Raw genomic sequence first — 70856 nt, forward strand, 5'->3', positions numbered from 1 at the left:
GAATCAGCAGAATCAGAGAATCACTCCCACGGATTCCAGCCGGAGAGCTAAAGCCTGATTCTGCTGTTTGGCAGAGCTCCCCCTAATTCCAGCCGGGAATCAGCTCTAGAAGCTCTACCAAACGACCCCTAAGAAATCAATGAAGCAGATGATAAGCAGCCAACAAATTGTGATGACTCAAATTAACCTAAAAAAAACCTTCATGACGAACTGAATTAACCTGAAAAAATTAACTATTGATGAGTAATTTAGAGTCAATGAAAAATACAAACGGAAGGGGATTACTTGTCGTACTAGATTCGGCGTCGGCGATGCGCTTGAAACAGTACTCGGTGCATTCGTGGTATGGGTTGGAGGCGTTAATGCAGTCGGGGTGGACAGTGCGCTCCTCGGGCGGGCGCTTCCACGAGTCGGGCAGCTCGTCGTCGAGGCGCTGCCTGGCCTCGGCAATCTTGCGGAGGCAGTAGTCGGAGCACTCGTGGAACGGGTTCGACGAGTTGATGCACTCCGGCCGCGATTCTCCCTCCGCTGCCGCGGAATTCTCCTTCCCCACTGGACGGGGATTGGACGGGAACCCTAGGATTGGTTGGGTTCGCTTTGATTCCGTCGGAGACTTGGCTGGCGTTGGGGACCGGGGAAGCGGAGACGCGGCGGCGGCGGCGAGGTGGTGTTGGGTTGGGCTTTGCGGTTCATTTCCTTTGGATCTCGAGTGTGAATTGGACTCGGCGAACGTGGGCCTATCTGGCGTGGACTCGGCAGGCCCAAAGCCCAACGACACATACATTGAACACTCCCGTTTGATCGGGTCATTGGTTCGTGTTACATAGACTCTACTTAAAAAAAACTTGGTTCGTGTTAGACTGCTACAGACAGCGAGATAGGACCCAGCCCAAAAATTAAGCAAGCTACCTTTACAACTTCATAAAAATAGCTAAATTTATTAAAAATAAGAAATTAAGTGGGGATCTATGCCCTCGTTCCTTATACGCTGGGTTCACCCAGCTGCACTAAAATAAAGTAGTACTCCCTCTGATCATAAATATCTAACGTTTTAGATAAGATTTTGTTAAACTTTCAAACTTTGAGTATCAATAAGTTTTAAAATAATTGGTTTGGAATTGTGAAAATTATATGTGTAGATTTAGCTCGAAAAATACTTTCATAACTTATAAATTTATTAGATGATATATATATATATATATATATATATATATATATATATATATAGGAAAACTAGTATGTACTCCTGGGTGTATGTACTCCCACCTCTCATATACCACTTTTACACGTGTGTTATACTTCTTTATCACTTTAAATATACTTCATTAGTAATTATAAGATACTACAATACAAATCCCATGAAATTTTTTATGAAATTCCATGATTTTTATCATAATTTGCGTATATACTTCTTTTATGTATAAAAAAGAGTATATAGCAAAAATGAAAGGCTAACATTGAATTTTTTTTCATACAACTCATATTGGAGTATCTTAGAATTAGTATTAGAGTATACTAAAAATGATAAAAGAGTATAAAGTGTTTGTTTAGGTGGTATATTGCATGTGGGAGTACATACTCCTAGGAGTATATCGTAGAGAGAAATATATTTGGTTATTTATATTTATTGTTCTAGTCTGATTCGGGAGATATAAATTACGCTTTCAGTCTAACCTGGCAGATATAGACTCGTGCATCAGCTTATACATGTGGACTCACTTGTTAGCGTCAGAAAATTATTTTTACATAAGTAATTAATTATAATATCAACTTTTACATCTATTTATACGACCTCAAATTTAGTCAACCAAACATAAACTTAACTTAGCCTGTATAAATAGATACAACCAATCAAACTCTTTTTTTTCAACCAATATAATTTTGCTAAGCCTATTTTCACTCATACAAACTATACGATGTAACTCTATAAAACTTTATTTGAAAAATCAAACACACCCGTGGAGTACGGTGTTTGGTGACAAGAGACGTTGACATTGTACCATCTGATTTTATTCGAAAGACTGTTCTTATTACTTATGTTTTATCAACAGTATGTCTTCGAAAATATGTGGTCAAAGATTAATTTTAAAGACCGTCAAAGGGAGTCTTACATTTGCAACGGATGGATAAAAGCACCATAGATTGTACATGACACGGTACACTTTTGCTTCTTATGGCATTTGTCATACATTGCACGTGTAGCAGACAAGTCGTCTGCAGTAGTATTCGTGTTCGTGCAGCTGTTGCATTGTTGACCAACTAGACACGAGCCCTTTTCCCCTTTGGTTGCTTGGTGTTTTACAGTGCGATACCGTGTACCGCGCGAGGAAAAAGGTTGTTTTCTTCCACTTGGTGTGCAAGGGAGGCAGCCGATTGGAAGCCAAAACCCCCACCCTCCTGCACTTTGCTCTTAATCGGCAGATGACCGAGTGCTGGATCCTCTACAACTACTGCCCACAGATCAATCAAATACTAGAGTCAACGGCAATGTCGAAATTCTCATGCTGCTGTTCTAAACGATCTGAGATATCTTAAGTTCAGGTTGCTTATTGCAGGGGCTGGTAGTAATTCAGATGATTATGTTCATAGTTTCCCAAAGTCATGTATAATGCCATAATCACCGTCTTTTAACAAGCTAACACCAGCTATACATTTCGGCTGAGATCTATAGATCCACAAACTGATGAATAATGCTTCAATGCTTGAAGTAGCTAGAATTAGCCATTGGCTCGTGCTACAAAATTTGTACAAAACGCCGTGTAATAATTAAACACTATGCCGTGTTCAAAACGCCAAGTAATTTTTATCGGAGAAGTACTACATATGCTGCAAAAATTGTACCTATATTGTCTTTGAAATTTACATAGCTCATATATACTCAAATGGTTAGGGAAACTGCAACCACATATCACCGTTGCACCTTAAAGGCACTAGGTTGAATGGGATATGAACAGCTATGTTTTGTTAGATGAGATATCAATTTTCTTATTTTGTATTATAGATAGGACGATCTTTTTTTTTTTTTGGACGAACAAAACTTGGATTAGGTTAGCCATAATTTTATAGGCTCCATTTATCATATATTTAGTTATTCATCAAAATATAATCATACAAAATCTTATTTTAATAATTTAATTGCAATAAATGTAATAGTACAATTAGATCACAAATCAAATTAACGATTTAGGAGATACTATCATTTAAAACGTGCTAACAAAAAATACATTTACTCGAAGCAACAAGAATATGTCACATCAGCAAAGATAAAGTTTATCTAGAACATAAATGGCTTTGACCAGCAATTTTTGGTAAACAAGCTCATACAACATCTAAAAAAACATTCACTCTAGATGACCATTCCATCCAGCTTATCCTCCAACCAAACATTTAAAAAAAAATAGATAGACACCTCCCAACCAATGATAACACTGCAACCAAACATACCATAAGCACTTAAGCTTTTCGGACCTGCTGCTTGTGCAAAGGCAGCTTTGGCAACAAGAGAATAATATACTCTATTCGGTCATAAATACTTAACATTTTAGATAAGATATAATCAAATTTGTGAAACTTTACCTAACAATAATTTTTAAGATATTTAGTTTAGAAACATGAGAATTAGATCTATAGATTTGTCTAAAAAATATTTTTATAATATCATAATTTTATTAAATTTTATAAATATATTTTAAGCTATCTTCAACAGAAACTCTAAAAATTCATCCTCTATAACACTATTACAACATTTCCTAATACCATTACAGTATCCTCTGTTTTTTTTCATCTCCAACAGACACACTATTTCCTACCTTTTATTCCTCTACTCCTCCCCGGATCCACACGCGTACTCAGGAACAGTGATACAGGAGCCCCCAACTCGGCGGCAAATTTGCCGATCAAATACCGATGCTGTATCCCTGTAGCACCGGCAAAAGCAAAAATGCAGTATCTGTTGAAGTGGTTTGCCGGCGTTAGAGAGCAGCAATTGTATAGAGACACAGGGATACGGTAAAAAAAAAAAGTCTCCGTTAGAGTCGGCCTAATAGAAAAGAGCCGTTAGAAATACACATCGGTGGCCGTTTATTTTTGACCGGCCACACGGAGACGAAACATCTAGAAGGAGAAAAGAAAGATACGGTGCAGCCGTGCAGGTGCAATACAGGCAGTTGTACGAGTACCAAGAGCAGAGCACGCCCGGCGCGACTCGTCTTTCGTCCTCACGTCGCGTACGTGTGAACCATGAATAAAAAAGCGACGCAACCGCAGCCCCAGCCGATCCGTGAGCAACCACCGCCCGCCCCCAGTCGCATCATCACATCATCCCCAACATCACCCAGACGCACTCGCATTCAAAAATAGACGGTAGCCTCAAATTTACTGCTCCAGGAGCCAACCAATGCTATCAGAATTTCATGCTCCAGCATTTTCTTGAAGCTTTCTTCTCATGTGTTATGGGTTGGGTTGATGCTGACCTGCAACTGCATGATGCCACAGATTCTGAAAGCAGAAGCTTCCCAACCAGAAAGAGCAGCTCATAATTGTCAAAGGTTGATGTCATAATGAGCCACACTGTCATCGATGACAAAATGGAGGGGAAAATTAATGGCCACAAATCTTGGTTTACACGCGCGACTTGTTAACAAACATCAGCACGAACTCCTCGTTTTCTTCTAAAAATTTAATGAAGAAAGCAAATTGTGAGAACATACACCAAACCCTGAGCTCGAAGATACCTGAGCTCGAAAATACTATCTTACAAAAGAACAACTGGGGTGCTTCTATTTGTACAGCCTTCAGGAAACACATTACATGGGGGCTATATATGTGACACTATTATAGGGTATAAATGACAAAATGAAATAATATATATTGGAAGGAGTACGCAGGAGCACACTGCAAAGGTTAAGACAGCTGCAGCCACACTACAAAATGGAGCCGACAGAAGCACAGCTTCTACTGCAACTTGGAAGTATATTTTTGCTGGAATCGCTTATTTTTCACCATCATGGATCTTCCAGAGAAACCTTATGTCGCCAGACTGTCAGCAAAGAAGAAGATACTGTCAACTCCTCACCAAAGAAAGAAACCTCACTTGTATAATCGAAACACATAAGCAAAGGAAGGCATGTGATACTTATGTTCATTCTCTATTTAAGATGTTTTTTATCAATATTACAACTACCGCAATGCACAGGTTTTCTTTTTTAAAAAAGGCACTGCAATCCGCAATGCGTAGGATTGACAAAGTTTTCAAAGATTGACCAGAGAGAAATCATTATAAATCGAGTGTGGATGCAAAGGCATATGCAACCACAAACTAAGTTTTACTACAAGGCTATATTCGATGTAAGAGCATCATGTCACTGCCAAAATCCTATAAAACTGACGAGGGTTCATATAAAAATGAAAGAAAATTCCCTAGTATGTGAAGGAAGAAAGAGAGGGCCAAATAATCAAACAGGACAATCGCACGATAAAAACTAAAGGGATGGTACAGTGTTTTGCATGCTGTGAAAACTCCAGAGTAATTCAACTAACAGCATAAAGTATTATGCCATAGCAAGCTGTTTCATGGTAGATAGAACAAGTCTACTAGTTGACACTTTGTATGAGATGGTAGTGACTGGGAGGCCTAATTTGTGATAAGGGTTCATAGGTAGCGTGATAACACAATTTCTCAGAGATCAAAGTGTTTGGGGAAGAAATCTAAGCAACATATAAAAAAGGTCTTTATGCCTGAAACATGCAGAGTGGTATATCTTTCAGCACTTCATCTGTCGACATCATGTCAACCATTAGTTAATAAGCACTACATGGATGCACATAAGGAAAACATAAATCATAGAACATAAGCATATGTTACATATTTCTATTATCCTCCAAGAAAAAAGTGAATAAAGAGCAATAGAAGCTTAAAGTTTTGGGGGAAGCATGAAAGCGCACCTCTTTCGGTTAGCAACATTAACTTAACAATTGACTGAAAGACAACATACTGTTCTTAAATGAATAATGGACTCAGTCAAGAGGAATTTGGCTAGTTGACATGTTACAACTACAAAATTTTAACCAACCATGGTCTTGAATAAGGGTGAAATCGGTCAAAAGGACTTAGCAAGTTGAAACTTGCAACTACTTAATTTTGGCTTGATGCAAATCAAAATGGAAGAATATACTTTGTTATCTTCGATTCACATGAATGGCAAACAACTCTTCAAAAAAACAGTGAATTAATGAGTGCATATTACCTTCCTCATCTACCTATCACCCTTTCTCTTACAGTATTCACCACACTTGTGGTAGGGGTTGGACGCGTTAACGCACTCAGGATTTATTTCTCCTCTCTGCTCTTCTTTTGAAACAGCCTTGCTTTTTTTCTTGTCTGAAAATAAACAGATAAATAGCAAGGCCTAAATAAAGCCGCCAGAATGTGTTTGGTGAACCTTACGTCAATGCTGTATATCCATGTATATACCACTAATTGGTTTAGGATGACAAAAATTTTTAAAAAACGCACCTGACTTGATTGCATTTGTCTGCGTCGTTCCATTCAAATGATCAAAGCAATACTGGGCGCATATATGGAATGGATTGGACGCGTTTGGGCACCTCGGATCCACCTTCCAGTTTGGAACCAGTGCAACATCCTTTCCTGCAACGGCAACAAAAATTGTTTAAGGTAACACCACTTGAAAGTACCAAAAAAACTCAACTAAACATCTTTACGTAGAATGCATGCAAATGCAGTCAGAATACATCAATCGCTAATAGTTCATGGATTTCTCATACGAGAACCACCAGAATTATCAAACAGTTGGCAGGAGGATCAATATCATAATTCACAACACAACTGCAATGCCATGAGCAAAGTATTGCCTGAAATCCAAATCGATAGTGTAAGCCCACTAGTATGCAATGCTACCTTTCTTGCGCGGGGACTTCATATTAGTCCCCTTCTGCTGTTCCACCTGTTGCATCTTGGCGGCACAATACTCGCCGCATTCATGGAACGGATTGGCAGCATTCGGACACTTTGGATCCACCTTCTTGCTGCCCGTCGACTTCACGCTACCCTCTGCCGCAACCAACAACAAAAGAAACACAACAATTATTACTGACGGGACCAATAAGCTGCTTCTCCAGCTGCTCAAGACGCCAGCTCGTAGGAGACTGGCTAACATTACAGGTGAAGCAACAACCTTCGGAGGAGGACGAGGAGCGGCGAGAGTGGCGGGAGAAGAGGGATATGGGCGACTTGCCGCCCTCCGACGACCGGCCGGCCTCGGCCATCTTGGCGAGGCAGTGGTCGGTGCAGACGTGGAACGGGTTGGGCGCGTTGGGGCACCGGGGGTCCACCTTCTTGCCGTCTCCATTGGAACCTTCGCGAACTGCAACACGCACAAACATGGAAATTTTCTTGAGGGAAACGAGGAGAGATCAAATTTTGTTTGCGCAATTGCTTGATGAAGACAATAATCGGAGAGAGAGAGAGAGAGAGAGAGAGAGAGAGAGAGAGAGAGAGAGAGAGAGAGAGAGAGAGAGAGAGAGAGAGAGAGAGAGAGAGAGAGAGAGAGAGAGAGAAAGGAATGAAGAGGAACTCACGGAAGACGTAGAGGGGGAGCCCCCCGGAGCCGCCGCCCTTGTCGCGGCGGCGCGGCCTGGGATGCAGGTCACCAGGGTCGCTGTGCGCGTACCTGTTCAGCGCCGCGTGGCCCGGCGGCGGCAGCTTGGACGCGCCTCTGGGGACGGGGACGGGGCAGTACTCGGCGCAGCGGTGGAACGGGTTCGCGGCGTTGGGGCAGTCCGGGTTAACCCCTTGCCACCGCTCCCCTCCTCCGGCCTCCTCGCCCCGCGTCGGCGGCCGGGGGCTCCTCCTCCTTCCGCCTACCTCCTCAGAGTCAGCGATCCTCTCGCCTACCTCCTCCGAGTCAGCGACAGCAACAATTTCCTGTTCCACGCCTTCGCTGTGCGCGGTCCCGTTCTGCGCCGCGTGGCCCGGCGGCGACCGAGGCGGAGGCGACTTGGCCGCGGTTCGTGGGGCGGGCACGGGGCAGTATTCGGCGCAGCGGTGGAAGGGGCTGGCGGCGTTGGGGCAGTCCGGGTTAATCCCCTGCAACTGGCCCTCTCCACCGTCCACCTCTTCCATCGCCAGCGGCTAGGCGCTCCTCCTTCCCGCCGCTTACCTCCTCCGAGTCAGCGCAGCAACCCACAGAGTCTGAGTTGACTCGCAACTCGCAAGAACTCGCAGAGACTGGACGAGAAGATGGAGCGCAACACGGGGGAGAAAGATCGGTGGGAGGTCGAGTGGTGGAGAATTGGAGACGGCAATCAGAACCAGGAGAGGACTAGAGGTGCTGGACAATTGAAGTGGGCGAGGCGAGCTGCGAAAGGGAAGGGGTCCAAGTCGCAACGGCGATTAAGAGCGTCCTGGAATTCAATCACTGCCTATAAAAGTTGTCAACCTGTTCTCACGAGTTGTTTCTAGTGTTACATTTTCTTTCTATTCTCCTCTTCTCATATAAAAAATAAAAAAATAGTAATAATCTTATCTCCTTTTCAATCTTACCTAAAATCAAACTAATATATTGCTTCTGTTGTATTCGTACTATAGTGCTCTTATACCGAATCCATATTTTTATATCTTAAATTTATATTTGATATTATCATATATAATATTTATATTTTTATTATAACTTATAGACACTTAGCTAGTATCATCTATAATTAACATAATAAATAACTCTTACGATGAGCTAATTATATTGTTTCTTCTTTCTAATTAATACGGACTCATATAATGATAAATTATTAAAAGTTTTATATTCTTTTCAGTCAAAAATATATGACGTTTATAATTTTGTATGGTCTTTGACGTACAACTTTAACCATTATTTTCTATTAGAATATATTTATAATATCTAATAAAAATATAATATTATAAAAGTATTTTTAAGATAAATCTATATGTATAATTTTTATATTTTAAAATTAATTATTTTAAAAGTTATTGATGATCAAAGTTTAAAAAATTTAAATTTTTTTATCAGATCTTAATCAAAACGAAAAATATTTATAAACAAATAGAATACATTAGTTGCTAGCTTTTCTTTCTTCCCAAGTTACCTCTTCGCTAAGTAGATAAAAATATGAGTTGAATATCTTTATATAGCTAGCTAATTTCGTTGGAGACTGTGCTTAGTGTCAGCCACGACGGTCCAATCCGATGGATGGTCCGCGTCCATTTCCAACGCTTTGTTTTTCCACTTGTCGTTTTGTTTCCTTGTATTTGTACTGTCAATGTACACATTTGACTAATGCAAGAATAGTTCTATTGCTATTTAGAATTAGTGGGCGTCCGCGCTCTGGTAGAGCTATCAGCATCTACACCTTTGATTTTTTTTTTATCTATTTTTCCAACTTTCAAGATTCGGCTCTAGTCTAAAAACTCGAACTTTCCAAATTTGGACTTCAGGCTTTCAGAGACTTCAGAAACATGGTTCGAAAAGCTTTAAATTTTGAGACTTTAGAAACATGGTTCGAAAAGTTTTTAATTTGAGGTTAAAGCACTTCCGTTCCAAGCTTCATACTTTCAAAACATATTTGGAACTATTTGTTTGAGTAAGGAGCTTTAGTTTGTTTGAGATTAGGGTTTCAACCTTTCTGCCTAGATGCATGTTACTTTTTGGACGTTGAGTCCATCGCATTGCCATTTGGACTAGCACCTGCCTGCCACAGAGTCAGCGAGCTTGAATGTTTGTTATATTTATTAAAAATAAAAGTATTTAGTTGATTGTATATGTTTGGGTAGGCTAAGCTAAGTTTTCTGTTTGATTGATCGAATCTAAAACTACATGAGCAGATATAAGAGTTAATATTATGATTAGTTGCTCGTATAATCATAATTTTATAATAGTAACAAGTGAACTCATCTACATTAGCGGATACATAAGTCTGCATCCGTCAGATCAGACTGAAAGCATATATTTGTATCCATTAGAGCATGCTAGAACAGTAGATACGTGCAATTAAACACTCTTTTCACTAATATTATACATATCTACCGAACCAAATTAAAACAAATTCAGATAACTAAATACACCCGAAATTCTCGAGTGTGCTAAGAGAAAGGGAAAAGGATGGCTATGGAGTCCGGGACTGCTTGCTTATAGTCCGTACAATTCATTTTTTTTTCTTTTGTGACATGTGTCAACCGTGGCGATATACAAACAAGAAAGCCTTGCACAAATATATTTTTTTTAAAGGAACTTGCACAATTCATTGACTGCTTTTTTTAGTGGGGCAATTCGTTGATTATCGGTATGTCAAGAACACAAACGTGAGTACTTCAATCGCGCAAGAATTCACCCTTATCATGCCGCCGGGAATCCGGAATGCGAGGATTTGCTGCTTCCATTCCACCACCATTTGCCGTGAAATCATCGTGGGATCTGATCAATCCATGTGCCCGGCGAGCCGGTGTCGCTCGAGCGGATCGCCGAGCTCAACGCCGCCCACCTCACCGGCGACTAGGAAGGAGATTGCTGTTTAGGAGGGGGGGATAGCGAAAATACGAGATCGGAATACAAGGTTGTTGGCCGAGGGTGCGACGGTTCTGTTGCTGCACCCGTGCACGTACGGTGCTGTGCGATCTCAGCTTTGGAAGGTTAGTTTCTTACGTGCGCATGCCGATCAAACAGCTATCACATGAATCCACGAAATAGCCTCTCTTCTGTTTCTCCTCTAAGCAAATCTTATTAGAAACTAAGTATGATAGCATCAAATATGAGTCATAATTTTTATATGAAAAAATTTTATAGCAAAAAAATCACAATCATCGATCGACGATATTCATGGTACGAGGAATAGTGTACAACATGATTGAATTATAATAGCTGTATCAACTTTATGTATAACTTATACATTCTAACTTTCTTTATGACTTATAAAATGTATAGATCTAAATAAATACTATATACGACTCAAATTTAATATAAATTGTTTCAGAATGCGAAACTAAAACGTCTCTTATATAATTCAACTAGAAATTTAAACCACTCTTAGCTTAATGAGAAATTGAGAAGACACGTACCAAAAAATCGATCAATAACCCAGTGTGCATGCTGCTCCCAAGTAGACCAGAGAACCTGGACTTCACCTGACATTCGAGGAGACATCTTTGTAAGAACCTGGCAGCCACACATGAAACGCACAGTTATTTATGAGCTGGGCACTTCGAGTTGGAGGGCAGAAAGCAGTTTTAAGGCCAACTAGAGCGGAGTCCGTATCCGATGCTATAGTATGGATACAGACTTCGCATGGTCCGTAAACACGTTTCAGTGGATACAGTTTCAAATGCTACAGAAACGTGGAGACAGTTTCAAATGCTACAATGTTGTAGAGAGAGACGTGTAATTCAAATTTGCTAATTATCTCTCGTATTCGTATTACTGTTTACAGAGAAGGATAGTGTGTTAAAGGAAGAATAAGAATAATAGAAAATAAAAATTATAGTAGCGGCTGGAGATGTAAAAATAGAGGTTGAGGTAATAAATTTTTAGAGTATTTGCTGAAGATAGTTTTACTAAGTGACATACTAATATACATGTGTAGCCCATCTTCAACATATATTTTAAAAATTTATCTTTTATAATATTTTTATATCATTCTCTATTACATAACTAGTATTCCTTAGTTTTTCTATCTTTACTAACTTCTACTACTCTGCTTTTCTCTTCGGTATATAGATTACTCTACCTTTTCTCTTTTGGCACACCTGCCCAATACTATAGCACTGAAAAAAGGTTGCCGAGTCATTTTGCAGTGCAGCCGGTCGGCAATTTTTACTGTAGCAATAGGAAATGTGACTGTGGCAGTGGTACCGATGCTGCTGGGGTCGGCCTAGCTCTTCAACCCTGAGGCATACATGGAGGTGTTGTTGGGTAGAACAATTTTTCCGACCCTCGGTACTTCTGCTTCCTCCTCCGCATTGACAGGGCAGTGGACATTGATGTAGATGCAGATCGAGCCCTCGGTACAACAACCTACTGCGCAGCGCAGATGACCCCACTCCCCAAGCAAGAGAAGAATTGGCCGGCGGCCATCGCTGGGAGTTTGTTCGCCATGGCAACAGTAACAGGGACCTCCACGATGGACAGCATCGGAGACGTGCTGTGCTCGTGATGGTCTTTGTCACACTGATGCGGTAAGCAGTGAGGTTGCTCCATCCTTTGCCCTTGGACCTGGCCAGGAAGAGGGATCGAGCCATATGAAATGTCAACTTTCCCTTGCCGGCGTCTCTCTCAGTGAAAGGATCTCTCACTACGTAGAGCAGTATGTAGTGGCCGACCACAGCGTAGGACTCGACCGGCCTCCACGATCGGCGGCCACCGGTCGAGCCGGGACCCCTCCTCGTTCAGGATGGGGAGCAGAGATGGCAGAGGGCACCAGGAGCAATCGGTAAGGCGGGCGGCCGTCGACGCAGGAGGCGTCGGAGAGGTCGACAACCTCTAACCAGGGTGGAAGGTCGGGCTGCCGACGGCGACAAGGACGGGTTCGTACTTGAACGCCGTGGGGCGTGGGCCCTTGGCCACCACCCCCGTCTTGCACTCGAGCACGATGGTCTCTCCTGGTGGGCCGCCGTTCGGCCTGTCCTCGCGACGCTCTGAGCTCACGGCTGCGAAGCTCATGTTGTGCTCGCTGCGAAGCGTCCAAGTACTTGACGCGGCAGGGCGGGGGACGGGGAGCGGATGGTCTTCAGCAAGTACAGGGCACCTGGCTGCGTGCCGTACCACCAAGTAGAGTAACCATCCATCCTCTCTGTTGTCGGGCATCTGCGTCTTCCTCTCCTCCAGATTTCTGGGCCAACATATCCACCGTCGAGGCTGCGTGCATGTACGTCGACTTAGCCACAATCGTGCATACGCTAAAAGAGAGAGAGCTAGAATCGTGTGTGCGTAGGGATGAGCGTGGAGCTATATGTGTGGATCCACGCAAGTAAAAATGACTGGTTAGAGCAACTCCAATACTCATGTTATCATACCCTCTATCTTTAAAGTAGCGTGTGTATCTCCAAAATCAGCCTCTAACAGACACGGTAACGTATACGTTGTTTATGGATACCCTCCAAATCGTCGTGCCCGTACGCTAAATCTAGCGTGTCCTGCCTGGACCGCTATCTAGCAACCGCAGACTCTGTAGAGGGCCAAGAGAGACCATTAACAGTTAATTAGCTTTTGCTTTAAAATTTTATTTCTTCTCTTCTCTTTCATAAATTCAAAAAGTGACTCTGTAAAGCTGCTAAAATCACAAAGATTTTTGTACTAATAGAATATATAACAAAGAATCCATTTTAAATGGTTCCCACTAAAAATATCTTACAAATTTTAAATGAAAATTCTCCAAATTTAACTATTTTTTACATTGCTTGAATTTTTAGGGCATAAATTTAATTCCAAAAAATAGGAAAAATTCATGAATATTCATATAAACTAATGTACTAATTTATAAAATATAGTCGTTACGAATATATTGTTAGTTATATAATACTATTAAAAAATGAGAGAAAGAATATGGAGGGTGAAATATAGATGTGTTGTTGGAGTGGTGGAGTAATATGGAGGGAAAATCTTTATAGATAGCAATACATATAGGGATATAGAGGGTGAAATATGGATGTGCTGTTGGAGTTGCTCTAGTTAATTACATTATGTTATTGTAGACTTACGGATATTTTCCACAACCATTCACGGTGAAATCGTAAAGCCGTGTGATCCGATCACCGATCTCCTTCCGTGTTCCCGTCGATCGTGCCTATGTTCACACGGCGGCAGGGACGGACGAAGTTCCATAGGACCACATCGCGGCCAAGGTTAAGGCCAGATCGGAGCTGGTGGAGTGAGAACTATTTAATCTTAAATCCGAAATCTTAAATTAAATCTGGTCCCAAAATTGCTATCAGATGCAAAACGACCTCTAGCCTCGGCCCCAGAGGGGACTCAAAACCAGCCACAGATCCAGATCTGTTACGTGGTGATGGCGTGCGGCGACCTATCTTCCTCGATCGTGTGGCGACGGCATGCGACGGCCCATCTTCCCTGACCGTGCGGCGACAGCGTGGCGTGCAACGGCGGCGGTATGGACTGCGTGTGTGAGGCCATGAGGGTGTGGCATGTTGGGTGGGTGGCGTACTGGGCTACTAGTGTGTGGCTGGTGGACCAGAGGAATAAGACTGTGGGATGGGTCGTGAGAAAAAAGTTAAATGGGCCTCGAGATTTAGAGACCTGTAGGGCTCCTGTGGGTGCAAAGTACCACCGGATCTGAACCCGACTTGATCAGGACCCAACCCGATAGTACTGCGTGACGGTTTCTATACCCGAATGTACTCTGCCCGGGTCTAAAACCCATGAAACCTCAACCCGACCCGCCCCACTGCCACCCTAGCCACGGCCGAACCAATCCAGCTCGTTTTACGGCCACGGTCAGCCACCGCCGGAGAAAGGCGCGCCGCGCCCGGCTCGGCTCCTACCTTTTTATGCAGGCGCCCATGCCACAACGGTCAAAAGCACAGGCAGCGGATGCTGAGGCCCACGCCGACAGTCCTGTCCACCACCACCACACGCCGACGGTGACAAAACGGCCGCTCTCCCCTCGGCTCGCCCAACGACTCCCGACCCCAACCACTGACTGCGCGACCCCGTCGCGCCGCACTTCACCAGCTCACTCTTCCGGTCTCCCCCCTCCCTCTCGGCCTCCGTCTCCCGATCCCCACGTCCTCCACCCAATCGGCGCCGTCCGGCATGGCATACTCAGGGGGCAGCGGCGGGAAGCTGTCGGCCGTGGACGCTATCCTCGCCGAGGCCGCCGATCTGATCGCGCTCGAGCAGATCGCCAAGCTCAACACCGCCCACCTCACCGACGATTCCGCACTCCCGTCCAGCCTCGAGTCCCGCTTCCGCAAGCTCAAGTCCCTCCCCGCCGCTGCACCGCCCGTCAAGACCCTCGGCCGCAGCGCCACCGCGCCGCACGCCAGTCTGCCCGACCCGCCGCAGCTGAACCCTGTACCTAAACAACCGCCTGCACCGACAGTCCAAGAAGAACAACAACCGGGAGACGCGGAGGCGGCCGAGAACAAGGGCAACTCCCCGCCGCAGCAGGTTCGTCATCCGGCCACCGTCCCCACGGTTCAGGATGACGACAAGGACCTGGAGCGGCATTTCGGGCCAGGGGGACGCGGCCGGACGACGCTGCGGGAGCGGAACAGGGGGAGGGACGACGACGATGGCTCTCCGTCGCCGCCACCGCGCCAGGCGTGCTGCTTTGGCTTCTCCCCCAAGAAGCCCCTGCAGAGGACGCCGACCAAGGGAAAGAAGATCCACGGGGCAGGAGGGGGCGGCCTGGACGGCGACGTTCTCGGCATCGACGCCGGCGAGTGGGGCGACGAGAACAGGAGTATGGTCGCCGAGCTCAAGGAGCAGCAGCGCAAGCTCAAGAAGGCGCTCGAGGAGCAGGTGAAGGTCAGCAGGGAGACGGTGAAGATGGCGCAGTGGGTCCAGCACGCGTCCGCGCGCATGACACACACCGCTGCCATTGACGATTTGCTCAGTGACTGCGAAGACGATGAAGAGCTTAAGTGATGAAAAACCATCGCTTTGCCTGCTACCATAGCGTCTATGTCATCAGTGGTTTCACTGTCTTGATCACAATCTAGTTTTTTTTTTCTTGCTATATAAAGGAGTATATGACTTAGACTAAAGAGAAAACGAAAATATGCTTTCTTTTTTTTGTGTGTTTTATTTAGATGAAGAAAGATGTATGAATTGAGTATGTAAGGAGGCCATGAGTAATATAGGTAGGAAGAACCTACTATTGTCTGCTGTTAAAAGGTTTCATGATCTGTTCTTTCTTTTTTTCATCTGTATAAGCTTACCCAAAATTGTCGATGCCATGCATGATTGGGTGCAAAAGTTAATTCGGTAGTCAACAGCAACAAGAATTTACACCAGGCGATTCTGATATTAGTAGTCCATCAAGTATTTACGCAAAAATACATAATGAGACCTGAATCCTAACTGATTGATCCAGCACAAAACAGAATTTAAGCAGCATGGTATGAAGCAAAGCAAAGGAAAAAAATCGATATCATAATTGGTGTAAAATATAGTTGTCTATATTCCACCACATGATGGTTGATTACATAAGCTACCATGTAGTTAGCTGAATCCAGTGACATACAAGTCAATAATCAGCACACCTAATACGACTCGGAAAGAAAGCAACGTAAAGAACTTCCACAATGTTCTTCATCCCCACAGAAGTCTATATCCTTCTCATTATTCATGATTTATAATTTCACTTTCTGATTCCTCTATCTTTATGCCCAATAGTCTTGCATCGACCATAACCCGACTGATATCTGCACTCAAGTACAAGGACAAAAGCATACCAATTTATTCTACGTTGCAACAGTAAATTGAATGTAAGTAATGCCTGATTGTTTGCCTAAGTGCATACCAGCATCAGGGAACCCCATACCTTTTTCACCCTTCGGTCCAACATAAAATTCAGGAGACTTGCAAATACAGAGTTATTGCTGGGATTGTCCCAATTTTGCAGGCATACCGTTTCTCAGCATTGGAGAAAATACCAGTGAGGGATCCTCTGGATAGTGTTGGAATTTTCTATCTGCACGATATGCATAGTTAGGATTAAATATTCTGCCTTTAAAATTGAGACAAAGTATCGAATGATATGTCGAAGATAAAGCGAGGATGCCTTCGAACTGACATTTACATATAACATTGTTACACTTATAGAGGTTGACGGCCAAACCTCCATATTCTAATCGGGATATTGTTTCCAGTTATTTTTTTCATCAAATTCAGCAGTAGATAAAATTAGTGTAAAACTAACTGAGATACCTACTTGGAACAACTTAATGGAAAGAGATACTCCTGTTGGAATAGGAGACCTGAGAAACGACTGTCTATAAATTAAGGTGTAAATTTAATCACCTACCTTGTGTTTGCTTTCAAAAGATTTAGCCACCATGCATGTGTAAGCAATAAGGCAGATGATGTCCCTGAAGTTATAAACATTGACACCTGAGCCACTTTAGAATCACAATGGTTCCAATTTCAATAGATGCCTGCCAAAGTATTTTGCATGCACTATCATTCATCCACTAGATTCATCGTTAGAGTGCAACAAGCCAACAAGTCAGATGCAAATGAAACACTCACATCCTCTTTGTTCCAGTATAACAGAGGCATCGTGTAACATTTCTCGGGCTTTTCTGTCTGGAGTGCACCCAGCACGTTCCATTTCCTTGTATACTTCAGATACCTATTCAAGCCAAGAGCAGAATAGTTTCAATCTTCTCAGATTAATCAAGTGCATAGAATCTTGTAATGTTTCACAATAGCATCAGATAATTCATACTGTACCATCTTAATCAAGAAAAATGAAACTTTGAAGGCTATACTCACGAGCTGAAAACAAGAACTTTTCATAATCATTATCAATAATTAAGGTTGTGTGCTTGTTACCACTCGTGGATATTTTAAGTTAACAAAAGTAGAGAAGAAGTGGCAAACCTTTTCAAATTTCTTTGCTCTCATGAACGTTTTCATAAGAGTAGTGTATGTCACAACATCTGGGCTCATACCCTGAGGAAAAGAATAAGCAAAGAAAGCAAAATCATGAAACTAAAACAAGAATACCTAAAAGGAAACTCTTTATGTTTTATCTCATTTCTGAAGAAGCACTTACACTATCCTTGATATGCTGGACTACAGCTAGTGCCTCCAAATGCCTTCCAGCAGTACCAAAAGCGTTGATTAACAAATTCAGCATAACAAGATTTGGCTCAATTCCTTCTTCCTCCATTAATTGAAGTACAATTACAGTTTGTTCACACAAACCCTGAAAAGAAATATGGCAACACCTTGAGTAAGCAGCCAACATGATGCACAAAGGTTGAACTATCTGTACAGGGACAGGCAGGTACTGATAATTTCCTGACAAATTAAGGCCTCTTGTTTTCTTCCTCAAGGAAAAGGCAAGTAAACTGACAAATGTAGAAATTAATTCAAGATTCTACAGCACCAACCTAAGGTTGCAAGCAAAACCAAATTACTTGCATTTAACAGAAACCTGAAGGTCAAGTTTCAAATGACTACATCATGAAGAATCCTGATTCAGCTGAAGTGCTAAATCAATGGCAACAATACTTCATTTAAGTTAGCTCACTGTGTTTCTACATAAACGTGAAACTGCTTGTCATGCGTACTCTATTTTTATTTCTCAAAGCAACAGCTTTCGACTATGCCAAGATAAATTAACATTAGGTATTGCATAGGCTGCAGCAATAACATTTATAACTATCATCCCATGAGGCGAAATTGATTTCATCCATAGTTAGACTAACCTGTTGGGCATAAGCGTTGGCCAGGACACAAAAGACGCGAGGTGAAAGCTGCATATTTTCAGCTTTAAGAGCAGCTATACACTCACGTGCATCACGAAAATGGCCATACTGCCCGTAAATGTCAACCAATACTGCGTACACTGCACCACTCTCCTTGAAACCTCGATTCCTCATGCCATCAAACAGCTTCTTGATCTCATCCCATTTCCCCTGCTCCCCCAACCGGCCAATGATCGTAACAAAGATCTTCGGGTCCGGGTACATCCCTTCCTCCTGCATTGCAGTGAAGAATCGCAGAGCACGTTTCATGTTCCCAACTCGACAATGCCATCGAATCAAAGCGTTCCAAGTCGCAATATCCGGCTTGATCCCTTCTGCGCACATTTTCTCGAACACCCTGCGTGCGTCCGCCAACTGCCCATATTTGCCAAACGTATCGATCAAGCCGTTGTAAATCTTAACATCAAGATCGACCCCGAGCTCCTGCATCTCCATGATGAGATCGGTGGCCTTCTTCCACATGCCATTGTCTCGGTACAGCCGCACCAGCATGATGTACCCGGCGGTGTCGAGCTGGATCCCGCGGCGCCTCATCTCGCCGAGAACCCACCACGAGTCCTCGAGGCGTCCTGCGCGCGCGTACGCGTCCAGCAGTAGCATGTAGGTGCGCCGGTTCCGCGCGACGCCGTCGTCCGCCATCTGCAGGAGAAGGCGGTCGGCGAGGCGGAGGTGTGCCCTGGCGAGCAGCCCCTCGAGGAGCGCGTTGTAGTGCGCGGCGTCCGGGCGGGGCCCGAGGCGGCGCATCTCGAGTAGGAGCGCCTCGGCCTCGAGCGTGCGGCCGGCGCGGCCGAGCGCGTGGATGAGGCGCGCATAAGCCGCGGCGCTGGGGCGCGTCCCGGCCGCCTGCATATCGGCGAGGAGTTCGAGGGATCGGGCGAGGTTGGAGCCGGCGTGGGACTGGATGTCGCGGTTGTAGGACTCCCACGGCCTCTCCTGGTGGTGGTCTCCCGCAGCGGCGGAGCAGCAGCGGGCCACGGCGATGGCAACGCGGCGGGGGCAGCAGCGACTGGAGGTTAGAGGCGAGAGGGGCGGAAGCTGGAGCGGCGGTGGCAGATGGCGGCGGACGAGGTAGTGGGCGTCCATGGAGCGCGCGCTCACTCGCCGTGGTTGGGAATCGCTGGGGATGGAAGTGGAACGGGTCGGGGAAGGAAAGAGGCTGCCGTTCGTTTACGCTAATCAATGTTGAACGCGTACTATTTGAAATACGCAACCACATCAGGTAGGCGTAAATAAGCCTTCCACTGAAGATGTTTTCCGTGCAAGCACTGAAACTCAGATATCACCACCATGACACCATGCACATTAGACTATATGAAAGCAGCGCGGCTTCCCGGCCAGTTGGCCCGTCCACGTCGGCAAAAAGGTTCTCGGGCGCCCGATGCGCATCGTGCGGCTCTCAGCGTGGGCGGAGGGTTCCAGCTCGTGCGGCCGCGCCGGGCCCGCGTCTCAGTTGCTTGCCTTCCGCCGATCTGTCTGGATGGGGCATCGCTCGCCACGCGCCGGTTGGCTCTTGTGTTGCTCAACGCTGGTATCCGGTCTCTTGCCTTGCATCGGCTCATCGGTGCGCGTGCCTTCCGGTGGGCGCTTTCTTGGCCTCGACGCCGGCGGATAGAGCTGGACACTCCGCCTCGTTGCTTTTTTCCTTCTCCCTTTTGGTTCTTCTGCTGTGCTTAGGTTCTTGCGTGAGCATTGTTCTCCCTTCTGGTCAGTGTCTGCTTTGTTGTCTTTGCTCAATGCCTGCTCTTGCATTTCGGATGCTTTGCCATGCCGATTTTTGGCTTGCTTTTGCTGTCGCTCCCCCCCCGGATTGGGTCGCTGCGCTGATTTTCTCCGCTCTGGATTGGGTCGCTGTGCTGATTTTCTTCGCCACTACAAGATCCATGACCTTTTCAGCTTTATGCCTTCGATTTGGTTTCCGTTTTTGGTTGTGCCTTTGTATAGCGATGTGGTCGGAAGATGGTTTTGCTCGTTCTTCTATGCCCTTCTTCACCCTTTTCGCGTTGCTATCTGGGACTCTCTTGATGTCGGTATGGATTGGTTTTTGTTTCTTTGCGCGGTTCCTCTGCTCTCGCTTTCTCCCGTATGGTCGGATTTTTTTGCCTTTCGACGGTTTCTAGATTCCGACAGCTCTTTTCGCGCAACTCCATTATTTCAATCACTGCTTTATGGTCCGTTGTTCGTCTTCCGCTTCTCCCATTGCCTCTCGTGTTTTTTTCCAAAGAGGGGGAGAAAGAAAAAAAGTTTAAATTGCCCTTTTATGTCTAGATGCGTTTTTCTTCTTTGTCTCTTTTTGTTCTGAGCGCCTGCTTATTTTTTTGCCATTTTGGTCTGATGTATTTGCTCTGACGTTGCTTTCTGCTTGCTGCTTGATGGTCCTATGCAAAGACTTGGCCTCCTCAGTCGCTCCAGGTTGTTCTCGTCTGCAAGGGATAGAGAGCAGAAGGAGGTAAGGAAACAAGATGGAAAGGATGGCGCTTTTCGTTGCTAATATTGTTGATATATTAATTTATTTAAGATAGGTGCACAGAGAGCAATTGAAAATGACTTCCTGATATTGTTGATGTATTGGTATGTCGTTATTAGACTAGAGGGTATTCTTTCTTACATGTGGGTTTATCATCTCTTGCAGCTCTTCGTCTGATTTGTTTCGCGATAGGCTTGCTACTGGATTGAAAAGGTGGAGTTTGGTAAGATATACAGCTCTCTCCCATTTTATTATTTCTCGGTAATATGTTGTGTCTATATCATCTGAACTTCTAATTGACACTTAGTCTATGGTTGATATTGCTACCTCTATCTAAATGCCTCATATCCTTTTTTAAACATCGGTTCTTATCTCTTCCAGCTCTATACGCTGTTTGGGCCATGCCTAGGCTGTCTCAGGATTGAACTCAACTTTTCTGGTGAGATGTGGCTCTCCACCCTCCTCCTGCTTTGTTGCTCTTGAAATAATCCGGCATTGCATAGCTTCAATATCATGCATGGCACCACGAATCATGCTATTAGCCAACTCTGTTACACGATTCGCTTATGCATAATATACTGTCTAGCACACTGCTCCCATGTATTACATTATGTTCTATCTTTTAATGCCTGCACATGCTGGATATAATGGTGTCTGTTAAATTAACAGGTACTTTTGATTAACATGGTGGTTTTTATAGGTTGAAGCCCTTTCTGTTCTTTAATCCACAGCGAAGTGCCCCTGAGCTGAATTTGCTGCTTTTCGGTAAGATATATCCCCGCAAAATGTCCTTGATTGGTTTATCTGTGTCCCTATCATGTGAACATGTTATTATCAGCTGCATTACACATGAAGTTATTAACCGTATTTACATTATGCCTGTTACATTATACCACTATGGAGAATACAGCAATTGACACATTGCCCTTTTGTTTTTTATTTTTATTTTGTTCCCTTCTCCTCCATTCTCATATTACGTTTTCCTTCTTCTTCTTTTTTTTGCTGCTTTTGTTTCACATTCTGTCTTTCCCCCTACACGATAGGAAAATATATATTACATACTCAAAACAGCGTTAGTAACCCCATGTTTACTATTGGAACCTCTTACATCTCCCTCTTGCAAACTGTCGCAGCTAGATGTCGCTTGCCCTACGTTTCATTGATCTGCGAGGTTGTTGACGATGGAAGTATTCTTTGTGGGGTAGAAATTGAATTACCTTTACTAAGCTTCCAGACTACCCCACGGCGACTTTTTTTCTGGTCATCTTGTGAGGCAGGGTGCATGCCTGCTTATGAGCAAGCTGCACTACAGGCTGTCGTTTGTCTTCAAAGTATATATGGTTTCGTTGTGGTTGATTACAATTTTGGAAGGTTAGTGGTATGCAAAAATATATGCCCGTCCTTTGGTTGCTAATCTACACGTCCAATAAACATACATCCGCATATTATGTCGCTTCATTATTAGCATGTCGATGATTCATATCTTTTTCTTTATTTTGAAAAAAAATCAACCTTACACCACCAAGATCTCCTTCTTTGGTTACTCTCTTGATTATATCATTTCCCTGGTTTGCTTTTGCAACTGTATACGCCTTTTCTTTCTTCACGTTTCAGCTACTACTTAACAAATGCACATCAGCATCACTATGCGCTATCATTTTTCCCTTTTAAAAAAAATGAGTGGGCACAAAAAAAAAGGAGAGAGGGAGAGAAAGTAGAAGCCGCATTTCGCCCTGTATGATTATTCTAAAAAAAAAAAATTGCTGCTGCTCCTTTTCGTTGTTATTTGTTTCCTTGTCCCATTGCCCCTGTGTGGACCCATGTTTTTTGCATTGGTAGCCAATGGAGCCGCAGCCATCCCAGTCCCAGGATACCACTAATGCTGTACCATGTGCGTCCACCAACTTTTGCCTTCCAATTTGTATCTTGCTCCCTATATTTACAATGTGCCAATGCCAAGCTCACCGGGTGAACACGTTTCTGCGCTTTTTTTGGCTTCTTTATCTTCTTCTGGGCTCTGTACCCATCGCTTTGATGCCACTCAGCATCTTCGTCTACCGAGCACGCATGCCCTAGGACTGAAACTCGCACAAGACAAAGTATGTTTCTTTTCCATCTGTTCCTAAACTTAAAACACACACTCTCAAAGCACTAAATATATTTGTTCGTTATTGGTAAATAGGAAACTGTCGACAAGACGCTGCATATCACTGCCCTTTAACTCTTAGTCCAGCTGAGTGCCGTCGTAGGCGGCGGAGAGTAATAGATCAACAGAGATTGAGATTGGCAGGTGATTGGTAGCAATCTATGGCATTGATAATAAATACTTCTTTCCATTGATGATAATCTTCGCCTGCGGTGCCTAAGCCATGTTTATTGCCACATTTTCCTAGGACCATTCAATAATAACAGTCCATCCATAGAATTTGGTCACTTCAATCAGGATTACATTGATATGCTGAAAGGTATGTGTGCCTGCGATGTTATACCAATATTTTTCATAATGTCGCCACCTCTTCTCATCTTCTGCTACTCTTCCCTTTTCTTCGCTCTTTTGCTCATTCTGTTCCCCACTCTCCACTTAATACAAATAAATACTAAACATGTACATTTACAATGTCTTCATATCCTAACTAACTATTCCTTTTCTGTGTTTGTGCCTTACTATGGCAAATCTCTTTGCTGTTGCAACATATGCAATATTCTAATTCAAATATGTCACTATATAGCTTCTTATCCGCACCGCTCCTATTTTGGCTCACCCGACTATGAGTGCAGGCATTGCCATGCTGTATTTTGGCTTGCAGAGAGAGTTAAATCTGATTCATCAATCAGGAATAATAGAATTATTTACAATTCTTGCTGTAAAGGAGGCAAGATTTCCATACCGCCTTTTAGAGCCCGCCCTGAACCTCTTAATACCCTACTTAAATTCGATGGCGATGCTCGTTCCAAAAAGTTCCTAAAGCATATTCGCCAATATAACTGTTTATTTGCGTTCACATCAATGGGAGCCAACATAGACCTCTCTATGAATGATGGCCGAGGTCCCCCGGTTTTCAAAATTAGCGGCCAAGTTCATCACCGCATTGGATCTTTACTTCCGCACAATGGAATGCCTCCTAAATTCATTCAGCTATACATATATGATACTGCTAATGAAATTAGAAACAGATTGCATGCTTTAGATCCAAACGAGGCTCCTGCAGATCCTTTAGATGCAGAAGTAATTGAAAATCTAATACAAATGCTTGATAACCACAATCCATTTGTAAGAGAATTTAGACTCGCAAGAGATAGATTAAGAGACCATGGCAGCGAAGAATTTACGATTAGAATTATAGGTGCAAGAGAGGGTGATCCAGTGCAATACAATTTACCCACTACTGATCAGCTTGCCATGCTTATTGTTGGTGACTTCACATTAGACACTTTCAAGCGAGACATAATAATAGAGACACATGCTGGCCAACTGCAACAGATATCTGCGTTACATCCTGCCTACATGGCACTTCAGTACCCACTTCTCTTTCCATATGGTGAACGTGGTTTCCAGATTGGGGTACCCTATAGTGATACAAACCCAGCACATAATACAACCCGTACCAAAATGACAATGCAAGACTACTACCGCTACATGTTACACTACAGAAAAAATCAGCCAAATCCCTACCTATGTTACGGCACTTTATCAAGCCAGGCCAAGGTTGACGCTCGCGCTTGTATAGATGAAGGAAGGTTATGGTTCGTGCTTAAAAATCAAGCTAAATTGAGAGTGGAGAATTTGCAAGGCATAACTGACGCTGTCAGCCGCGGTTGTATAGATGGCAATGAGCTTGGCAAAACGGTGTTACCGGCTTCACACACAGGTGGCAGACGATACATGATCCAGAATTATCATGACAGCATAGCAATATGCAGAGTATATGGCCCACCAGACTTCTTTATAACGTTTACATGTGATTCCAAGTGGCCAGAAATTACTGAAGCGCTAAGTACCGAGCCAGGTCAGAAAGCAGCAAATAGAGCTGACATTGTTGTACGGGTATACAACATGAAACTTGAAGAACTTTTACAAGATATTAAAAGCGGCGTGGTTTTTGGTCCCATTGTCGCAGGTACGTTGGACTAATTAAAATGCTTTTTCGCGTCAAATATTTTCCCATACTAGATGAACCTGCAACGATGCTAACATCAATCTTTTTCTTTTTACCGTGTCTCTGCATCCCTCCACGCTATACCAGTCCTGCATACCGTCGAGTTCCAAAAACGTGGTCTCCCTCATGCGCACATCATAGTGTGGGTTTCTCAAGACACTTCACAACCAACAGCTGCACTCATTGATTCATTCATAAGTGCAGAGATCCCTGATCCAAACACTGATCCTCTAGGATATGCATTGGTCGCCGAGCACATGACCCATGGCCCATGTGGTCAAAATTACCATGATAGTCCTTGCATGAAAAATGGCAAATGTTCTAAAAGGTACCCTAAAAGCTTGCAACCTGAAACTACGATTGAAGAGAATGGCTTCGCAGTGTATAAGAGGCCTATCAACGACAGATACATCAAAAAAGGGAACACAAGGCTAAATAACCAATGGATAGTTCCCTACAATATGTGCTTGCTAAAAAAATTCCAAGCCCATATAAATGTAGAATGGTGCAACAAGGGCATTTTCATCAAATATTTATTCAAATACGTAACAAAGGGTCCAGATTGTGGCAAGGTTTATATTGAGAGAATAAGAAATGGCCACGATGCACCATACGATGCTGAGACTCAAACCATAAATGAAGTTAAAGAATACTTAGATTGCCGCTACATCTGCGAACAAGATGCGTGTTGGCGAATATATGGATTTGATATTCATAGACATTTCCCAGCGGTTGAACGACTCCCTGTCCATTTGCCACATGAAAATAACATAACATATAATGCTAATGCTAATTTATCCGCAATAATCTCACAAGAATTTCTGCGCAGAACAATGTTAACTGAATGGTTCGTCGCTAATCAAACATATCCTCAAGCTAGAAATTTAACATATTGTGAATTCCCTTCAAAATGGCGCTGGAATGAAACACTAAGAATATGGCAACCTAGACAAATAGGATCAAAAATAGGTCGTTTATATTATGTGCACCCATCTGTTGGTGAACGTTATTACCTCAGAATGCTGCTCATGATAGTTAAAGGAGCGCAAAGTTATAATGATGTCAAAACATACAACACCATTACATATCCAACGTTCAAAGACGCATGCAATTCCCGTGGGCTACTTGGCAATGATCAAGAATGGTACAATGCTTTTGACGAAGCAGCAGCCTGGGCTACCTCCCCACAACTAAGGCAACTATTTGTTACAATGTTGCTTTTCTGTGAGGTCAATGACGAATACACACTCTTTGAAAAAGTATGGCGGATGTTAGCCGACGATATCCAATACAAATTTAGACAAGCCATCAACAATCAAAATTACCAAATGCCTGATTCTGAGCTTCGCAACTATTTATTACATGATCTTTCAACTCTATTTGCAAAGAATGGAGGCAGAATTAGAGATTACAACTTACCACAAAGATCTGAAAACTTCGAAATAACGTGTGCTAATCGATTTATAGTCGAAGAATTATCATATAATATCGAAGAACTAATACTTGAATCAGATCATTTAGTTTCAAATCTTAATGACCAGCAACACCATGCCTTCAAATGCATAACAAATGCAGTCCTAAATAACACTCCTGGCTTCTTTTTTGTTTCTGGTTATGGAGGTACTGGTAAGACCTATCTATGGAATGCTATAGTCGCATACCTACGAGCACGCAAAAAAATAGTACTTACTGTTGCTTCTTCTGGTGTCGCATCATTATTGTTGCCAGGCGGTAGAACAGCACATTCTCGATTCAAAATCCCTTGCGACATAGATACCACCAGTGTTTGTGATATCAAATGCGGCACAATGCTTGCTGAGCTTATTGAGGCAACTTCGCTGGTCATTTGGGATGAGGCCCTAATGACACATAGAACAGCGTTTGAAACCCTTGATAGAACATATCGTGATTTATTATCGTTTCAATCACCGCAAATCCAAGATGTTCCCTTCGGTGGCAAGATTGTTGTCTTGGGAGGTGATTTCAGACAAATTCTACCGGTCATCGAGGGTGGTTCCAGAGCACAAATCGTAAATGCAACAATAGTAAATTCTCCTCTTTGGAATAGCATATCTATCTTAACATTAAACAAAAATATGAGGCTCCTTTCACCAGGTTTAAATATGCAAACTCAACAAGAGATTGCTGACTTCAGCAAATGGGTGCTAGATTTAGGTGAAGGCAAACTAGAGGCAATTGCACATGAAGGCGAATTAGAGCCCACGTGGATAGAAATACCTCATGACCTGTTACTTATGCCCAGCGATGACAAAATCGCTTGTTTAGTTGATGCTATATACTCAGATCTGAACATAAACTTTTCTGATATTTCATATCTTCGTACAAGAGCTATACTAACTCCAACAAATGACTTAGCCGATCAAATAAATGCACACATAGTATCTCTTATTCCTGGCGATGAAAAAGAATACCTCAGTTATGACAGAATATCAAAAGCGCAGAGTGTTCATCATTCATATGACTTATTATATCCCGTTGAATTCTTAAATTCGTTAAATGGAAATAATTTCCCGCCTCATAAACTCCATCTTAAAAAAGGAGTTCCAATAATGTTACTTCGCAATTTGAACCAGTCTGGTGGCTTATGCAATGGAACACGCTTAATAGTTACAACTATGGGCGATATGATTATTGAAGCGCAAATAATCACTGGTACTCATACATCGCAGACTGTATATATTCCACGTATTTGCTTAACGCTAAAGAATTCCAAATTACCATTTATACTCGAACGCCGTCAATTCCCTATAAAAGTATGCTACGCTATGACCATTAATAAAAGTCAAGGGCAAACGCTAGATAAAGTAGGCGTGTACTTAAGAAAACCTGTTTTCAGCCATGGGCAACTATATGTCGCAGTATCCCGTGTTACCTCAAAAAAAGGCCTAAAAATATTAATAGAGGATGACGATGGAAACTGCACCAATACAACGCGTAACATAGTTTATAAAGAAATATTGCGATTTATTTTACCTCCATCTACTTCGTCATAGAATAAATGTGCATTTCTTGACAAAGCAACGAAAAATTAAAAAAGAAAAACCCACATGCAAGGGGGAAAAAAAACCTGCCCCTCATATACTGCACATAACTGAACATGCATGTTGCAGCATCACAAATTAAGCACGGAACTTATTCTTACATTTGAACACTCAGATGTCACAGATAAGCTCCATCAGTTATTTCTAAAAATCAAAGGTACACCTAAACAATTATTTATAATCATCTCTTTTTCATCTGCATACATTATTTATATCCGCTTCGCACAAGTAATTTATATTCATTAGTCCATACAACACTTCTACTACCATCTAACATTTTGAATAAGTGTACAGCTTCCAGGTTTCCAAGATGCCATTCGATTTGCTCCCCACTCTGCACCCAAAATCTAAACACTGGGTGATTTGTGTCCGTGCTTCACGCAAATGGGAGTACCGTGGTGGCACCGACGATGGACCAATAGCACATGTCGATCTCGTCCTCGCAGATGAAAAGGTGCCAAGCCTCTTCTCAATGCATCTTGCGCATTCTCCTGTCATACATCTTATTAAACACTCTGTTTAAAAGCTTCCTAGATTTTCCCACACAATCTGGAATACTTGCTTCATAATACAAATTGCTAACCTTCTCTTTGGAAAAGGCAAGCTCATATCACATACACTGAAGCAACCAATTTTCACAAAGAAATTAAACCTACTCCACAAATACCCACCTTATGCTTTCGTTTATATAATTTGTGCTGAAATATTCAGTAGCCTTGCTTTCAAAAAAACACAAGAGCATACGCATATACTAAAATATTGAGTTTTCAAATTAAATATTAGAACTACTTTGCAAGTGTTCATCTTACTCTTGTGCATACAAATATAGCAACACACCTCTTCACATATGCTACGCATTACACAACCATACATCTTATCGTATCTTTCATTCATATAATTCATACTGAATTTACACCCATATTACCAAAGCAATCACTTCCTGTCAAAAGATGCTACGCCGCTTTTGCATCCACTTTTCCATAATTTTTTTCTATCATCCATGTCACTGGATCTACTATTTAAGATCTTTGCAAATTTTTCCCCATGCTCTAAAATACTTGCTCGATGATACACAATACTGGCTTCCAATTTCAAAAACACAACACCATATCGCATATACTAAAATACCCAGCTTTCAAATTCACATTAAAATTACTTTGCGCATGTGGGCCTTATTCTTACACATATAGATATACTAACATTGCTAGATTTTCACACCAGGTCTAAAATAGTTACTTCACAATACGAAACACTAACCTTCACCACAAAAAAATACAAGCCTGTATCACATATACTAAATTTGTAAATATATACCTTATTCTTAGACGCACAAACATCCTAACACATTCCTTTACATACTTTCCACTCTATACCGTTGCGCATCCTAACATATCTTCCAATCATATAGTTATTACTGAATTTACACACATAGCTTTGCGTCTTACTACCCATTGCATTTAAAGCCTAACTGAATTTTCACGTATCCTCTAGAATTCTGGTCCCGTAACACAAATTCCTAACCCTCAATTTCAAAGACACAAAAATACACCAAATATATTAAAATATCAAATTTTCAAATTCACATTAAAGCTACTTCACAGATGTCCATCTTATACTTTCACATATAAATATACTAGCACTCCCAAATTTCTGCACACGCTCTAAAATCCTTACTTCATAGTGGAGAACACAGCTGTTTGATTCAAAAAGCGCAAGAACATACACATATAACAAAATGCTCAGTAGTAACATCAAAACTAAAGCTACTTCGCAGATGTACATCGTGTTATTGTACATACAGATTCATAATGGAAAACACAACTCTTCAATTGAAAAAACACAAAAGCATACACATATACCAAAATACTCACCTTTCAAATAAACACTAAAACTGCTTTGCAGATATACATTTTATTCTTATACATACAAATATTTTAAGGCAGTTTCTTGCATACTTTGCACGCTATACCACCGTGCAACTTAGCATATATTGCGACCATATAGTCCTTCTTAAATCCACACGCACAGCTCTAAAATAGCTGCCTACTATAAAAGGTTACTAGGCCACTTTTCCATCTGTATTACACTTTTTTCCAATAGATCTCACAAGACCTTCCATTTAAAACCTTATCAAATTTTCAAACATACTCTAAAATACTTGCTTCATAATAGAAAACACTAGCCTCTGATTTTAAAAAACATAAGAATATACCCCATATACCCAAATACCCAATTTTCAAACACACATTAGAATTACTTTATAGATGTCCACCCCGTTCTTCCACATATAGATACACAAACACTGTTACATTTTCACAAAGCCTCTAAAATACTCGCTTCACAATACAAAAACACTAAACGTCAGTTCGAAAAACATATACGCGTATTACACATACTGAAATACCCAACTTTAAAATAAACACTTAAAACTGCTCCGCAGATATACACCTTCTTCTTGCACATACAAATATACTAATACACTTCTTTACATGCTTTGCGTATTATACTACTACACATCTTCAGATATCTCCCACCATATAGTTCCCACTGAATTTGCACACATAGCTCTAAAATACTTACTACATGATTTCAAACACTTACCTTGAATTTCAAATTGCAGGGGAATGCCATCTATGCTGAAATACCCAGCTCTGAGATAGACACAAAAAGTCCACTAATCCAAGAGGGTAGCATCTACATCATCAGCCGCTTTAGAGTCTCAAGAGCTAAATCCCTGTACAGACCGGTTGATGGGCCTTACATGGTGGAGTTCACTTGCTACACAAAAGTGACTCCAGCAAAGGATATACCAGAATCATTCCCAGCATACATTTACAACCTTACATCTTTTGTTGATCTCCCCAAACATGCCGGCGAAAATAAAAATTTCCTAGGTTAATACTACCCATACCTGTACCCTAATATTAATATGTTTCTACTTCCGAATCAAACACTTAACACATGTTAGTTTAATCGCTGCAGATGTTCTTGGCATCCTCATCGAGGTTTCTGACACGCGTTTGGTGCAGCTCCCAAATCAACCAGCGCCCACCCAAAACAGAGATATTGTCCTTAGGGACCTCAGGTAATCAACCTATCTTTTCAATGATACCTACTAACATTTCCTACACTACAGCATCCAGTCATTTCAATACTATATATATATTAGATGCTTCCCTCTCTTTAAAAAAAAAAAACAATCACTAGCTGTTCACCTACCTAAACAAGCTGCACAAAACACCAACAAAGAAAACTTTTACATAAAATTCAAACAACTCACATCAAACATGATAGCTCCCCTGCTCCACATTGTTACCATACACAATTAGCCAATACACTGAAATATTATATACTCTTCAACAAATTTCTATTTTCCATGATTTAAAACACAGTTCCACAATATATTTCATATCTCTAAAAATACTTTACTTAACGATAATCACCGCTTTTAATACTTTACTTCAGAGTCACAGCATCTGTCTCCACAATTACTTTCTAATATCCCATCCTGATTACCTTCTAGACAGCATAAAATAAGTCCAAAACTTCTCTATAAAGTAGATCACAAACAACAGTTCTGCATCTTTCCAATTTAGCACGAGCTAATAAACATACACCATTATGAATTCGAATCTAAACAATAGCTTATGCATCTTTCTCATCCAAAATTTATTCCGCTAATTGCACATTCCAGAAACCACTACCTTTACCTATCAATTCTGCAACCCTCCAAATAGTATAGCTACCTCTTTCTAAAATAACGCATCTCAAGATGATTCTTGCATACCACATATCAGCCCATATATTGACATTTTCCACCTATCCTATTCCCCAAAACATACCTTCCTCAATGACTTCACCTCCTTTCATAATACTTCTCCAGAAATACAAAATTCCACTTCATTGTTCAACTCCTACAAATTTTTTATTTCCAAACTATTTTCCCTCCAAAACATATCAACATAAAGAAAAGAAATTTTAAAGGATTCTCTAACTTTGTCTTGCCCGCCACTCTTTTTTGCCTTGATTAGATTCTCCCAAGTAACCCAGCACATTTTATTTTTTTATATTAATTTAACTTCACCAACACCAACCTGTCATGGACCTTATATCATCACAAAAGGATTTAACAACATCGAAACATGCCATGATGCAAACAGAAATACCATTCTTCATGACCGCAACTTCTTCAACTTTCAATAACAATTTTCCTTTCCAACAATATATTTAATTCCAAACTCTTTGTTTTACATAATAAAAAACATCTCGTTTGAACTTACTAATGTATATTCGCAATTCCAGATATTTCAGAAAAACTTCTATACAAATGCTGAACTAAAACATTATTTCCTCTTCTTCAAAACTTGACTTCTTCCTCATAAGGATAACTGCTTCGTCTCTATTCATACCTTTACCTAAAAAAAGCTTCATAAACAATAGGAGTGCAATCAGCCTCTGTGGCATTTCTAATATTTGCTCCAAGAAGAGCAAGAGATTCACCTGCGAACAAAAGATCGCTTATACTTATAACTACATTACAGATTTTTACACCTTTTAAACCACCACTTAATGCAATATTATGAAGGATACTGCATGCTTTCAATATTATATGCCAATATTTCCAACACCTCAACACAAATATAGCCAATAATATTTTATATAAAACTAACTATCTTTGTCGGTAGCAATGCTGAAATTAGATTAACTTTATGGGGGCAGCGATCCACTGAGTTCACCATCGACGACATTTATGATGAAGCACAACCTAAGCCAATTGTTATCCTCGTTGTTGGCACCCTCATGAAAAGCTATTCAGGTAATCATTACCCTACACACAAAAACAACAGCTGTTTCATAATCTGACACCAGCAACTCTAATTGCTCTTTTTGACCAGGTGAGCAATATCTAAGCGGAAATACTGCATGTCGCTGGTATTTCAATCCCACAATCCCAGAAGCTGAGCAGTTTTACACCACGTACGCAATACTAAAACTCCTCTACATCAATCCATCACGCTCCCATGACAATCTACATTTCATTCTTTCTTACACTCTGATTATATATTTATTCACAAATATTCATGTACAGTCTTCACAATGAGCGCCTGCCAATAAAACATATCACTACTTCTATACAACAAACACCACCACTGCGAACGCCGCTTTCTCTCGAAGACAAGTATCTTAGCGACTTAGAGACAATGGATCCATATGAGTTTCCGGTATATAACATCTATCTTATCATTGCTGCTGCCTATCCATGCATTTATTCTTCCCACCATAGCTCTATTCACTATCTCTAAACAATAAAACACCGCTGATTATTCTTGCATTATTAATCACAACTCTAAACAATCACTCAACAATCCAATGATAGGATGGTGGATGCCGCTGCACTGTTACTATCACCCGTCTTGTCCTAACCACCCCATGGTGGTTCCCATCGTGTAATAGATGCAGCAGAACCTGTATACCTCATGGTGATGGCTACAAGTGCAATACATGCTCTTGCACAGGATACCGCTTCAAGTAAGAACCACTTCTCCCCCCATTACCACACAACTGAAACAATACTGATGAATGCTCTATTCAAATTCAACTATATAGATACAAATTGTGCTTCATTGCAAGCGACGGAACTGCTGAAGCTGAAATGATAGCCTTTGGTGAGGTTGCTCGACGTATTGTCGGTAAACCTGTCCAACAAGTCCTACGGACATCAAGATTCACAAACGACACACCACCTGACATTGCAACCATAGTATCCTTAAAATTCGCTCTTGCAATCACCTTGACAGAGCAAAGTTATTATACTCCTCAAAAATCCTATCAAGTTAATTCTGTTATTACTGCTTATGGCAGACAGCATGCGCTTCCGCATACAACTCATAGCCAGTATAAACATGTAGGAACTTCCCAGATCACAAGTCATGCACTCACATATCCAACATCATCAACCACTCACCTAGCATCACAAACAATCGACTATCCTATGCATCCTTATACGACTCCACCCAATCCTACCACACCATCTGAATCCACAAACACCTCACCATCAGCAGAGGCAGAAATTCAAACAATACCCCTCAAAAATAGGCCGACAGATATTGTAAGAATGCACTTTATCTTCTATTCTATTCAACAAAACATAAACACACACATCATCTTTTCGCTGTGACTGCATACTAATATTGCAAGTTTATGTTGCAGACTCCTCCACCTACACTACAACAGGATGAAACACCATTGAAGAAACTTGGACTCACGTAATTATTTACCAGTATTGCAAACAAAAATAGATATTGTTACCATTATACTCTATGATATGATAAATCTCTATCTTTGTGACATACAGGCATGATGTTGCTTCATCTAAACGCTCAGCTCTTCAAAAAAGGCTATTCCAAGATACAATAGATACTGCAAAGGCAAGCATGCTTTATCCACTTCACTGCATAATCACCTCTCCATATAAATCATCATCCTAAAAGTTCAATTATACACATATACTTTCCTGTTTACCTAGGAGGACATTACAGCCCAGAAAAAAGCCAAAAATGACTCCCCTGCAACAGCAGCCAGTGCAGCACTCCACTTGACAACCCAGCAGTACGAAAATCGCCTTCCAACTACCTTCCAATTTACATATGACCTTTTATCATTAACTTTAGTGCTCATTCAGTTACAATATTGTATACCACACAGGCCTACTTCTCAGCAAGACACAGGTGGATCCACAAAAAAGCCTGACATCAAAGCACCTCACACTCAAAAAAGCAAATGATGAAGGTTATTCGAGCCGCATAACACATATCTATCTATTACCACTGCAACCATTATGCAGACATACTAACTGCTACCTTGTCTTCCACCTACAGGCAACCAAAACAATGGCGACATTTTGATCTTGCAACACTGCTTCTCTTTTGCCTCAACAAAGTGTCTGATCTTTCCCTCCTTTTTTTTTTGGACCTTGCTTTTGGAATTCTCATACGCAGCCTCTCTGACGCGCCACCCATAACTGAACAACAAAGGACCAGCTCCACCCTTTTTTTTTCTTGAAGTTTGCTTTTGGAACTGTGATAGACACCTACTTAGCACGTCACCCATAATTTCAGCTACTATCAGTGCCTTTCCTGTAACATTATATGTACATATATGCCCTGCTTAAACAATGCAAACCAGGTTTAATTTGTAGCTTTTCACATGTGCATTTTCCTTCCCGTGCAGCCATTTGTTGCTTATCTAAAATACTCAAAACTCAAATACTCAAAAACAGTTTCCTGTAAACACAGCCCTACACAACATACAGTATTTATCCTATATCCACAGACTAAATTTTAAACACCAAAATCTTTATCAGTTCTAACTAATAAATCGATTTTTATTTTCCTTATAAATTACAAAGTGGATTCTGACAAATAAACATAAATAGCCTTTGCTACCCTGAAAGCATATGTTTCTCTATTAAAAGAAGAACAGATGTGTGAGCCTACCCTTATTTAAAAATCTCACCCTATTGTTTTCACTCATTGCTATCTGGAAGTCTTAAAAGAACTAATAAAATTAATTTAGACCAAACATCTGGCCATACCATGATCCAAGAAACTCATGTGTGATCATTTCCGTTTCTGATACCTGCTGGTTTTATTCTTGACTATCATCAATTGAAGACATAAACGATTTAGTTTGTTCATTTCAGTTATTGATATTGCAACTGCATAGCATAATCACAGTTAACAAAGTATTATACTCTTACAACATTTAGTTTTTAGGTGTTTAACTGACAATACATTTCTTCTTGCTCTCCAACCAAGCATTGATCGAGTGGATTACTATCATTATGCCACTCAAAACCCATTCTGATTTTTTGCTCAATAAATATATCCTATCATACCTTCAACTTCAATGAGTTGAAGAAACAAACTTGATTCAACTTTCCACAAATAGCATATCTACATAACATTATGTTTTTTAATAGTTTCGCCAGCATTTCCCTATTTTGTTTCCGACTATCATTTTTCTTCCCTGCATTCGCTGCTCTCTGAAAATTCAGTGAGCTTCTAGACCTGTTGAGAGCCATCACCGAGCCATCATCCTCTCAGGTAAAAAACAAGGTACAGATCTATCTCTTTCTATTGTTAAACTTGAAAAAGACAATGTCCCATGATTGATGATGGAAGCCTATATCTTATAGCATTATTTTTTCAGAGTTACTGACCATCCTCCCCAAAGCAACACTTAGAAATGTTTTTTTGTCTCTCAGTGCTTTATGCACAAACCTAGAACATCTGATTGATAGCACCTGCATTTTATTGCAAAAGACATCTTTTTATTGCTGGAACCAAAACACTCCTTGTTCTATATTTAAGCCCCTTATACAGTTTTTGATTATATTTACTTGGTTCACCTCTCTATTTAACTCCAGCAATATCCTTCTAGAATCATTACTTCAATATTACATATCATACCACTTATTACCTCATCATGCCGCTTATCTTGCTTCTGCAATAATTACTCGCATGCTACCAATTCAGAGACCATCCCTCGGCATGCAAATGCCAATTGGATAGCCAATGTTTTCAACCAAACCATGAATGAGCATAGTGCTAAAAGAAGCTATTATACACAACCAGTACAAAAATAATCGTTCATCATCGATCTGTTTATCCTTTCTACAGCTTCTTCCATTGATTAAACACATCCTATATTATTCTTATCAGATCTAATTTACCTTCTACAATTTCTTTGCCCTTTTCTCTTTATCATAATTTTTTCTTTCTTCCATATAACTCACCTGCCTCATCCAATACTCCAACAAATGTCTTTCTCTCTAAATTACAAAATAAATGTAGCACAGAACAATTACATGACAAATATCAACTCTTTCTATTCTCCTCTTTTAATTAATCACTTACTGCATTACCTGTATCGTATAAGCTCTTTAATCCTACTCCAAATATGCCCTCTTTCAAAAAAAAGAAACTTTATTCAAACCTGCAAGTTTTCATTCTTCTCCCCAAAGCAACGATTACAAATATATTTTTTGTCTCCCACTGCCTTATACAAAAACCTACACCATCTAATTCATAGTACCTACATTTTATTGAAAAAAACATCTTCTTATTGCTGAAACCAAAACACTTCTTGTTCTATATTTAAGTCCCTTATACAGCTTCTGATTAGATTTGCTTGATTCAACTCTCTATTTAACTCCAACAATATCCTTCTGAAATCATTACTTCAATGTTACATATCATACCACTTATTACCTCATCATGCTGCTTATCTTGCTTCTTCAATAATTACTCGCATGTTACCAATTCAGACAACATCCTTCAGCATGAAAATGCCAATTGAATAACCAGTATTTTCACCCAAACCATGGATGAGCATGGTGCTAGAAGAAGTTATTGTACACAATCAGTGAAAAACTGATGATTGATCATCAATCTTCTTATCCTTTTTACATCTTCTTCCATTCATTAAACACAACCTATATTATTCTTAGCACATGTAATTTACCTTCTACAATTTCTTTGCCTTTTTCTCTTTATTATAATTCTTCCTTTCTTCCATATAATTCACCTATCTCATCCAGTACTGCAACAAATGTCGTCTTCTCTAAATTACAAAACAAATATAACACAAAACAATTGCATGACAAATATCAACTCTATCTATTCTCCTCTTTTAATTAACCACTTACTGCATTACCTGTATCATATAAACTCTTTATTCCTACTCCAAAAATATCCTCTTTCAAAAAAAAAGAAACTTTATCTAAGCCTGCAGATTTTCATTCTTCTCCCCAGAGCAACGCTTACAAATATTTTTTTTTGTCTCTCACTCCTTTATGCAAAAATCTAGAGCATCTGATTCATAGTACCTGCATTTTTTTTTTGCAAAAAACACCTTTTTATTGCGGAAACCAAAGCACTTTTTGTTCTATATTTGAGCCCCTTATACAATTTTTGATTATATTTCCTTGATTCAGCTCTCTATTCAATTCCAACAATATCCTTCTAGAATCATTACTTCTATGTTACATGCCATACCACTTATTACCTCATTATGCTGCTTACCTTCCTTCTCGAATGATTACTCGCATGTTACCAATTCACACATTATCCTTCAGCATGCAAATGCCAATTGGATAGCCAATGTTTTCAAGCAAACCACGAATGGGCATGGTGCTAAAAGAAGGTATTGTGCACAATCACTGAAAAACCAATCATCCATCATCGATCTGCTTATCTTTTTTACGCCTTCTTCCATTCATTAAACACAACCTATATTATTCTTATCAGATGTCATTTACCTTCTACAATCTCTTCACCTTTTTGTCTTTATTATAATTTTTTCTTTCATCCATATAATTCACCTATCTCATCCACTAATCCAACAAATATCTTTTTCTCTAAACTACAAAACAAACATAACACAAAACAATACCATGACAAATATCAACTCTTTCTATTCTCCTCTTTTAACTAATCACTTACTGCATTACCTATATCATATAAACTCTTTATTCCTACCCCAAAAATGCCCTCTTTCCCAAAAAAAAAAACCTTTATACAGCTTGCACCGCTGCTTTCACTTTACACCAATACCATCTAACATATTTTTCATATATAATGTGATACTCTACTTCAATACAATTCATTTTACTACGCCATATATCGATTATATGTAACATCCAACCAATATAATCAATACATGTCAGTATTACAAACGCTATATATCAACCAGAATTTTTTCCCCCGCGCGGCGAGCCGCGCGCAAGTCACTAGTCTATACGGTTTTCCCTTGTGATAAAAGATATGCAGATGCATGAACCATAGCTCAGACTGGTGAGTCATGACAATTAAATCCTTGTATTTCTGGTGTAAACATCTTATCAGTATTATTTTTTGCGGAAGTGGCTGGAGCTCTGCCTAATTAAATTAAGAAGGAGAAGAAAATTAAATTACAAGAGTTCAATATTATAGGAGAGTGTCCAGCCATGTCATATGAATATTATCGGTGACATGGGAACTCGGGTTCCGAGTTCCGAGGACAGGACAACAGAGTGTCACGTGACACCTTTCCTCGGGAACTTTTCCCTGAGGTCCGGGAAGACCAAGTTCCGAAAGAGGATACTCGGGGTCATAAACAGTGGTCTCCGAGTACTCGAGTTCCCCGAGAACCTGATAAGTACAAGTTTCAGGAGAGGGCGCTCGGGGCCATGAACAGTGGTCCCCGAGCACCTGAGTTCTCCGATGACCCGAGCAGATACAGTTCCGAGAGAGGGCGCTCGGGGCCATGAACAGTGGTCCCCGAGTACCCGAGTTCTCCGAGGACTAAGAAATGGTATATCCGGGAGAGAGTGCTCGGAGCTATGAACAGTAGTCCCCGAGCACTCACAGTTCCCCGAGGACCTCAGAGGTCCTTCGCCGGTGGTCCCCATAGGGGCTCAGCGGTGAGGTGTCAATTGGTGAGAGGCACATGCTGCATTTAAAGAGGGTGCATGGCCTGTCACTTCCAACCACTTCCCCCACGCCTGCTGTCAGTCCCTGCCACTGCCTGGTAGGGAGGCGTGGGGACATTTAATGCGGCGGGTTCCATCGCGTGTCATCCGGCGCGCCTCGGGATATCGTCGCAAGGCTCAAGGGATATCGCCTGCTGCTTTGCTGTGTCAGACTCGCTCTGACCGGGCGGGTACGTGGGGTTGCTCGGTGGCTGCCCAGTGGGCCCTCCCCGCAGCACCCGCTCCCCTAGACCTGGCCTCCGTCCCGGATTCCGCTCCCGAAGATTGGCCACCTCGGCCACCACCCGTCACGCCGGTCGCCGCCGGCCGTTGTCGCAGAGGAGACGGCGACAACGATGAGGACGGCTGAGGGACGTATGCGCGGAGACGCTTCCCTGTGTCTCCTCAGGCCGCCGGCTTGCTGCCTGCGGCATCCCTGCCGCCGGCCTGCGGCTTCCCTGCCACCTACCTGCTGCTGGCCTCTTCATCCACCTCGAGGATTTGTATGGTCTCGGGGTTCCAACACCATGGATGATCCACCAGACCTTGGGCGTCGAACTCCGGCATGGACGCCTGCAGCGCTGCCCGGTCCGGATCTGTGCAGAGCGCCAGGTCCTCTCAGGGCAGAACCGCACGGGCGAGGTCGTCGACACCGGTCACCACCTTCAGCAAGGTCGTCAGCGCCCCCTCGTCGAGGTCCCCGTCCGCGCCGATGTGGGTTCTCATGATGTCGCCCGAGCCTGTGTACATCCATGCGAAGCGGGGCCGCTCCCGCAAAGGGGCCAGACGGTGGCACGGGTAGTCAGCGACCACCATCACCGAAGTCAGCCCCGCCCGGCGCAGGTCGTCGATGTGGTTCAGCACCGGGCGAAGGAGCTCATCTTCCGCGGGGGCCGCCTCCTAGATCGGCCTGTGGGGTTCTGCCGGCGTCTCAAGCAGCATGAGGTGGTCATGGGGGCTGACGTTGATGTAGACCTAGTCCCGGTGCCAATCCTCCCATTTGTCGTGCAGCACTTGCGGGATATAGAGTTCGCCGAGCCCTCCCGCAGGCGGAAATTACAGCAGCCGTCGACATCCACCTCGGAGAACCCCTTCTTCTTCCCGGCCGCTCGAAGGACGAAGAAGTGCCGAAACAGGGCGGGCGACCGACGGCGGCACTCCCACGAACATCTCGCAGAAATACGCAAAGATGGCCAAAATCACCATCGAGTTCGGACTCAGGTGGGCAAGCTGGACGCCGAAGGTGTCCAGCACTTCAAGGAACAAGGTCGAGAAGGGCGACACCAGCCTGGCGGCGACGAAGGATACGAAGATGACGATTCGCTTCGGTCGGCGTGTGGAGGGCGGAAAGCTCGCAGGCGAGAGCTCCTGAGCGCAAGGAAGAAGAAGAAGACAGAGGTGGCGATCGCAAGAATGGCGTAAGGGGCAACGGTTCGCTTCCCCTCCCTTTTTATATCATGGGGATTCCAAACAGCACTTTCCGTGGCGCATTCTGCGAAGCGCATTCCCTCGATCGACGCGGTTGCCACGCGAATCTCCCTCGATCCGTACGGTTGCCAGGCGCACTATCCTCGATCCGCACGGTTGTCACGCGTGCCTCCCGCCTCGTTATCACTCTTCTCGAAAGTCGGAAGGACACGTGTCTTTTCGGTTCCCCGCCTGGGCCGTACCACAAGCCTGGCCCAGGAAGACTGCGAAGACCGCAAAAGTCCAGCGCCTGAGAACAGGCCACGTGGCATCGATGCTGGGATCAGCCTCAAAGAAAACGAGTGCCCCATCCGCAGTCTCTGAGCCATCGTCTGCCAATGGGTCCGGGGGCTGCTGTCGGTGACATAGGAACTGGGGGTCCCTGAGTCCCGAGGCCAGGACAGCAAAGTGGCACGTGGCACCTTCCCTCGGGAACTTTTCCCCGAGATCCGAGAAGACCAAGTTCCGGGAGAGGGTGCTCGGGGCCATAAACAGTGGTCCCCGAGTACCCGAGGACCCGAGAAGTACAAGTTCCGGGAGAGGGCGCTCGGGGCCATGGACAGTGGTTTTCGAGTACCCGAGTTCCCCGAGGACCAAGAAAGGGTATATCTGGGAGAGAGTGCTCGGGGCTATTAGCCCCGAGCACTCACAGTTCCCCGAGGACCTGAGAAGTCCTTCGCCGGTGGTCCCCACAAGGGCTCAGCGATGAGGTGTCAATTGGTGAGAGGCTCGATGCTGCATTTAAGAGGGCGCGTGGCCTGTCACTTCCAACCACTCCCCCCACGCCTATTGTCAGTCCCTGCCACTGCTTGGCAGGGAGGCGTGTGGACATTTAATGCGGCAGATTCCATCGCACGTCATCCGGCGCGCCTCGGGATATCATCGCAAGGCTCGAGGCATATCGCCTGCCGCTCTGCTGTGTCAGACTCGCTTTGACCGGACGGACACGCGGGGTTGCTCGGTGGCTGCCCGGTGGGTCCTCCCCGCAGCACCCGTTGAAAAGCAGAATGATGACGACAGGACCGGACGGGGGCGCATTTTCAACCCCCCGTAATATCAAACTGCAGCCCATGATGGTTGCTTTCTATTTATAGCGCCTTGAAATTCGCGTCATCCTTTCTGTGCACGTTACCCACCCCGACGGGGTATAAAAGGGGGGCGGGCTCCCCGGAGAAAAAGATCGAGAGATTGAGCTCAGGACAGACCACACAGAAGACAACGGCTTCTTTAGGACCGAGACAAGCTGACAAAGAACGAGAAGCACAAAGCTCTAGACTTAGACAAAAACTCTTGTAACACGAGAGATCCTCAGAGAGGCATGTCCAGAGCATTTATAGCATTCATACAGGAGTAGGGTATTACGCTCTGTGCGGCCCGAATCTGTCTAAAATCTCCAGAGCACTTATTTCCTCCTCCATCCGATCATCCATCCCACCTGCATCTCATTTACTCTTATTTATTTCACATACGAGGTAGATTCAGAATCATCCTGCGACCGAATCTCAAAGGGGTCTCTCCGAATCCTCGCTTATAGAGTTCATCCTCCGACAAATATCTTTTCAGTACTGAAGTATGCAGTCTCTAGTGTGTTCAATTTGAGCAGAAAACTCTTCTATCCATGTGGCGGCTTGAACGTTTAATGTCCTGATGGATTTTGATCCAAATATATAGAACTTGAGTTTAGCTTCAAATTCTCACGACCTTAGAATTCCTAGAGGAAACCCGCTCGTCGAACAACCAACCCTTGGGGAGGCTGAATTTTCAGCAGGCAAAAGAATTCGCTGCTGCCGCTGCTGCCTGCTACTCATGCTAGATAAAGGAATCGATGGAGGATGCATAAGCATGCTTACATATTAATCATGTCCTATAAATCACGACTAAATAAAGGATCTGCGTCAGCATCGGTCACCACACACGCATGCATCGACACATACACAATGACGCAGAGCCGACGCCATTCTAGCAGCAATGAAAAACTCCATCGTACAAGTCAGTCGTCAGTACTTGTACGTCTTTGTCTTCTCAAACGTGCAGAACGTGTTCGAGTCAGTGGTCTCGCAGACAGAGATGCAAGTAAGCGACGGGTTCTGGATCAGCACAGGTTTCTTGACTAAGACAAGTTCATAATTTTGCATTGTGCACTGTCAGAGTTCCATGCCTAACAGTTTCAGAAAGAGTTCCAGGATGTCTACAGGCCACCTTGACCTGAATCGACGCGTACACGATGACGTGGAGCCGACGCCATCCTAGCATCATCGTGTCATGGATACTTTAGATATGTAGTATCTCGGAAAAGAAGACTTCGCATCGTACAAGTCTCTCTCTTTTTTGCGAGCGTGCAGTGTACAAGTCTTTCTCCTTTTTGCGAACGTGCAGTGTCCAAGTCAGTGGTCACGCGGAGGCGCAACTTCGTAACGGTCTCTTGATCAAAACAGGTCATATTAAATAAAAAAGGAGTTGCTAAACTTCAGTGCATTGAAATCAGATTCTTTTACGAACGATGGTTCCTTGTCATTGGTTGCTGATCCAACAGACGATGCGTCGTCATCCACTGCTGGTCATATCTCTCACGCACAGTGCTGTTCGTCTCCCTTCTCCAATGGCATTTTCATCGCCGGATCCATGCCAAGCTAATCCGCTGCTAACAGCCCGTCGTCTTGTCTCCCCACTGCCAGCACCGCGTAATCAGGGGTGAAGCCACGTTGTGGCTAGTGGGTGCACATGCACCCTCTCTCATCTAAAATTATCACTGAATATATGGATGATAAACAATAAATGTATAGTAATTTTATAAATAGTAACCGTACGTGCACCCCTCAGTTTGAATCTGATTTTGCCCCTACGTGCAATCAATAGTCCTTCACCATATACGCATGGCGGTTCTTTGCCGCCTCGCCACTATCACCCCGACTATCACTCCTATATTGTCATGTCTCCTATGATTGCATTATGTATTGCCAGGATTTTATATCTACAATAGAAAGGTAGAATAAAAACTTCGGAACAACAACTGGATATGATGTCTCCGTAGGAAGATAACAAACGCAATTCAACTCGAGGAATTCGTCTCCGTGTGGATCAGAATCAAGGACATCAACCTTCCAGCCGGAAGTAAATGACAGCATCATGTGGCGTTGGATGACAGACATGTAATACTCTGCAAAATCAGCCTACCAAGTCCAATTCAACGGATCCTATGAGCGATACCACAACAACTTAATTTGAAACGCAAAAACAGAGAACAAGTGCAAATTCTTTGCCTGAACCCTTATACAAAACAAGATTCTCACACGAATAACTTAACACTACGCAGTTGGCCTCATCAAAATTCTTCATCCTATGTAATGGTCCTCAATAGACCTGCATGCATTTATATATGCACGCCCCCTTTGCACAAGCCTTTTGGGCTCAAGTATTGTGTTGGAAGCATATTACGCTTAGCACAAATGTGCAACCCTCGTATTTCTAGTCCGTCGTGGAATGGTGGGAAGCTGCAGTGAAGAAAATCCTAAAGAAAACAAGATGTTCCTTCAACGGTACCATCATTTACATTATGTGGAACTTCTGAAAAGAACACAATCGACACATTTTTCAAAACGAAAAATCTGATGGCTTAAGAGGTTTTGAGGCGAAGAAGGAAATTGAACAAAGAAGAAGAACCTTCATGATGTTTTGAGGCGGTGTACATTGGTTTTTATTGATCTAGCCCTATAATCTTAGGCATGTAATATTGGGCGATTGCGGGTGCAAAAAGATTGCGCCAATCTCTTGTACATTTATTCGTCCTCTATTCCTCTTCCTAATTAAAAGGTGGAACTTCTGTCACTTTGCTTAAAAAAACAACTATGCCACCTACTTGCGTATTCAAAATTACAGCTTAGCTTAACCAATCTAGCTGGTGCTCTAGTCACAATTTGCATTGTGCGTGGCCAGAGATCCATATCTACAAGTCACCCTCTGAATGTACGCTGTTGGGATGGATTAGATGCAACTTATAACAGTCACTTGTGTCTTCAAAATACCTCACCCAACCAATCCGGCCGGCATTGCACTATGCATCGTCGGAGTTTCATGTTTGTAGCCACATCTCTGAGCGCTGGTGAATACAGTCAATCAGGGACGGCATGAGTTGGGCGGCAATCTAGTGAAAGGACGGCAACTATTTGGATACCGGTCAATATGAGGCGACGAGACACGTGTGAGCTGTGAATTCTCCGGCCGGCCCGGTGTGGCAACCAAACGCGGATAGTAGAGAGGAGTTGGTGCACCAACCTCCCTAGTCTGGCATGCACCCGTGTCACCCTACCCGAACACTAAAATTTTGCTAGAGTATAGGAATGTATGGTTTATCAAAAATATTCTTTTATATTAAAATAAAAAATAAACGATTTGATGAGTAGATAAGAGAAATGATTAGAGGAATGATATAGACCCTCCTCCATATGTAAGGCATACGTTGTATTTTTCTCATCCCATCGACCTGAGTCGGATGAATTCCTCATCACAAACTGAGATCGCCATTTACTTGGTGGATCCGGACGATGGATGGTATAGATATGTCGCAAATTAATATCGTCATTTATACTGTCTGAAACTTATGAAAAGAGCGATGCCGATGAGTCTTCAACAATAAGGTATTGTTCCCGTTGCAGATCTCAATCATAATCAAACACGATGTTGACATGCTACGGCTGGCGCGAGAAGAGCTGTAGTAATCCCATGTCACCTCGGTGAGAAGAACTGTAGTAGTCTTGGCATGCCCGATTGCTGTGTCCTTTCTTCTTAACTCTACTCTGAACTGATCCTGTAAATACTTATGCTTCCTCCTGTAATAAAATGACAGAACAACTGCCCATGTTTCCTCAAAAGATGGATTCCTCGTTGATCAGCAGGAGCACATGAAATAAACATCTCACGCTGGAACAGGCGATGATCATGCGGTAGACAGAATAACGAACGCAACAGTTCCTTCATGGACGAAGGGACGTGTTTCCGTTCCACATGTCTCAACCCGAGGATTCCTTTTTCTTTTTTTCTTTTTTGTCTCAACGAGAGGACGAGGATTTGTCGACGTCAAAGTGTTCGCCCAACCACAAATGCTATCTTATCCTAGTCAAGCTGCTTTTGAATTTGAGCTCAGTAACTAAAGGTGATAAGCTTTAATCTCAGTCAAACTACAGTAATGATGCGCCACATCTTAAACTTCCGATGTGACAGGAACGGCACCGGATAATAATTTGCCGTGGAAAAAATGCGCGCGCAACATTCCTGTCACGCTCCGGTCGAAAAGGACTCCGATTCGCACATCTGAGACGAAACCGGTGTCTCCTGCGATCAACGTCCACCAAACCCCACTGCTGAAGTGCCTGCCTGCTGTGAGCCATTTTGCCCTTCGTGCCTTTGAGAAGAATCTGATCATGAGATCGAGCAAACAAAAGGAGCATGGTGGAGAAGGTAATGTGGACGAGAAAAGTAGTTGCAGTGTGGTAATCTGAACGAGAAAAGGAGTTGCAGCACACTGACAGTAGCACGTAACTGTTGAGAAAATCGACACTTTTAAATTTAATTTAATATATAAATAAATTATGAATTCAAACAGATATACTAGTATGATCGTATTCTAAACATATATGTAAGATAAGAACAACGGAAAATAGATCACCAGAGATATAAAGAAATAACTTATGTGTTCTTTCTAGTTGTCTTATCCACATATATCAATAGAGCGAATGACACAATTTCATTTAAATTAATCTTTCTCCATCTTTACTTAATAAGGTGAGACTAAAGAGGTGCACCATTCTTTGTATGATTAGGTTTTTGAGATTTTCAGTAATTATAAATATGTTTGGCCTATAATCTAAAAGTAATTTCTTACTTTTTTTTTTCAAGAAACGCTACGGTAGGCGCGATGCCGATCTGATCATCTGCTATTACATTGGATGAGAGTTTTACATCCCAGGTTCGTAATGGCCGGGGTGAAAAAGAAAGAGTACTCTATATAAGTCACATCAATCAATTTTTAGCCCTATTGGTGACGGCATGGTGAAGAAGAAAGGGTACTCTGTATAAGTCACATCAATCAATTGTTGCTCCATTGGTGTCACCTAACCTTGCAATGTGCGTGCACACCGTGAGAACCGCACGCGTTCTAGGAAGAAAATTTTATGTCACAGAAAGAAAGTTATAGATTCAGTTGTAGAATTTTTTTGATAAAGAGTCTTATAAAAATTATTTTTATTTAGTTAACTAAAACGTGAAAATCTGTTTTTTCGCACGAGAGATTTTACAAGCACTTATTGCCATGCAGACTGCCAGCTTTGCTGACAGTGGACCATTATGGCATATACTAACCCATCGAGTGGAAGCAAATTCTATATAATATTTTTATGAAAGACGTTTGTAAGATCCTTATTTAGTTACACATTTTCTAATCTAACTGTTGAATCGAAAAGGAGAAAGAAAAAAAAGATACGTATCATAACAGAAAATAAAATATTTAATAAGATCTACTTCTATAAGATTTGTTTGCCAGCGAGCTCCCTCTTTCCCGCGCTATAAAGCGAGACCACACTTAGCCCATTCCACTGCACCACGAACACTACTGCAGCTCGCACTTGCTTCCGCGTACACCTCTCACGTACGTACTCTTATCGCATTTGATCGATCGATCACTGATGGCGTCGTCTCTGCCGGCGTTCACGGTGCGGCGGGGGGAGCCGGTGCTGGTGGCGCCGGCGGAACCGACGCCGCGGGAGACGAAGCCGCTGTCGGACATCGACGACGGGGAGGGCATGCGGTTCTACAGCTCCGGCATCCACCTGTACCGCAACAACCCGGCCAAGGCGGGGCAGGACCCGGCCAAGGTCATCCTGGAGGCGCTGGCTAAGGCGCTCGTCCCGTACTACCCGCTTGCCGGCCGCCTCCGCGAGGAGGAAGGGAGGAAGCTCGTCGTGGACTGTGGCGCGCAGGGCGTCATGTTCGTGGAGGCCGACGCTGACCTCACTGCCGATGACTTTGGGGACGTGCAGAGCCCGCCGTTCCCGTGCTTCGAGAAGTTCATACTGGAGAGCACCACCATCGCCGGCGCCGAGCCGGTCATCGACCGCCCCTTGCTCTACATTCAGGTGAGTACGAACAAACACATGCTGCCATTTTTCGGATTTTTAGTCGTCTCATGTTGTGGCGTATGGACGTTGTCACGCATCAACACTTACTGCTACGTGCTACTCACAGTGAACTAATAAGAGCATGTGGTTACGTGCAGGTGACAAGGCTCAAGTGCGGAGGCTTCATTTTCGGGCAACGGTTCTGCCACTGCGTGGTGGACGCCCCCGGCGGCATGCAGTTCGAGAAGGCCATCTGCGAGTTGGTGTGCGGCGCCAACGTGCCGTCGGTGGCACCGGCGTGGGGCAGGGAAATGTTCATGGCGCGTCGGCCCCCCCAGCCGTCGTACCCGCACCTAGAGTACCGAGAGCCGGCGGGTGGGCCGGACAGGATGCTATCGACGCCCCCGGCCGAGATGGTACGCATCCCGTTCTTCTTTGGGCCTCGCGAGATCTCCGGGCTGCGCCAGCGCGCACCGCAGAACATGCGCTGCTCCCGGTTCGAGCTGGTGGCCGCCTGCATCTGGCGCAGCCGCACGGCGGCGCTCGGGTACGCGTCCGACGAGGAGGTGCGCCTGTCCTTCATCGTGAATGCCCGTGGCCGCCCCGAGATCCCGCTCCCCGAGGGCTTCTACGGGAACGCGTTCGCGTACTCCGTCGCGGCGACCACCGCGGGGGAGCTCTGCGGCAAGGACCTCGGGTACGCGCTGGAGCTGGTGAAGAAGGCCAAGTCGGCCGTGACCTACGACTACCTGCTGTCGGTGGCGGACCTGATGGTGCTCAACGGGCGGCCGCTGTTCGCGCTGTCGCGGACGTACATCGTGTCGGACGTGAGCCACGCCGGGTTCAAGAGCGTGGACTTCGGGTGGGGGGAGGCCGTCTACGGTGGGCCGGCGAAGGGCGGCGAAGGGCCGCTCCCCGGCGTGACCAACTACTTCTCGCGGGCCAAGAACGGCAAGGCGGAGGAGGGCACGGTGGTGCCAATCTGCCTGCCCAGGGACGCCATGGAGAAGTTCCAGCTCGAAGTGGAAGGCCTCACCGCGACCGCGGAGCTCTAGGCGCACCCTGGCTGGTGTGTGCATGATGCATGGCGTACGTAATAGCATACGTGCAGCAAGTAAACCGTCACGTACACCACGAATGCATCGTGCTGATATCATGATATATCGTGGACACCTGATGATATAAAATGCATGGTTATATGCATTCATACTACGTTCACAATATGTAAGCAATGAAATGTGGTTTTGTGTGTGTAAAATTAATTCAACGGGAGCCAATCGTAAGGAAGTGGTTTAGTTGAAAGAAGACGCCTCATGTTGCCATGCTGGAGCTGTTAAGTGCTGACCTAATGAGACTGAAATTTGTTTGGATGAGATTATGGCCCACGCATGCTTGTTAGATATATACGGAGTATATAGGAGTATCGTCTGATCGATTACGGTAAAAAATGTGGTGCGTGTACAGAATATTGTAACGAAACACGAAGAATATCATCCTTAAAAAAATACGAAGAATATTGAGACATGTGGAATGAAGCTGATTTTAATTTTCAGTCACCGGTGACCAAACCGAACAAATTTGACGAAAGTCTACAACCACTCTGGCATCTTCTCAAGTTTAGAAGCTGGTTTGGTGGTTGAAGATTCCTTGCATAGTGTGACCACACATACAACCAAAAGAAATTACAAAATAGCTGTAATTTACAATCACCCATCTGGATGAGAAAATTCGTACTTGGCACAACCACATGGTGGAGAACCAAATCGCGATGCACGCAAGGCACCCGAAAATTCAATCGACGACACGTAGCTGCTTGGTACTGGCCAGAGCCCAAAGCCGATCATGTAACTCGCCGGAGGCACGGACGTTGCCGCCTGAGGGTTTCGCTGCATTGAACGGGCAAGGACCAGACATGTGGACGGCCGGCCGGCGCTTGCGCTTCCCGACATCCACGGTCAAAGGCTCCAGAGACTAGAGGACATGCGGGGTGTGGTGGCTGGGCGGAACCCGGCCGGAGACGAACGTGGTGGACGGCAAGCCGGCCGCTGCGAGGCGGCTGACGAACGGTGGCTGGGGCACAGTCAGCGCGGGCGGCAGGTGGCGGCGTTAATCACGAGCCCGAGCCTGCAGCAGCAGAGATCGATCGAACACCCGGCCCTCCGCTCGGGTAGCGACGACGCCCGGCTGCAAGTAGCTGCTTGTCTGGTACTGGAACAAATTTGACCGTTTGACCTGACAATTCTTCAGCAACGCGTGACGCATGTGCAAATGCGGCGATCCAGTCGTCGCCTTAGCTGCTTTCTCCTTTTCACGTTCGGACCCTCACGTCAGGTGGTGAAGACACCCGATTGGTCATTCAGTTGTGCCACACGTACGCGCCATGCCTGCCTTTTACTAATCCGTTTTCTTTTACTTGTCATCACCCGATTATGCCATCTCCTGCGCAGTCTGACAACGATGTGAAATTGTGAATGGAATGTTGGTGCAAATTCATGTATGTGATGAGTTTGTTTAGCCATCATCTCATTCTAGTATCAGACCGTCTTGAAGTGAGGCGGAGATGAGGCATTTCTCTTGGCTTCCTGCCATCCGCGCGGCGCGCCGGCATCGCTGGGCGGTCAAGTGTGACTTCGATGACGCTAGCAAGCAGGAGGAGGCTGGGCGTCGTGAGTGTGCTCGGGAACATCTAGATCGAGCGATCACGGCGGGGGTTCTCTGATCGACGCTTTCATCGGTGGGGATTCAGATGGCGATGGGGCTGCGCCTTCAATCATGCGTTCGTCGTCTGATCCCAATTTCTCCGCTGGATCTCCGGCGGGTGAACCGGCTGCATCATCGGTTCTCAGGTTCAAAGATTCGGCAAAATCCAGGGCGTCCATGGTGTCCAGGCACTCTTCGAGTGCAAGACTTAAGCCATGGACTGGCCCTCTGCCGAAGCCGCGTACTTCTCCCCGGCGCTCTCTCGGAGATGTGATTCCGGTCGGTCTTTGGGCGCGGGATAGACAACTCGTCTCCATCTCCGGCGGACGGATTGCTTTGGCTGATCTTCAGATTCAAAATTCAAATGATGGTGCTGAATTAGGGCTGGCAGGTGGGGCCGTGGTGCGTGATGGGCTCCCCTCTGCTTGGGCCATCCGGTTCCCAGGACTTTCTTCTCTGCGGTCCAGGCTTTGGTGTAGAGCTAAACCTAATTGGTCGGGCACCGTAATTGGAGATCGACGCTCGTTCGTCAAGGCTCTTTGCTACGGCAATATGGCCGGCGGTGGGCAATCTTCTAGCGGAGCTGGAGGAGGCAAGAACTGCGGGGGTTTTGGGTGAGGAAGCGGTGGAAGTGGTGCTGCTCGTGGTGGTGGCCATGGCGGACATGGCGGCAACGGAGGTGGTGGCTCCTCGTCTGGAGGCGGCAACAGAAGCCATGATGCTGCAAGAGGAAACGGGGGTGGCAGATATAGACCACCACGTTTCTTCACGCCTTATGGGCGTGGCCGCAACGACAGATGTTGGGAGAACCGGCAGGGCGCCGCCGGTCGTGGCTGTGGAGGTCGGTCTGATGTGCAGGCACCTTCACTGGTCGCGGCAAATGTCCAGGGCGCTGAGGAAAATACTTCTCAAGGGCAGGATTGCGGTGTCAAGGCGGGCAAATAGATTCACAAGTCGGCTGATCAGGGACGCAAACGTTTTTTGGAGAAGAACGCGATTCCGGTCAGATTAATAAGGGTACGAAACCGATTGTCTTATGTTGCCAGATTTGCGAGGAGGAGCATTTCACTCCTCCCTCTTTTGCGTGCCCCGAAGCCATCTGCAGTTTTCTGTGGTTTTGCCGGAGATGGTCTAGGTTTCTTTCAAATTCCTTACGACGGTGTGGCCAAATCGTTCAAGAATGAGGCTGCGACTGCTCGGATCCGCATCAAGGAAGGTAACATTCCGGCTGAGCTAATTAAATCGGAATTGGCTTGTCTCATTCCTGTCAAGTGGCAGTGGGAAGTTCAGAAGCATGGTAACGGGGAATATATTGTTCCTTTCCCTTGCCATGTTGAGTTGCAGCGCATGGTGGCCATTAGGACATGCAATGCGGAGGGGGTGATGATTATTGAGGAATGGAGCCAGAAAATAGAACCATGCCAATATCTTCAGCATGTTTAGGTTAATGTGTATGGAGTTCCGTATGAAATTCGGTCTTTTTTGCCACTATGGGCGGTGGGCTCAATTCTGGGGGCGACTCAAAAAGTTGATATGGTGCATCTCAAAAAGACGGGGGTAGTTCGCATCTGTGTGGCAGTTACTGATGTCAACAAAATCCCGGATGCTTCAGATATTACTGTTGGGGATGCTGTATATGAAATTTACTTTAAAGTAGACAAGATATTGTCATCTTCAAAGTCAGGTGTGGATTCTGAGGGAGGTCAGGACAATGAGGGTGATACCTAGCACGAAAAGGAGGAGAATCTTCTGGGTGACCGTGATAACAAGAGGGCCAAGGGGAAGGAGATTCAGGGAAGTTCATCCGGTGCTCTAAACGATGGACAACCTTCTGAAGAAAATGACATGCAGGAAGAGATACTTAATCAAGTGGAGTTAAATGGGAAATATATTTCCATGGCTGATGGTATATTGGACAGGGTTGTGGACGACTTTCTTGTGGTTTTGGCCAACAAAGTAAGTGTTGAGGAATCTGAAATATCTTATAATGATTCTCAGCTTGCAGCTCTTGAAAAAGATATCACCGAGATGTCGGCGAAGGATGGTGTTCCGAAGATTAACTCGACTGTGTTGGTGGCCGACGGGCCGTTTGATGATCATCCTGGTGAGGGGGTTCAAATCTTAGGTGATAGTTTTTCGGTTGGCTTTTCTCCCTGTGAGGCAGTCCGCTGGCCGGCCATTGTATTGCAGGAGCTGTTGGGACGTTTCCCTCCTGATAATGCAGCTGTCAAAGTAGATGGGTGCCTGGGCGTGGATCTGAGAGCCTTAAATTCGCCCTCGCCAACTAAGGTGTCGCTGCCTTAGACTATCCCCAACCATATTCCCTTCATTTCGTTCCCTTCCCGATTCCCTTCCCCGTTCCCATTCCCTTTATTTCCTCTCATCTCCAACAGCTTCCCTTCGAGGGGAATCGCGAAGGGAACGAAGAGAGAATCCCGTCCTGAAGGGAATGACCCTGGGAATCCCGTCGTGAAGGGAACCGTGAAGGGAAACCGTTGGGAGCGCTGAAGGGAACGGGAATCCCTTCACGACGGGAATCTGCCCGTGAAGGGATTCCCTTGGGCATGATCTTATCACTGACCGTCCGAGCTGCTGTTGGAAATTGGCAGCAATTGGAAGTCTGCACCCGCTGAAAGGGAGGACGCTGCCAACCGAAAAACTATCACCTAAGATTTCCACCTACCCTGTGCTACAGTTCCGTACAATATTGCTACAGTGATATGGAGAGAGAGGATGTAGCTGTTTTTCGGAGTTACTGTAATTGTTTACCATGCTGGGGCTCGGTCAGGACGGAATAAAAAACTGTAGCAGACTGTAGCAGTACTGTTCATAGAGGCTGATAGTGAGACCGGAGGGAGGAAAAGAATAGTAGAAGATAGAAAATAGGGTAGCTAATGGAGATAAAAAATAAAGGATATTGTAATAGTGATATGGGATACTGTAATAATATTTTAAGAATAAAAATTTAAGTAACTACTGAAGATGGCCTCGACTGCTTTCTCCTTTTCACGTTCGGACCCTCACTTCAGGTGGTGAAGACACTCGATTGGTCATTCAGTTGTGCCACATGTACGCGCCACGCTTGCCTTTTACTAATTCGTTTTTTTACTTGTTATCTGCTTTTTATTATAGCAAATTTGATCTTATTTTTTATAAAAACTTTATAGATATTTCAATTTTCGTATCATTAGATTTGATGTGAAATATATTTTATTCGTATTGTATATTTTTATATATTTATAAAAATTTTAGGAAAAATCGAAAGGTTAAAATTACTACAGTATGATGTGCAAAAGCCGGAAGTAGTATATTTTACTGTAACTGATCATGCGTGCCAACTGACAGATGTACCAGTCTTTGAAGGCAAAAGGTGAGTGAGAGGGAGGCCAGGTGCGCCGTCGAGCCGGCGAGCAGGCCGCACCGCCATGGGGAGCAAACGGGAGCAGAGAGCACGGAGCAGGAAGGGCTGTTGGACTGGGCTTTGGGGAGAGGGGGTGCTAATCGGGCTTGTGCAGGTACTATCCATTGGTGTTTTGTGCCAAGCCCGTCTAGAGCCTGGTGCTGCGGTATAGGTGGATCCCCGAGCGGTCGAATATATATGGTCCACCTATATAGTTGCGGATCTATGAATGAAGCAAAAATATGCTAATTACTAAGTAATAGAATTTTCACTAGTTTTTAATTTAAAGACGTGTCATAAAAAATACAATACCACCGATATAAACACGTAGAGATATAAAAATAGACAAGTGTCATAAAAAATTGTATTGTATCTAGATAAATACGAATTAATGAAGGTAAAATCCACCAATCATTGTGACATGAGCCATTCTATATTGTGGCAACCTACATATGCAACATAGCATATATAAATAATAATTATAAGACAATTGACAAACAATATAAATGATAAATTCAAAAACACAAAACATGCCACTATGTTCTAGCTTCATCTCAAATATCGGAATCAAACTCTTCAATTGGTTTTCATAGCCTCGGATCAGCAGCAATATTATCTATATTCAGCTCAACACATGCTTTTTTTTTTTTTTTTTTGCTCAACACCACTTTCTTAAGTTACTAAAGTTTTCTTGACATCTTTTAAAGAATATCTCTCCATATCTACATGACAACATACAATGTAACTAAATTTAAACTATTCAATGGCATTGGCACTTGGCAGCAACAATTTATAATTTTCAATGGAAATATGGCATTACCCGATTACTTGTCTCTGTTGCAGTGTTGCCCCTAAACAAACAGTGATAATCCAAAATTCCAAGGGCCAAGCCGCCAAGGCGCTCGACCGCAGGCCGCTCGCCGCTCATTGCTGAACACGTCGCCCTATCCCTTGTCGATCATCGTTGAAGATGGTGTCTGGCTCCGGCCTTAGGCCTCCGGCTGTCCACGGCAAGTGCGTCATGGCGTCCTGTGCCCACACGTACGTGCACCGTGCAAGGGAGGCGGAACTCGACGTCTCGACAGCCATCGCCGAGGGAGCTCCGAGCAGGGGCTCAGGTCAGGGAGGCCGGAAGGCGGAGGGCTAGTGTCAGGCCAGTCGGGTGGAGGCGTGGTCGTGTCGTTGCGTGGGTCATGAGTCGTGACGCACAGTCGAGCAGGAAGGTGCAGACGCGAGAAGGTGAGCTAGCTAGGCCGTGCTACTGGCTAACTGAGCTTGGGGAAGAGTGCTATGCGGAAGCAAATTTTATAAAATATTATTCATAAATATTCTCGTGAGATCTTATTCATATTATCTATCCCGTAATTTAATAGTTGAGCTGGAATAGATCTTTGAAACTAATGGCTAAGCTGAAAAGTAGAGTGAACATGTAACATCGTAAGAGAGAGTTTTTCGTAGGATTGAATTTTATAGAATTTGCTTTCGGTGCTATAGGAGTTTGGAATGAGCCTCCCATATTACTAACCATCTGCTGCGTACGTAGCCTGCATGAGAATAACTTGGGGCTGGGGCAGCTGGACTTGCATGAACCAGCCGCGCGTGATGCAAATGCAGCCGAATCGACCGACCAACTCTGGGGCAGTCCAATGCATGCGATGCGAGAGAAAGCCCATGCCATCAGATGATTCCCATTCTTCTGCTCCGACACACGGATCTGATGTGGCACTGATGATTTAATACTACTCGTTTGAAGTTGCAAAAGCAAGCAAGCAAGGAGGCACCTTGTTGAGCATGCAGATTAGCTCCGAAAAGGAAGCTGGGGGAGAGAGCAAGGAATGAAGCAAGGCGAGATACCAAACCCAATTCCCATCCTCCTCCTGCTCAATCACATTCTCATCTCCCCCAACCTTAACCATCCTTCCTCCGTTCCGGCGCGCCTCCCCTTCACCTTAATGCCACTCCTCCAGCATTAATCCAATCGATTCCCCGCCGCCCACGCTCATGGACACAAAGGGAGGAGCTCACCCTACTCAGAGATAGCTGAGGGGCAGCAGGGAGATGCGGCCGGCCGAGCGCGGGAAGCCGCGGATCCGGGAGGAGGACCATCGCAGGAGCTCCGGCGTGGTGTGGGCGATGGTGATCCTGTGCACGCTGCTGGCCATCGGCGTCATCGTCACTGGCGCCACCGTGTTCGCCGTGTACCTGCTGTACAAGCCCAAGATGCCGTACCTGCTGGTCTCCGACGCGCGGCTGGTGGCGCTGGAGTACGACGGTACGGGCACCATCCAGAACCTGGTGCTGTCGCTCACCATCCAGGCCGAGAACACCAACTCCAAGGCCAACGCGTCCTTCTCCCGCGTTGACCTCGCCGTCGGCTTCCGCGGCGCCGAGGTTGCCGTTCTGCGCGCCAGGCCCTTCTCGGTCGCGCGCCGGAGCTCCGTGCCGCTGCGGTACCAGGTAGTGTCGGCGGGGCGGCCGCTGAGCCCCGACGGGATGCGGTATATGGACGGGGCGCTCAAGGCCGGGGTGGTGCCGCTCGACCTCTTCGGCAAGGCGCGCACCAAGTGGAAGGTGGGCATCTTCGTGTCGCTCCGGTTCTGGACGCGCATCTCCTGCCGCTTCCTCTTCTTCTTCCCCGGCAACAGCACCGCCATGCCCATCGACTGCCGCTCCAGGTCGCCCTAGCCCATGGCATCACTACTCACTCTGCTAGTCTGCTTCCCTCATCATTCATTCACCCGGATATTTTCTCCTGCCATTCGTTCGTTCGTTCGTTCACTCGATCAACTGAATTAGTTGAGTCCAACGACGTTCATACCATTTTTACCTGCAAGCTGTGATGATAATCCATCGAATTAATCCTGGTAAATCAGGAGCTGTGCGCCTGTGCCAATGTACAACACGGCGCAGCATGTAATTTTGTCAGTGTTACTGTATTTCGATGAGAATTACTGGTGAATTTCTCCATCTGCACCATCAGCTCGGGCGCTGAATTGGGCTGGACCAGAATTTCCCTTTCTGAACGCATGTGATCCAACAGATCGGGTGTCGCTGGGCCGAGAAGCAAGCCCAACAGTAACCACATGTCACATTGGAATCCTATATCTTTCTTATTCTTCTTCAACTTAGAATCCTAGGCCGGAAATTCCACAGCCGCGTGCGGACGCATGACTTTTGACCATTCATTTAACTGAGATTCTTGTTGCAAGATTAGTGAAAAAAATCTCTACTATATAAAATATGAGTTGATTTTTACGTTAGTTTTTCTTCTGCTCTTCTCTATCTAACAAAACCTCTAAAAATAAAATAATTTACTTATTTTTGTCATCTACTCTCGTCTTCCAGTCTTCTCGTATCGTTATCAGCTACGGATATGAGATCGGTTTTACTAATAAAAATAAATAAATAAATTATGAGAAAAATTAGTAGATAATTTCTTCACCTTTTTTCGGATCTCATCAAAAATCAAACTACAACAACGTTCACGATATATTCGTTCAACGGCACTCTCACGACGCATACACAATCTCAATACCTTGAGTTTGTATTTGATGTTATCGCATCCAATATATATATTTTATTATAATACACGCACACTTAGCTAATCTTAAGGTAAGTGAGAAAATTAACAGATAGATGAATGTCAATTGTGGATTGATGGTCAAAATAGGTCATGCGTGCTCAAGTCATACGAAATCGCATTTCGTCGGTAGGCCGAGTCGTCGTGTTCCGATATTGGTGTGTGGCGCTGGCGGTGTGAGTTGGCGAAAGGAATGGCTGGCCAACGCGAGCCTAGATCATCATCAATCAAGCATCACCCATCGCGGAATTATCTCCGTCACCATCCGCCCCGCTAGGGAGGACACACGACATGGTGCTAGGGCAGACGAGGGGAATGGGGGGACTCCCCCCTTGCCTCGTCTCCACCAACGTGGACTCACTGATGCCTGCAACGCAACAACCCGATTGTTTGTGCCCGTGCGATGCACCGAACGTGGCGCGCCACTTGTAGCACTATCCCCTCCGACGGTTGCTACTTAACCACCAGCGCCGCGCACCGGGGGAGAGGGAGCATAGTGATCAGTGACTACTGACTAGTGAGCGGTGTCGGCCCGAGCCACAAGACAATGAAGCCCAAACCTTCCGGTTGCAGGGTGGTGGTGGCGACTGCGGAGGGTTTAGTGGGGGTAGGGTGCGGCGGGTGGGCGTGGAGGCCAAGGCTACATGCAAGGTCAACGGCGGTGTCTACCAAGTGTTCGCACGCGGCTGCGACGGCGGATGTAGCGCACTCGGAGCACCACAACCACCACCGCGTGCGTGGTTTGCAGTTCTGACTGGTGGGGCTGCCTGGGACGACGTATGGGTCGGAACTAGAGGCGTGGATCGAGAAGGTCATCTACGCCTGCCGCTTCTTGACCTTCCTCGCTATCGGTGGCTCGCTCGTTGGCTCAGTCTCATGCTTCCTCAAGGTGCCTGCTTGCTTCATCGATTGATTCACAAATCAAAAACCATTGGGGTCTATATTGCCTCCCAATTTGTGAAGTGTGAAATGGAGCATGTGATTCCGCAGGGCTGCATTTACGTCATGGACGCCTTCGTCCAGTACTACCTGCACGGTAGGGGAAAGGTCATCCTCATGCTGGTTGAAGCCATTGGTAACCAAACTGACTCACCTCATGCTTGTTATAAAGCTCAAAACAAGCACCATTAACCACTTTTTAGTTTTATCTTCAAATTCGAGTCACTGAAGTACAATTCGACCACGACATCATCACCATATGCGCCGATTTGTAGTAAGGGCTTCCATTTTGCATTACTTGTTCACCTCCAGACATGTTTTTGATTGGAACGGTCATATTTGTCTTCGGTACGGGCCTGTACGAGCTGTTCATCAGTAACATGGACATTGCAAAGTCATCCTCTTACTGCTCCAACCTCTTTGGCTTGTTCAGGCTTCCAGTTGGTTCACATGCACATCCCTCTCAATGATACAAGAGGCAATGCATCACAGTCAATTTCAGTTTCTTGATATCTCTAATTCTATCTGCAGGAACGGCCCAAGTGACTGGTAATTCAGTCGGTGAATGATCTGAAGACAAAACTGGATCATGTCATTGTCATGGTTCTACTGGTTGGAATCTTTGAGAAGAGTAAGAGGGTGACCATCACATCATGTGCTGACCTCTTTTGTTTTGCCACATCGATTGTCTTCTCTTCAGGTTGCCTCTACCTTCTGTCCAGGCTCAATAGCAGCAAAGGAGGGAGACATACCTGAAAAATGAGTCTTGTATATAAGAGATAGGTTTGTTCTGTTGCTGGGCAACACTTCAGGCTATGTTTGCGCAGTTGAAACAAAAATAGGGGTAGGTTGGGGGGAGGGGTGCATCCCATGTACTCATGTATGGTTCGACACTTATACTTAGGCACTCCGTTGTAGGATAATGAAACAATATCATCATGTATATGTAACTCGCTACTTGATGGTATATGTTACCAATTACTGATATTGTGTGCAGTGAGTTGATTAATAAACTTATTATGATTTTGTTGAGAGCTTTTAGAGTGTGAGTGCTTTTGAGGATTGTTTCAGTACTTCTGGAAAGGAAAAATTGAGTAGTTCATTAGTTTTAGATCAGCAAGAAGTGCACAAATTACTAGTTCTTGTGATGTGTTTTTGCTGGAATTGGCCCATTCATGAAATTCCGAAGTATGCCCATTTATGGCTCATTCATGAAATTATGAAGAATGCACACTTTACTCCCCTGTTGCTAGTCCAAGGATAGTTATACATGCTTAAATAGTTGGCTATCTCCTTTATCTAAAATAGAAACACATGTAAGAGAGAAAGAGAGTAACTTTAGCTATACACATGCGCGCGTATTTCACACATTTTTCGTATGAAAAATTGTCATGACTTGTGAGTTGCGATTAATCAGCTATTTGAATCATGCAGTATATATGATAATAATCATTTGGGTAATGACATTTTAATGAGATTGAAAATGTCAAATTTAACCTGATATAAACCGCGTCAGTTACCATTTCTTTGATGGGTTGTTACTACTACATGTGGTGGCTATTTGAGGACTAGGAGATGTCTCGATTGGTCTCTTAGTTTTTCGTCTTCTCATTTTCTCCATCTTCTCTCTCGCGAACGCTGCACCGTGTTGTTCTGCCGCCAAGCCTCATCAACCTTTCCGATTGGCGCGCACCGACAGTGGGATCTCCAAAACCAGTGCCGCATAGAGTTTTGCATGGGGCGACAATCAGGTTTTTGGGCAGCGTCTTCGCGTGACCGCTCGGTGTGTTCTCAGTCGACCATGTCTTCGGCTTGGTACGCATCGTTGACATCTACTATGACTACTTCCTCGACATACCTCGTGGAAGCTCGTGTTCATCAACCCAACAAGTTGTGCGTGCAACTTTGAATCATGAGAAATATCTTTTTCGATCTGAAGTATACGATAGATTTGCTAGTTCTAGTGTTTGTATCATGTTTATCCTATGTAGTATTCCTGTTAATAAAATCTGAACTTAATATTTGTCGCAATTTTCCAACAGTTTTATGAACAGAGTGAGGAGTGATTAACATTTCTGATATCTTCTCATTCTTACCGTTTGTCTTTACAAATTATTAGGCAGGTAACACATATCCTTCCATTTTGATCTTCATAGAGGTTTGGTGATATGGAAATGCTCCCACATCAACCCTGGGAAAATTTATGAGTCGCCACCCTACCAGTTGGTACTTCAGGATTTGCCACCCATCTCTCATTGACAAGTGAGGCATTGAGTGGAAAATCCTACGTAGATATTCGTACGACAAATAAGATTAAGTAAGCACGTAGATTAGTTTATTAGGTAACTATAAGTCTATAATAGTTTTGACAAGAGAATAGCCTGATGCTGCAATTTGATGAGAAGCTACTAAAGCTGATGCTTCAGCTCTGTGATTTCTTTCCGACCAAGTGCCCACGCATAGCTATTACTACATCCGTTTCAAAATAGATAACGTTTTAACCTCTTCTACAATGTTCAAAATACATGATATTCTACAATTTTAAGGTAACTTTAGACTAAGCTTTTCAATCTTACCCTCTCAAATAAGTAACTTCTTTTACAATGCAAGTTTCATTTCCCACGCAATAAACAATATTAAAAGAGGATAAAATGATCATTTTATTGTTCATCTTATTACTTATGCATAACTCTAAAATATCATCTATTTTGGAACGGAGTGAGTGTATATGGGTGACGGATGATGCCTTATGTTTCTGATCTTGAGTAATTATGTCTTATTTACAATTCTTAGCACCATTCAATGATTTCCAATTGGATGCACCGATGCGTGCTTTGGTACTTACCTTTTTCCTAAAAAATCAATGACGAACAACTGCCGCGGCAAGAATGATGAAAACTTTTATGCTTTATGATCTTTGGTCGAGTTTACGACACTTTTTCTTGGGGTGATTGAATTAAAGGGCGGGAATAAATGCAGATTAGTTGTATTGTGCCATAGACGATGATGGAACCTCAAATTAATTATTTTGATGAGTTCCAGCCAACAAATGGGAAGCAAGGTTCCAAACCAAAAAAAGACTTCAAAGTGCCTTTTCCAAATCGAAATCAAAGTTCCAGGAATTTTAGAAAAAATAGGATCCCACAGAGATAGAACATTTTTTAGTGGTGCAAGGACTTGCATATATTTTTTAGCTTTGGACATTAGCTGTTGTAGACTCTTTTCTATATGCAGTGGGGAGAAACAAAATTAGAAGCTCCAACTTGCCGTTGCTCCTCCACCTAATGGCCTGATAAGCTCTGATAGGTCATGGTCGCTTGAACTTGATTGGAACATGAAAATTGTCGCATTTAGGTGTCTCAAGTTTGCAACTTGCATGCTTAATGAGGCTTTCATGATATATTTAGTCTTAGGCAACTTTCATGCTACCAAAATGTTGACAGTAGAGTGTTATTTTCTAATTTTAGTACAAGTGGATCAGCATGAGAAGTGTTGCATTTCTATATTTAAGTTTGGAACTTGCATATGCTTCACTTATATACTTCAATTTGCAACTTGCATGCTTAATGGGGCTTCCATGATATATTTGCCCCTTGCTAACTTCGTACCTTACTGCTAAATTAAGTACAAGTGGATCAGCTAGTGTGGCAAGCAGATGTTTCAGTAGCATAACTGGTTATCGTGCTAAGCAGATGGTTCGTAACTGCATCTTCAGTCCTTGGTAATTCTTGGTAACTTTTTTGAATTGCTAGTTCTGTTGATTGATTGATGTAATGGCAAAGAAAAATAAAAAATGTTCATGCTTGTGAGAAGGATGAATTCACACGAAAGCATCAATGTGATCCCTGTCAGGCTGTCACTCGGTTCACCCATACTCGAGGTATGTTCCCATGGTATTAATTTTCATTATAAATCTCACTGCATACAGTATATATTCAGGCAGGTAAAGCTTAGATGTTTCTTAGAATAAAACCGGATTAGGAAAAGGTGTTCCCTTTGGCGTTATATAAAAATATTAAGATACCGAGACATCCAAATCCTAAACAATTGTCTGGGGATTGTTGTGGTCCTCCCATTACCGAACTACTTTAAAAGTACATCTTTTGAACTAAACTAGTGATACAATCTGCATATATAAAGAACGGAGCTGGCTCAAGAGGTGAGCCGTCTTACCTGTGAGTAACTTGCATACTGAGTTCTCATCTTCCTCTTCCCACTCCAAACAAGTTACCATCATCTATTTTCTTGTAAACTTCATGGCCATTTCATCGAAAAACGTTGCTGTGTTCATGCTGCTGTTCAGTGCTATTTTCTTCTTGCAGCTGCCTGTGCCAAGTCATGCAAGGAAGCTGGACGTGAGGGCACCAATCACCAGCTTGCCTCGTTCATTCACTGGAAGGAGTGTTCTGCAGGCACCTGCTGGCCAGACCGATTCAACCACTACAGGTCATAGCCCCAGCATTGGCCATGGCAGTCCTCCGAATTGAAATGATCTGCTGCTTGCTACATACCGCCATCCTTACCTGAAATTTGTACCCGTGTGTATTTGAAACTTATGTGGTGTTTTCTCGTGCTTCTATGTATCTGTTGAAACTTGAAAGGCATAAGGCATGCGATGGAGGCTAGCGAAGATTTTGTTTCCTTTTAGATTTACCACAAGTAAGACTTGCCTGCCTGCATGCTTTATTTTGCCATTCTACTGTATGAAAAACTTTTGCTCAGCGTTGTCTATGAGGAGCTGTACGGATTTATAGGCTGTTGGGGTGTGTCCGTCGAAAGTTTTTACTCATTGTTGTAAACTTTTTAAAACAGTGCCAGGAGCGCTTCCATCCATTAATGTATAACATATATTTTTATATTAACAGAATAACTGCCGAGCGAAATTGACAGAGAGCAACGACTAAAAAGAGAACAACTAGAGATGGCTAACAGAAATGATATATAGATACAACATCGTAGCAGTCTTAGAAGTTTTGTGTCATCTCTATTCCCAGTGTTGCCATGACCTTATCTATCACCAGAGAAGGAACTGGATGCAAGCTCTTGTTTAAAAAATTTGTCTGTTTCTTTCTTTGCAGATGTTACAGGATGTATAGGATGAAAACTAAATTAGCCACTTTCTAGTCATTTTTGGATCGCCACTATCATCTGTTTCCACCATGGTGCAACCCAGGCATGGTCATGTAGGAGCATGCTCTGAATTCTTGTCTCTGACCAACGAGTGACATGCTCCCGAACCATTTTTGAGAAAACACATTGCAATTCAAGGTGTAGAGCTGATTCTTGTGTTATCTGACTAATTCTTTTGTGCTAGATTGTTCGACGTGTTTAGTTTGTTTTGAACCAACAACCAGGAGAAAAACTTACATTTGTTTTTCACCTTAGCCTTCCAAATTTGAGTAGCTCTAAATGCGCAAAATGAACCGTGAAAAGATATTATCTGGAGTGTCCAGCTGCAGGATGATTTTCACCCAGAGATCAATGAACTCATGTAGCTACGCGGATGTCGTGATGCCTCTCACTGAGTGAATCCAATTATCGTTCTGCAATTCATGCTCCACTGTTTGGTTCTTCCATATAGCGATGAGAAAGAGATTGGGAGCTACATCTTTGGAGCCTGCCCTGCATTGTTGTAAACTTGAAGAGATCTATTGTAACCTGAGCTTGTTCACAATTTTCCTGCTTTGATTGATGTAAACTTTAAGTTTAAGAGGCCTGTACGTTCAGTACGAGTGATACTTAGGGGGGCTGCCGGACCCGACTGGTCCCTGGAGGCAGCTCCCAGGGGGGCGACCCGGGTTCGATCCCCGGCGCTCCCCCCGGGGCGCTCGTTTATTTCCTCTGCAAATAGATGAGTGTGGGCCCCGTTTCTGAAAAAAAAAAGAAGTACGAGTGATACTTTGGTTTTGCACATAGTGGCATAGTTGAAATTGCTCTGCATGTAAATATGTATTTGAAATTTGATCCATCGCTCTGTATCCATTGTTTCAATAAACATCAAGTTTGCGTAAATTGGACAGGAAAAGACTTGGAATAATTTACAGTTGTACACTGCTTGATATTTTTAACGATATAGCATCCCTTGGAGCTCTTAATAATCACGCATGACCTTTTTTTTTTTTTTTTTTTTTTTTTTTTTTTTTTTTTGCGAACAGGCATGCCATTTTTGTAAATCTATGTAATTCTTGTTGCGAAGGCTTGTGCATAATATCCTTTTGGCATGTTTTCAGTGCAAAGTGAGCTGCTGTGATCTCTGCACAATAATCTTGTTGTACCGACTACTGAGTCTGAAAAAGAAAATAATTTGGTTGTATTATGCACGAGGTGATGGTAGGAAATTTCTGTCTCAACTTCAAAATAAATTTCATCCTAGATCATGTGATGTCAAACTTAAATGCTTCGACCATCACTGCATACAAAAATACTAAGATTCACATGAAGCTGATGCTATTAGATTCATAGTAGAAAGTGCTCCGGTCACTACACCATGACCTAAAATCTAGAACAATGCATCTGCCCTTGACAATGGCTTTAGGTAGCAATATATCTGCCGGCAATACTTAGAGAGGGGAGTCTTGTAAATTTTTTACAAAATAGATGACCTATTATTTATTTATCTAATACATTTCAAGAAGGAATCACCACAGAAAACAACACAGTAAAAATTCAGACTCAACCCAAAAGTTCTGATTCAAAAACTAAATTTGAAAATCTAACAAAATGTGGGTCTCATAATTGGAGTCGAACCCTAAGTTCTACATAAAACAAATCTATAACTTAACCCCATACAAAAATTGGATCTTTAGAAGAAACAACAAAAACTCAAGGAGATGATCACCGGATGAAGAAAACCTCCAAGTTGATAGATTAGAGGCAAAGAAATTCAATACCCAATTATATACTTTTGTACGTAAATTTTATGCCTCTAGCAACTAGAAGATTAACTCCAACAAGGTAAAAAAATTATGGAGAATTCAAGCATATGCAAAAACATAAACTTTATTATTCAAAGAGCTCAGCCCTATTTTAGATAAATTATAAAGATTTTTATCTCAAAACTCACACCTATTATATAGGCTAAACACCCATCCTTTATCTCCTTTAAAACCTAGCACTAGGCTCTCAAATGGGTGACACAAGTGGTTGGTTTACACTCTTTTATAGCCATATCTTTCTATTTATAGGCCTAAAAAGCTTAATCTCTAAGTTTCCTAACTTGTTACCAGAATATCCATCTCTTGCAGTACATTCCTACCTACTACAGATGACATTTTGGTCTATTTCTTGCTCTGTCCATCGAACGGCCACGACGCCTTCACGACTTAGCTTTGCCTCAACGCAAGCTTCGCGATGGTGCTACATACTCCTTCAATCCTTCCACAGTTTTAAGGCCAAACCGTGAAACCCTCTGTACGCTTCTCAAAGCGTGACTCACGACTTGCTTACACCTTAAGCAAGCGCTCTGATGTCGACATGTGTACTCTGTGTAGGAACGAGATTGACGACTAGAGAGGGGGTTGAATAGATGTCTCAATAAATTTCTTGCAAAATCGATAGTCTTCTCCTATTTGGATCACCCAATGCACCTCAAAACTCAAGCGGAAGCAAAAATTGAGAGAAGTTTTAACAAGAGACAATCGAGGCAACACGACTCCACGGATGGTATATGAACCATATATTCTATTTAAGATCAATCTATGTGTCTTAGCACTCGAAAGATCACAACTAGCAAAGAAACAAGAAAAAATGAACACCGAGCAACGAAACTCTCAAAATTGATTGTTTAGAGACAATAGAATTCAAGACCCCATCACATAAGCGTGTTTTGTGAATTTTATACCTCTAGCAATAAGAAGAATGACCTCACAAAGTGTTGAAATTTCAACCAAAAATCAAAAAAGAGATCAAATCCGAAAACCCAAAAACTTGCAAACTTGCAAGGGAACCAATAGAGAGAAACTAGAAGGAGGTGAACACAATAACATTAAAAAAATAAACTTTATTGCAGCAGAGATCATCCCTATTTTAAATAGATTACAAAGATTCTTCTTCACAAAGTTCTCACCTAATACATAGGTTAAGCATTCATCTTCCTCTTCTCTAAAATCTTAGCACAAGACTCTCATATGGATGACACAAGAGGCTCAAAATAGCTCGTTCCTCTTCTCCTATAGCCATACCCCTCTATTTATAAGCCTAGGAAATTTGATCTCTAAGTTTTCTAGTTTTTTTAAAATACATATCTCTTGTAGTACACTATTACCTACCACCGATGGTATTTTGGTCTATTTTCTTCTTAATTTATCGGACGGCCGGTGCCTTCACGACTTAGCTTTGCCTCCACGTAAGCTTCATGATGGTGTCACATACTTCTCCAGTCCTCTCACAGTTTTGAGGTCAAACTACGAAACCCTAGCACACTTATTAAAGCGTGACTTTTCACTTGTTTACACCTTAAGCAAGCGCTTTGGTATCGATGCATGTACTCCATCTTTCGATCCTGATCGCCGGTAAGTCTCTTCCGCTCCTGATTCCTCGGACCGCCTTGTCACTTACACCAATATACATTTCGCTTGATTTCGTCAACACGCCGTCTCCATCCACTTTTTATGCTTTGCTTAATCTCCACATGTTCAGCTAGGGTCACCCTTGACTCCACCTGGCCTCCTTGATCGTTCGGCACTAAGCACTCCGTTTGTCCCCGATCATTCTGCCATCGATCACCAAGTTGCATCTATCACCTGCACACTATGAGACAAGCAAATACATATCTCCAACTCCAATTCCAGTTAGTCTATAATCAATATGCTCAAATGAAATTCCAAATCAATTCAAATTACATCAAAGCTCATGCAAAATCGAAGATCATAAAACCAAATAAATACCAATATCAATCAGTTATCACAAGTAAACCAAGGCATACTTTAACTTAGTTTATTACTTCACCTTGCAATCCTGACCCCTGTCAAGTCTCTTCCACTTCTGATCTCTTGGACCGTCTTGTCACTTGTACCGGCATCTCTCGGGCCGTCTTGTCACTTGTACCGGTATATCTTTCACTTGAGTTTATCAACACGCCGTTTTCATCCTCCGTTTTATACTTTGTTTGACCTCCATGTATATAAGTAGTATCACTCTGGACTCCGTCTAGCCTCTTTGATCGTCTGTCACCAAGCATTTGCTTAACTCCGATCACCCACCGTCGACTGTCAAATTGTATCCGTCACCTATACACCATGAGAAAAAAAAAACATTTGTCTAACTCCAACTACAATTAATCCATAATTAAAATACCTGAACTAAGCTTAAACAATAAAAAAATTGATAAATTAAATCGACAAACTTATCAATCATTCATCACATATAAAAAAAAATACATATTTCAACTTTGTTTCTCGCAATCTCATGGCCAACGCGTAAAAAATCGGCTGCCCACCTCACGCGCCCTCTGTCCGTGCCAACAATTTGGGCAGGCTAAGTCCCCGGCAGATACATTGACCTCTAAGGTCGATTGGAGGGCAGATTACATTGTTCATCCCTGCTACAATTATATATATCGCCGGCGGATAACATGTCCTAGACAAGCTTGTTCCCGGCAGATACCGTGAGTTCGTGACCCATAATCTCAGTGATATTAAGGGCATATAGTTTGTCTCTCCTAATCTTTCTGCCTAGTAGTTAATTGTCCTTAATACTAGGTTATGATGCAGGAGTGTAACTATAATCAGAAAAAATTATGATTAAATACGTGCATTAAAGACAGTATCGATATCCTAGATGACGTCGAAATCTAGACCGGAGGTCGTGGGATGCACTTAGCTCTCTAATGATGATCCGTACGATGCCTCCGGCACGATGTAACAGCTATGGGGGCCAAAGCATGCAGTAGGATGTTAAAATATCAAACCAACTAGGAAGGTATACACAAATCAGTGATCGGTGAGCACTTGGTCACAGTTTACAAACAAATCACACCGTCCTAGGTAGCACTGCATGCATGTTAATGCATCTTCTTTTGATAAAGGAAACATCTAGTTGTTTCTAAGAATTGACCAGCAACTGGTAGTGACTGAAAAAGATATTTCCGGATTAAGGCATGCGTGAGTTCTGATAAGTTATTTTTAACACATCTCTTTTGTTGTTTAGTGTTTTCTTGACTGATAGGAATCTCCATTATATTATTAACTATATCTTTAACCATGTAACAAAGTGACAATCTCTACCAAAAAGAATCAACTAGTGCAGCTTTTGCACGAGAAAGACAGTGAGCAATAATGTCCTAAGTAGCTGATGATAAAAAATATAATGGCCATCCAAATTTCATGAGAATATATGAGAAGGTGATGAAGGTTTAGTGGCATTTTTTGGTGTATAACTCCTGAGAGGCTATAATGTGTCACTTTAACAACTGCAAGAGCAAGAAATGCTCTAAGATTTGCTAAACACTGTATGCCTATTGCCTAATGAATAATGATGCCACATGCCACTTCCAAGAGTGTCTCTTTATTTGATATTATTTAACCAATGAAACCAATGCTACAAATTTTAATGAGCACTGTATGCTTTGCCTGATGGGTGATGATGATGTAGTCCATTTCTTGTATTATTCCTGGACAAAAAAAAAGTGTTATCCTATGCTAAAAAGATGAGTGTTATTCTAAAATGAATGCAGTCAAACATGTTTAAGCTTTGACTCATAAATTATTACAAACTTTTAGAAGGCTATGAGCATATTAATCATATTAGTATTTTTGAGAGTCAGAAAATACTTTCAAAATGTTGAGGATTTGCCGATGTTTTACGGTAGAAAATGGTGGTAAAAATTGTGTTACCCTGACTACGAAGGGTAAGCATGCATATATACGCTGTTAAAGCAGCTCGCCAGATTGAGTCGACTTGTTTCCAGCAAGAAGAATGGTTTAGTTTGTTTTACCATTACCCTCAATGAGCATCGACACGTTTTCACCGTCGCTCTCCAGTTGCTGGTGAGTGATGAGCTCAGGTCAAACCGACAAAAACAGTAGAGCATCTGCACGTACACAGATGACTCAAGCGTCTCATCCCTAATGCTGCAAGGCATCTCCTTTACAACAAAGAAAACCTCGTGGTTTCCAAAACTTGATCAGCTGCCGCTAGTGCCCGGCAAAGAAGTTTCCTAAATGTGGCATGCGGCTAATATCCCTGATATATTATTCTGCAAGTGTGTGAGGTAATCACCACTAGCTTGCATTCCAGCAATATAATACAGGTTCAGTGTGGCAACAAAGCTGATAATCTTGCTATCACCATGTAAAGCTGCTTTTCTGTTGCACAGCTCAGTGTGAAGGCTGAACTAGCATAGGCCAGAACAGTTCATCAGGTATATGTTACCAAATATTCTCTCTGTTTTCAAATATATTTTGTTTCAGGATAAGTGCATCCAAAGTTCCAAACTTTTAAAACCTGGCAACCAAAAATATTAACACTTGTCACATATATATGATGCTATTAGATTTGTCGTGTAAAGTATTTTACTACTACTACTACTACTAATACATTTTTTTTAGATATGGAAAAGGTTTCCATACTTTGCATCGTAGATGCACGCAACCTGGTGCTCTTACAATAATCAGCCTTAATCTGAATTCAGAGGAAACAAACCGTTACATCCAAAAGGAAATCAAATATGGCAAAGTCTATAATTAAATTTCCACTCATGCTTTGTGAATAGCTCCATGGCAATGACCTCCAATGTAATATAATAATACAATTGCAAGTGACAAAGAAGGGAGGGAGTAACAATAGTTCATATTTTTATGTTGGACTCGTTGTTTATTTCCTCTGCATACGTCTTAAACATACTTGAAACTATCCGATAAACGTTTACAACTTGCGGATTCAGATATTTGCTCTTGATCACACCTGAAAATATCGATGTCAGTGCAGCTCACCTCACCTGCTGTTTGTCTTATCCATCAGTTTTATATACTTAGTTCGTACGTACAA

At 43.3% G+C, this 70856-nt stretch overlaps 7 protein-coding genes, 2 long non-coding RNA genes and 1 pseudogene across 12 annotated transcripts in view; 7 read left to right on the forward strand and 3 right to left on the reverse strand.

The window, feature by feature from the left end:
* LOC133931087 (uncharacterized) overlaps window positions 1–784 on the reverse strand; it is a 2903-nt gene extending 2119 nt beyond the window's left edge. Inside the window, exon 1 of the mRNA XM_062377913.1 lies at window positions 295–784. Coding sequence (XP_062233897.1) covers window positions 295–784 — 490 coding nt within the window. The remainder of the gene's footprint in view (window positions 1–294) is intronic.
* Window positions 785–4579: 3795 nt separating this feature from the next.
* On the reverse strand, window positions 4580–8428 carry LOC133931297 (uncharacterized). The gene is made up of 6 exons (XM_062378154.1): window positions 7600–8428; window positions 7197–7385; window positions 6920–7072; window positions 6515–6649; window positions 6246–6379; window positions 4580–5038 (listed from the first exon to the last, which is right to left on the reverse strand). The coding sequence occupies exons 1-5, from the start codon at window positions 8141–8143 to the stop codon at window positions 6255–6257; spliced, it is 1146 nt and encodes a 381-aa protein (XP_062234138.1). The 5' UTR covers window positions 8144–8428; the 3' UTR covers window positions 4580–5038; window positions 6246–6254.
* Window positions 8429–14608: 6180 nt separating this feature from the next.
* LOC133931299 (uncharacterized) lies at window positions 14609–15907 on the forward strand. The gene has a single exon (XM_062378157.1). It carries the CDS (start codon window positions 14793–14795, stop codon window positions 15627–15629), a length of 837 nt encoding a protein of 278 aa, XP_062234141.1. The 5' UTR covers window positions 14609–14792; the 3' UTR covers window positions 15630–15907.
* Window positions 15908–16105: 198 nt separating this feature from the next.
* LOC133931298 (pentatricopeptide repeat-containing protein CRP1, chloroplastic-like) lies at window positions 16106–19660 on the reverse strand. Of its 4 annotated transcripts, none has more exons than XR_009911880.1 (7): window positions 18422–19660; window positions 17764–17916; window positions 17589–17660; window positions 17235–17337; window positions 17011–17074; window positions 16528–16677; window positions 16106–16408 (listed from the first exon to the last, which is right to left on the reverse strand). XR_009911880.1 is itself a non-coding variant. In XM_062378155.1 (6 exons), the coding sequence occupies exons 1-6, from the start codon at window positions 19562–19564 to the stop codon at window positions 16674–16676; spliced, it is 1539 nt and encodes a 512-aa protein (XP_062234139.1). In that variant the 5' UTR covers window positions 19565–19660; the 3' UTR covers window positions 16106–16673. The 4 variants fall into 4 exon arrangements, 1 of the variants encoding a protein (XP_062234139.1); XR_009911881.1 differs by having other exon boundaries at window positions 16507–16677; XR_009911882.1 differs by having other exon boundaries at window positions 17011–17140; window positions 18422–19659.
* A 167-nt stretch (window positions 19661–19827) lies between these two features.
* LOC133883513 (uncharacterized) lies at window positions 19828–21384 on the forward strand. The gene is made up of 3 exons (XR_009902904.1): window positions 19828–20927; window positions 21111–21168; window positions 21327–21384. It is a non-coding gene; the product is annotated as an uncharacterized LOC133883513 (long non-coding RNA).
* Window positions 21385–28469: 7085 nt separating this feature from the next.
* On the forward strand, window positions 28470–31253 carry LOC133931088 (uncharacterized). The gene is made up of 3 exons (XM_062377914.1): window positions 28470–28618; window positions 30785–31058; window positions 31147–31253. The coding sequence occupies exons 1-3, from the start codon at window positions 28475–28477 to the stop codon at window positions 31251–31253; spliced, it is 525 nt and encodes a 174-aa protein (XP_062233898.1). The 5' UTR covers window positions 28470–28474.
* Window positions 31254–33794: 2541 nt separating this feature from the next.
* On the forward strand, window positions 33795–35366 carry LOC133883724 (uncharacterized). The gene is made up of 5 exons (XR_009902953.1): window positions 33795–34273; window positions 34375–34430; window positions 34520–34773; window positions 34870–34953; window positions 35043–35366. It is a non-coding gene; the product is annotated as an uncharacterized LOC133883724 (long non-coding RNA).
* A 12337-nt stretch (window positions 35367–47703) lies between these two features.
* LOC133931304 (benzyl alcohol O-benzoyltransferase-like) lies at window positions 47704–49776 on the forward strand. Its single transcript, XM_062378160.1, has 2 exons — window positions 47704–48270; window positions 48411–49776. Exons 1-2 carry the CDS (start codon window positions 47821–47823, stop codon window positions 49305–49307), a joined length of 1347 nt encoding a protein of 448 aa, XP_062234144.1. The 5' UTR covers window positions 47704–47820; the 3' UTR covers window positions 49308–49776.
* Window positions 49777–55938: 6162 nt separating this feature from the next.
* Window positions 55939–57156, forward strand: LOC133883601 (NDR1/HIN1-like protein 1). Its single transcript, XM_062322977.1, has one exon. It carries the CDS (start codon window positions 56411–56413, stop codon window positions 57035–57037), a length of 627 nt encoding a protein of 208 aa, XP_062178961.1. The 5' UTR covers window positions 55939–56410; the 3' UTR covers window positions 57038–57156.
* Window positions 57157–58479: 1323 nt separating this feature from the next.
* Window positions 58480–59627, forward strand: LOC133931089 (uncharacterized; annotated as a pseudogene).
* The last annotated feature ends 11229 nt before the right edge of the window (window positions 59628–70856 follow it).

This window comes from Phragmites australis, chromosome 10 (genome assembly GCF_958298935.1).
Source record: "Phragmites australis chromosome 10, lpPhrAust1.1, whole genome shotgun sequence".
Lineage (NCBI taxonomy): Eukaryota > Viridiplantae > Streptophyta > Magnoliopsida > Poales > Poaceae > Phragmites > Phragmites australis.

What these genes read in the sequence shown, in the direction of transcription:
- LOC133931297 (XM_062378154.1), bottom strand. Translation starts at nt 8,143, where the DNA reads ATGGAAGAGGTGGACGGTGGAGAGGGCCAGTTGCAGGGGATTAACCCG. An exon ending in GCTCCCCCTCTACGTCTTCC is followed by an intron (nt 7,386 to 7,599) that starts GTGAGTTCCTCT and finishes TGCGTGTTGCAG; the next exon opens with TTCGCGAAGGTTCCAATGGA. An exon ending in GAAGTCCCCGCGCAAGAAAG is followed by an intron (nt 6,650 to 6,919) that starts GTAGCATTGCAT and finishes TTGCCGTTGCAG; the next exon opens with GAAAGGATGTTGCACTGGTT.
- LOC133931299 (XM_062378157.1), top strand. Translation starts at nt 14,793, where the DNA reads ATGGCATACTCAGGGGGCAGCGGCGGGAAGCTGTCGGCCGTGGACGCT.
- LOC133931298 (XM_062378155.1), bottom strand. Translation starts at nt 19,564, where the DNA reads ATGGACGCCCACTACCTCGTCCGCCGCCATCTGCCACCGCCGCTCCAG. An exon ending in TCCAGCATATCAAGGATAGT is followed by an intron (nt 17,661 to 17,763) that starts GTAAGTGCTTCT and finishes TCTTTTCCTCAG; the next exon opens with GGTATGAGCCCAGATGTTGT. An exon ending in TATACTGGAACAAAGAGGAT is followed by an intron (nt 17,075 to 17,234) that starts GTGAGTGTTTCA and finishes TTATAACTTCAG; the next exon opens with GGACATCATCTGCCTTATTG.
- LOC133931088 (XM_062377914.1), top strand. Translation starts at nt 28,475, where the DNA reads ATGCCATTCGATTTGCTCCCCACTCTGCACCCAAAATCTAAACACTGG. An exon ending in TCGTCCTCGCAGATGAAAAG is followed by an intron (nt 28,619 to 30,784) that starts GTGCCAAGCCTC and finishes TTCAAATTGCAG; the next exon opens with GGGAATGCCATCTATGCTGA. An exon ending in CGAAAATAAAAATTTCCTAG is followed by an intron (nt 31,059 to 31,146) that starts GTTAATACTACC and finishes TAATCGCTGCAG; the next exon opens with ATGTTCTTGGCATCCTCATC.
- LOC133931304 (XM_062378160.1), top strand. Translation starts at nt 47,821, where the DNA reads ATGGCGTCGTCTCTGCCGGCGTTCACGGTGCGGCGGGGGGAGCCGGTG. An exon ending in GCCCCTTGCTCTACATTCAG is followed by an intron (nt 48,271 to 48,410) that starts GTGAGTACGAAC and finishes GGTTACGTGCAG; the next exon opens with GTGACAAGGCTCAAGTGCGG.
- LOC133883601 (XM_062322977.1), top strand. Translation starts at nt 56,411, where the DNA reads ATGCGGCCGGCCGAGCGCGGGAAGCCGCGGATCCGGGAGGAGGACCAT.